Consider the following 70,965-nt stretch of genomic DNA (forward strand, 5'->3'; position numbering starts at 1 on the left):
TGTGAAAAATGCTTTGTGTGATTTAGGAGCTGGTGTTAGTGTTATGCCTTTCTCTTTATATAAAAGACTTGACTTGAATAAACTCACACCTACTAAAATATCTTTGCAAATGGCCGATAAATCAACTGTCGTACCTATCGGTATCTGTGAGGATGTGCCCATTGTTGTTGCTAATGTTACTATCTTGACTGACTTTGTTATACTTGAGATGCCTGAAGACGACAACATGTCGATTATCCTTGGTAGACCCTTCTTGAATACTGCAGGGGTTGTTATTGATTGCAATAAAAGCAAGATCACTTTTCATATAAATGGTAATGAGCATACGGTGCACTTTCCGAAGAAACAATTCCAAGTGAATGGTATTAATGTTATTGAAAAATCTCCGACAATCACTATTGGAAGTTTTCAAATACCTCTACCTACTATTAAAAAGAAATATTAAATGCTTATTGTTGGGGAAATGCATATCCCCATTGAGGTAACTTAGTGATTTACGAAAGTTCTTCGGTTTCATGCTAATCGAAAGTGGTTGTTAATAAGACTTGATCAACCTTATTAATGGATCATTTTTGAACGGTATGAAGTTGATGAATTTAGTAAGCACTGCCTTCTGTCCCTACTTTTAGTTTTCTGTTTTATTAGTTAAATAAAATAAAATGCCATGCTTTGTCTGTTTCCTGAATTTCCCCTACAATAAAAAATGACCCAAAAATAAAAGTTTTCAGAATGCCCTGAAAATTTAGTATGATTTTTTTCTGAATATTTCTGAATTTCTGGTGCAAATAATATCAGAGGGAGGTGCACCAGGTGGGCACAACCCACCTGGGCGCACCAGGACCCCCAGGCGCGCCCTGGTGGGTTGTGGTCCCCACGTGGGCCCCCTCACTTATCCCTTCAGCCCACTTAATCACTCACCTCCAGAAAAAAATCTCCCTTGCTCTCTCTCTCCTGTGTTCTTGCTCTCAAACCCGCGGATTTCGATCTCTTTGCTCGAAGCTCCGTTTCCGAAACTGTTTCCGGGATTGTTGCTTGGTATGTGACTCCACTGTTTGTCCAATTAGTTTTTTTAGTGGTTTATATTTTGAATAATTAGCTACTCTTGGTGCTGCTGTAGATGTGCTTGCATGATAAATTTTTAGAGTTCTAAGTAGTTTGAATGCTTGCTATGGCCTCTATGCATCCCCATGAGTAGTTGGTATCAATTTTGTGAAGTTTCGTTGAGAAAATTTTGTGGGCTAATAAATTTCAGAATTTTGTTCATAGGAAAACCATGAATATCTTTAGGAAGTTTGGCTCTAAGAAGAACTCCAAGGGTGTTATTGGGGAGTCCTTTGACAGTGATCTCCATCCTCGGAGGTTGGCGGAAGTACGGCCGTGTGAATGGCCGCACACCCCGTTCCTGGAAGAGGCTGGAATCCTTCAGTAGTTCACACAATATGCTGCTAATGCCGGCCTCACCAACTTCATCGCAGATGAGTGTGAACAGCACCAAATCCTTGCAAACATCGTTGTTCAAAGCTTTACTTTCCTTCCTAGGAATAATCCTCCTGAAGTGAGCTTTGATTTATATGTTGAAAACCATCAAATACCACTTACTGTATTTTGTGACATATGCATGATCCCTTCTGATGGGAGCTTAGCCGAGCCTAGGCCGGCTGGGTTTGAGGCCTTTTATCGCACTTTGACAGTGGGAGATGAGAGAGGGGTGTCAGCTACCACTGTCGCTGGCTTGCATTTCTGTTGTTCATTACTTTGCACTTTTCATTGCAAAATGCTTGCTTGCTGGAGAGAAGGTGGGTGCACTTAGTTCACCAGACCTTGATGTTTTACGTCGTGCATTAGAGGGTGACAACACTTATAGCTGGGAGCTATCATGGCTCGTCGCCTCCATCTTAATAAATATCAGGGTAAAATACATGGTGGGATTTATGCTACTCGTTTGGTGGCTCACTTTAATTTGAGATACGCCCTCATGATTACCCTCTGACCAAGGTTTACCTAGACCATGCAGCCATGGAACACCATCATTTTCTTGCACGAGATTATCCTAACATTCCTATTCCTTATAACCTGGTCTTTAGCGTTGAAACTCGTGATATTATTCCATTGCCTGCTCCTGCTTTGCTTGATTCTGTTGCCAGGGCCGGATATAAGATCATGCCTGCACACATCATCACCTATCGGAACGCTCAGGCTGCTGCAGAGGCAGCACAGGAGGAGCCTCAACAGTGGGATGAGTGGATGCCCGGTCCTCAACACCCCTACTACCCTCCAGGCTATTGATCGACTACCAAGTTAGGTCAAAAGCCTAAGCTTGGGGGAGTACGTGTTCTCGCCGATATTACATTCATGTCCACTTATTTTCAGTTGTCGGTGTTCACACTTTTTCATTATATCATCCATGCTTAGATTCATTTTTCTTGCTTTCTTCTTGTGTGTTTGAAAAACTTTAGAAAAAACAAAAAAATTAGTTGTAGTAGTTTACCTTCTATGCATGCTTAGTAGTAATATTAAAAAGAAAACCCAAAAAGATTCCCTTGTTCTTCTTTTGCTTGTTGGGAGCTTTCCCGTGTAAATAGTTTTTCTCGTTTTTGCTTTTCCCTTTTATTTGCTTGTTCAAGAAAACCAAAAACTCCAAAAATATTTCAGTGTGTTCCTCTGAATTTCTTTTCTTCTTTTTTCGAGTTATACAAAGGAGAAGACCATGATGAAAATGTTGAGTGGCTCTCATATGAATAATTGTCGAACTAATAAAGAGCACATTTTACCTTGCCTTCTCCTGTTGAATAAAATGTTTGCAGATTCCAGCTTAGTCCACGGAACTCTTGCACTATTATTATTTTCACAACGTTCGGTCGTGCAAGTGAAAGACAATAATGACGGTATTCGATGAACTGGTCGTGGCAGAGAGAAACTGGTATGAACTCGACTTGTTCTGTTTGTGTAAATATGTTTAACCTAGTACCCATGATTCAGCCCATTATGATTAAACATGTTTGCAATGACAATTAGAGATTATAGTTTCTCATGCCATGCATAAGTAGCTAGGAGTGGATAATGATTTATCTTGGATATCAACATTGCGTTAAAATGATTGTGATGTAGTATGATGATATGGTATCCTCCTCTGAATGTTCGAGTGGCTTGACTTGGCACATGTTCTGTAGTTGAATCAAAACCAACATAGCCTCTATGATATTTATGTTCATGGTGTTCATGTCCTACTCATGCTAGTGTCCAATGTTACTTATGCATAATGCATGGTTATGACCGTTGTTGCTCTCTAGCTGGCCGCTTCTCAATCTAATTGCCAGCCTTCGCCTGTACTAAGTGGGAATTCTGCTTGTACATCAAAAACCTTGAACCCAAAGTTATTCCAGATGAGTCCACTATACCTACCTATATGCGGTATTACCCTGCCGTCCTAAGTAAATTTGCATGTGCCACCTCTAAAAACTTCTAAATAAATATCCTTTTTGTGTGCCTGGATTGTTCATGGAACGACAGGAGGTGGTCAGTATCTTCCATGCTAAGCGGGTTATTCTCAGGTCGAGTGTTTATTCACTCGCCATCGCACGAGAAAAGGGCGGTAATAGGGATGCCCAGTCCCAAACTGCAAACTGAAAAAGAGTTAATCTCTTAAATAATCAAACAAAAACTCCCAATGGAGTCAAAACCTTTACTTTTATCGCTTGGGAACTGCCACTAGCGTGCTTAGCATGGAAGATATTGATAACTGATGGTCGTGAAGTAAATGAGAAGGGTGCATGTCTCAAAATATCATTTACCTCTGTTTTAAAAACTGAGCTCTCACACCTCTGCAAATCACTGCTTCCCTCTGCGAAGGGACTATCTATTTACTTTTATGTTGTGTCATCACCTTCTAAAACAAGCACTAGAACCTGAGAGCACAGCTGTCATGACTTATGCATTGTGTGTAGCTAATGTTCGGTGCATCATGACTGGATCTTTTCTACCATGAATTACAATGTTTAGTCGCTGCTTGAACTTTGGAGGTGGTCTGCATTTATGTTTTGCGGTCTCAGAAAGGGCTAGCGAGATACCACTATTTTCATATTATATCATGGTTGTTTTGACAATGTGTTGCCTTTTGAGATATCTTATTATTGCTCGCTAGTTGATTATGTCATTGATATGAGTCATTATAATCTTTAAGAGTTATTGTCAGCATGGTTAGTTATAATGTGGTTGAAAACCTAGGTGTTGTTTAAGCTTATTTATGCAAACAAGAGCAAAAGAGTTTGTAAAAGTTTTTCTTTTTCACTTTCAGTTTATCAACTTAATTGCTTGAGGACAAGCAAAGGTTTAAGCTTGGGGGAGTTGATACGTCTCCAACGTATCTACTTTTCCTAACGCTTTTCCTCTTGTTTTGGACTCTAATTTGCATGATTTGAATGAAACTAGCTCCGGACTGACGCTGTTTTCAGCAGAACTACCATGGTGTTTTTTTGTGCAGAAATAAAAGTTCTCGGAATGGAATGAAACTTTGCGAGGAATTTTTATATAATATATAAGAATTTCTGGACCCAAGACCTACCGGAGAGGGGCCCCTCGGTGGGCACAACCCACCAGGGCGCGCCCCCTCTCCTGGCGCGCCCAGGTGGGTTGTCCCCACCTGGTGGCCCCGCAGACCCTGATTCCGACGCTATAAAATCACATTATTTCAGAAAAAATCAGGGAGAAAGAATTATCGTGATCCACGAGACGGAGCCGCCGTCACCTCCTGTTCTTCATCGGGAGGCCAGATCTGGAGTCCGATTGGGGCTCCGGAGAGGGGGATCTTCGTTCTTTGTCATCACCAACCCTTCTCCATCGCTAATTCCATGATGCTCCCCACCGGGAGTGAGTAATTCCTTCGTAGGCTCGCTGGTCGGTGAGGAGTTGGATGAGATTCATCATGTAATCAAGTTAGTTTTGTTAGGGCTTGATCCCTAGTGTCCACTATGTTCAAAGATTGATGTTGCTATGACTTTGCCATGCTTAATGCTTGTCACTTTGGGCCCGGGTGCCATGAACTCAGATCTGAATTGTTTATGTTATCATCATTATATCCATGTTCTAGATCCGATCTTGCAAGTTATAGTCACCTAGTACGTGTTATGATCCGGTAACCCCGGAGTGACAATAACCGGGACTTCTTCCGGTGATTACCGTAGTTTGAGGAGTTCATGTATTCACTATATGTTAATGCTTTGTTCCGGTTCTCTATTAAAAGGAGGCCTTAATATCCCTTAGTTTCCAATATGGACCCCATTGCCATGGGAGGGTAGAACAAAAGATGTCATGCAAGTTATTTCCATAAGCACGTATGACTATTATGGAATACATGCCTACATTATATCGATGAACTGGAGCTGGTGTCGTATCGCCCATGGTTATAACTGTCTCATGATGAATATCATCCAACAAGTCACCGATCCAATGCCTATGAATTTATCCTATATTGTTCTTGCTAAGTTACTACTGCTATCATCACTGTTACACTTGCTACAAAATTACTGCTATCACTGTTACTGTTACCGTTACTGCCGTCACTGCTATCAAAACTATCATATTACTTTGCTACTAATTAATTGCTGCAGATAATTAATCTCCATGTGTGGTTGAATTGACAACTCAGTTGCTAATACCTTGAAATATTCTTTGGCTCCCCTTGTGTCGAATCTATAAATTTGGGTTGAATACTCTACCTCGAAAACTGTTGCGATCCCCTATACTTGTGGGTTCTCACACGTTAGTGTGGATACCGTTTCGATTTATTTTTTCAAATAACTCCTCATTAATTAATTTATAGTATCTCGTTTTAATGACTAATTATTTGTAAGGAAAACACGGGCATGGTAATACATACAGATTCGTTTGCAAATGAAAGAAGATTCCTTTGCATTCTCAAATGTAGGCGGACCAGGCAGACCAGGGTCGTGCCGTGGTGGTCGCGTGTGTTGTACGGACACTTAGCACCCAGCCACCCCCCTCCCCCCCCCCAAAAAAAAGAACGACAACAAAAGAAGTTCGCGCTTCCACGTTTCGGATTGAAATATCTGGCGGCCCCAATTCCAGCCCTGCAAAATATCCCTTCTCCACCGTCCCCTTCCGCGCCCAGATTGCTCAAATCCCTAATTCGCCGCCAACCCAAGCAAAGTTTGAATCGTCCCTCGTCTCGTCTCTTTCCCCACCTCTGTGCCGGACGACGACGACGACGACGAAGACGACGGTCGCGCTTCACCATCGCACCAGAGCTACCTCATCTACGCCCTCGTCCATCGCACCGGGTGGTCCACCGACGACGTCGGCCGCCGCAACCGACGTGCCTCACAGACACCGACTTCCACCGCATCAGGTACGCTTCACCGACGTCGTCTCCCACCTCACCGGAGCTACTTCACCGAGCACAGCGTCGCACCTCCGCCCCCCGAGGCCGTTGGGGCTTCACCAATGGTCTCGTCCACCGCATCGTAGCGCTCCGCTGCCACTCAAGATCTGCAACCGTACGTGGCCGGCCAATGCCAGCGCATCACCCTCAACGGCTCTGAAGTGACCCGCACTCTAGCTAGGCGAGCATGCCCAAACGCCGGCCCGAACTAGGTATCCACACATTGTTGGGGAACGTAGCATGCAATTTCAAAAAAATTCCTACGATCACGCAAGATCTATCTAGGAGATGCATAGCAACGAGAGGGAGAGAGTGTGTCCACGTACCCTCGTAGACCGAAAGCGGAAGCGTTTGACAACGCGGTTGATATAGTCGAACTTCTTCTCGTTCCGACCGATCAAGCACCGAACGTACGACACCTCCGAGTTCTACACACGTTCAGCTCGATGACGTCCCTCAAACTCTTGATCCAGCAAAGTGTCAAGGGAGAGTTCCGTCAGCACGACGACGTGGTGACGGTGATGGTGAAGTAATCCACGTAGGGCTTCGCCTAAGCACTACGTGAATATGACCAGAGGCGTAAACTGTGGAGGGGGCGCCGCACACGGCTAGGAATCAATGTTGTGTGTTCTAGCGGTGCCCCCCACATATATATAGGTAGGAGAGGGAGGGGAGCAGCAAGGGGCGCCCCAAGTAGGAGTAAATCCTACTTGGGCGCCTCCTCCAAGTCGGCCTCCCCCTTCCATAAGTATCGGAGGGGGAAGGAAAGAGAGGGGGAGAGAGGGAAAGGGGGAGGCCGAATCCTCCCCTATCCTTCTCCTCCTATTTCGGCCTACATGGGGCTCACCAGCCCCTTAGGGGCTGGTCTGTCCCCTACTTGGCCCATTAGGCCCATGTAGTTGCCGGGGGGGGGGGGTGCCCGGAACCCCTTCCGGTGACCCAATATGTACCCGGTACCCCCAGAACACTTCTGGTGTCCGAATATCATCGTCCTATATATGAATATTTACCTCTCGGCCATTTTGAGACTCTTCGTCATGTCCGTGATCTCATCCGGGACTCCGAACAACATTCGGTCACCAAATCACATAACATATATAATACAAAATCGTCATCAAACGTTAAACGTGCGGACCCTACAGGTTCGAGAACTATGTAGACATGACTAAGACACCTCTCCAGTCAATAATAACCAGCGGAACCTGGATGCTCATATTGGTTCCCACATATTCTATGAAGATCTTCATCGGTCGTACCGTAATGACATACGTTATTCCCTTTGTTATCGGTATGTTACTTGCCCGAGATTCGATCGTCAGTATCTTCATACATAGTTCAATCTCATTACCGGCAAGTCTCTTTACTCGTTTCGTAATACATCATCCCGCAACTAACTCATTAGTCACATTGCTTGCAAGGCTTATTATGATGTGTATTACCGAGAGGGCCCAGAGATACCTCTCCGATACTCGGAGTGACAAATCCTAATCTCGATCTATGCCAACCCAACAAACACCTTCGGAGATACCTGTAGAGCATCTTTATAATCACCATTTACGTTGTGACGTTTGATAGCACACAAGGTATTCCTCCGGTGTCCGGAAGTTGCATAATCTCATAGTCAAAGGAATATGTATATGACATGAAGAAAGCAATAGCAATAAAACTTAACGATCATTATGCTAAGCTAACGTATGGGTCTTGTCCATCACATCATTCTCCTAATGATGTGATCCCGTTCATCAAATGACAACACATGTCTATGGTTAGGAAACTTAACCATCTTTGATTAACGAGCTAGTCTAGTAGAGGCTTACTAGGGCCACGGTGTTTTGTCTATGTATCCACACATGTATCAAGTTTCCGGTTAATACGATTCTAGCATGAATATTAAACATTTATCATGATATAAGCAAATATAAATAACAACTTTATTATTGCCTCTAGGGCATATTTCCTTCGGAAGGAAGTTCAATACAAATTGAAATTGCAATACATGACTTGGTGTTTATTTCGCACTTGCAATTGAGTTTCCCTCTGAATCTCATATACTGAAGAACCAATGCAATTGTAGCATAGAAATATAAACATTAACTATGAACGTGGAAATAAATAAAAACTTTATTATTGCCTCTAGGGCATATTTTCAACAGTGCAGTGATCTGTGATTCACATGCTAATTTTGTTGCAACATGTACTTTCATTTCCCGATGCTTCTAATGCGTCGAGGGAGGGCCTTTCATTGGTAGCGTCGATGGGATATCATCATATTATTGTGGAGTATGATTCTACTGGAGTAGTAGAAGCGTGTATGGAATCGTCTACATGGTGGTATGAAGGTGCGACATTGTGTGGACTTGGTTTCGAGATAGGAGATGTCCAATTCATGCACCGTTGAGGTGGTAAAACATTGTTACGAGAATGATATTTCATGTAATTGGGTAGATAATTCTCTCTCTTTTATTTTTGAGCTTCTCGTGAACGATGTCATGCGTTAATCAATAAAAAAAGTGGCTATGTCTCAGTCGACTGAGACTTAACCAAGACTCAATCAAGTGACATGATATATAAGTAAGAAAAAAAACCAAAAAGATAAAAATTGCACGAATCTCCACCCAAGATCAAACGAATATAGCATCGACTGAGATATAACTAAGTCTGCGTCAACCGAGACTTAGCAAAAGATAAAAATAAGCAATGATGGCATTCCTTAAAAAAAAAGATAAGACGTGTGGTAAGCAACTCAAAGTTTGAAACTATTCAAAAAGAGATAAAACGTGTGGCTCGGAGAACAAACCGATCCATAAAAACAAGATTCTTTACACAACCTCTCTAACACGCTCCCTTTAGCTTGACCCGCAAAAAAAAAACTTTGACTTGGCTTACAGTAATGCACACGGCAGAGCCCTATCTCTATCCCTTTCGCAGGAGGGAAACCAAACCAAAAACCAGAAGCAACCTTGGCGCCAAACCAAGATAACCCCTCGCGTTTTGCGCGAGGAGAGAGCGGATTGATAACTACCAGCCTCTTCCTTCCCCCCGTGACTATGACAGCGGGCCCCAGGTGGTCCAACTGGCGGCCCATCTCGGCGGCGCAGCATATTCGCCACAAGCCAACTCGCATCGCGAGCCCGCCTCGATCCCGTTACGGAGTCCACCAGTGCGAGCCCGCCACGCGTCCCCTTACGGTTACCGGAGCCCCGCACACCACGCCCCTATTCTATAATAGGAGCCCCCTCGCCGCCCCGCCGCAGGGGATCGCCGTGCAATCGCCGCCGCTTCCAGCCGTCCCCCTCACCCTCCGCAAAGGTTCGTCGTCGCGCTCTCCCCAGCCCTCCTCTCCTCCGTTTCCTTCTGTTTTCTCCTCGCCGGGACGTTCGTCCGGCTCGAGCACGCCTCTTTTACGCGTCTTTTTTCGATTATTTCGGGTGCAGTTAAGGTTTTGCGATTGCTCGTCGGACCGGTGAGCGCTGCGGGTTTCGCAGCCCCCAATTCCGTTGCTGCCTGGGCGCGGATTCGTGGGTCTGTTAGATCTGCACAGGATTCCCTTCTTTGGATCTGTGGCGCTCATAGGGGGCAGGGGCTAGTGGTCGATTTGGGGATTTAGCTGATGCCTTGAACTCCCATGGTAATTGTCTCCTTCTGAGTGTAATTCGGTGTGTATATTATGTTAAAAAAGTATGGTTTTGTAGGGTTAATTTGGGTGTTAGCTGCGAGAGGTGTGGATACGCAGTAAATTCATGAGCTCTCCAATAAGTTTGCTTCCCGTTCTTGTTTGTCTGGGTTTATTTTGACATGCGTCCCCATTCTTGGCAGATAGGAATGCCAATTTTAGTTAGGCTTCGTGTTTGGATAGGCACTAGATCGGGCATAGGATGGACGTTTCATCAATCGGGGTTATTTCGAGGTAGAGACGTATCCTGGTTGGGTGGGTCTCATGACTTTTGGGGCTAAATTTGGAATGCTGTTGTTCCTCTGATTGGAAAACCCTTTTTTCTAACTTCAGTGGCAAATTACTTTTAGAAGACGCTTTACTGTCTTTAAGTTTAGTCTCTGCTAAAGATAACACGGTGCCCTACCGATTCAGTTTGCAGATCAGCACATGGTTTTATACTCTGATGAATAATCCCAATGTTCTTCTTAATAGGCATGCTAGTATGATGTTCTTCTTAGTACAAGCTTCCTTGTTTGTGAAATTGTTGAATTAACTATAATATCCTTCTGCGTGCAGCCCATAGACAAGTTGATCTCATGTATTCAGAAAGAACAGTGGCATCCAGAGTTTCCTGTTCATCGGGAAACAACGGAAGCTTCCCACCCTGCCTTTGCCCGGGATTCCTGGGATTTCCTGTTGTCTCCGTGAACTTCCACTTGTTCAAGGCCATTGTTCGCAGCCCTGCATCTTCTGTTGTCTTGGGTATTTGTGGAAGGAGCCTCCCTTAGACAGAGCTGCCCCATAAGGTGTTCATTCTATATTTCTGAGAATTGGTAGTGGGAAGCCGTGCAGCTACCGCTAGCTTTCATCAAGATTCTCAAACTGTTGAATCTTGGTTCCTGGAGATGGTTTCCTCTGAGATACCTTCAGTTACAACAACCCATACACAACGCCCCAAGCTCTTTACAGGGATGATACTTCTGCCAAAAGGGCCTCCAGATGTTGTCCTTCCTGAAAATGTTGAGTTTGATTTTAACGATGTTTTTGGTGCTACGGCGGTCCAGACCCCCACAGAAGTAAGCATTCTCACTCCAGGCAGCCCTGCACCTTTGGCTGAGTCCAATGAGGAGGTTTACAATGACCCTGTAGTCATTACCAAGCGATCTCATTCTCTTGTTGGCCCAACTTCACTTGTTAGCCAATCCTTGCCACTTAGTAAGCTTACTCTACATGAGTCTGAGAGCTCATTAGATCTGCTAGAGTGTCTTTCTAAAGAAAAGAAAAGTGGCCAGGGGAGTCTTAGTGATGAAGAGCTCAATGATACAACAAAGGAGAATGAGGCTGTTGGACTCGACGACTTTGAACTCTTGAAGCTTGTTGGCCAAGGGGCATTTGGCAAAGTCTATCAGGTGAGAAGGAAATGTACTTCAGATATATATGCAATGAAAGTCATGAGGAAAGACAAGATTTTGGAGAAGAACCATGCTGAGTACATGAAAGCAGAGAGAGATATACTGACAAAAGTTGATCATCCTTTTGTGGTGCAGCTGAGGTACTCCTTTCAGGTAGGCCGTTTACCATTTCTGTGTGTGCACTGTTTTTTTCAAGCATGGATATATTATCTGTAGTGTTTTGCATCTGCCAGTGCTAAAACCAAAACTTACTTGCAGACTAAGTACCGACTTTATCTGGTCTTGGACTTTGTAAATGGGGGGCATCTCTTCTTTCAGCTTTACCAACAAGGCTTGTTTAGGTAATTTAATTATGTAATCTTATCTTTACACCTATCCAGATGTGACAACCTTTTTATTAAGCTTCTACTTATGTGGTAGGGAGGAGCTTGCGCGCATCTATACTGCTGAAATTGTATCTGCTGTAGCCCACCTTCATGCCAATGGGATTATGCATAGAGATCTGAAGCCTGAGAACATCTTATTGGACGCTCATGGCCATGTAAGGATCCTTTATTGTGTCTTCTTATGTTACTTTTTCAGTCTTCGTGTTATGATCGCCAGAGGGGAAATTTCTTGACGTGCGTCTTCCATTGTAGGCCATGCTAACTGATTTTGGCCTGGCAAAGGAGTTTGATGAGAACACTAGATCAAATTCAATGTGCGGCACTGTGGAGTATATGGCCCCAGAAATTGTTCAGGGCAGAGGTCATGATAAGGCTGCAGACTGGTGGAGTGTGGGGATCCTTCTTTTTGAAATGCTTACGGGCAAGGTGAGTTGTTTGAGGGGAAATCTTCTGATTAGGAATATCTGCATTTCAGATGAATTATCCGCATGATATATTTTTCTTTGCACACTCTTTTTTTTCTATATGTTGCAGCCCCCATTTTTTGGTGGAAACAGGGACAAGATTCAGCAGAAGATAGTGAAGGAGAAGATGAAGCTTCCAACGTATTTGTCTAGTGAGGTTCACTCTCTGCTGAAAGGGGTAAGTTTGCTACGTTCACCTTGACCTTGCGCGCACGTGCATTGTGCAATCGACCCTTTGCTTGGCTTCAATGTCAGCCCAGTTTGAGTTTGTGATCAAACTAAAAATATGGTTAAGATAAGTTGCCTCGGTCCTAGATAAATAAAATCAGACACCTTAATGCTTGTAGTGAAGCCTGATCCATGGATGTCTCTTGTCGGAGACATGACTGATGCCTTGTTAGTTGGAAGTTAAATCTAGATGACTTGTTGCTAATTTGCCCTTTATCCGTTTTTTTTTTTTCAGTTACTGCACAAAGAAGCTGGCAGGCGGCTTGGAAGTGGGCCGGGCGGCAGTGACGAAATAAAGAACCACAAGTGGTTCAAGGCAGTGAACTGGAAGAAACTAGAGGCTCGACAGATCACGCCAAGCTTCTGCCCAAATGTTGCTGGGCAGACCTGCATTGCAAACTTTGACGAGTGCTGGACGAGTATGCCCGTGCTGGACTCCCCCGTGGCCAGCCCTGTCGCTGCAGATAGCAACTTCGTGGGGTTCAGTTACGTGCGGCCGGAGCCATTCCTTCAAAAGCCGAGTCCTCTAGGCTGAAGACTACTTTATAATTGTGGTATCTAAGAAATCCAGTATCTTATCTTTGCTCAAGACAGTAAGATGAACCTGCTGTTGTGCTTGTTTTAGACTTCATTTGTCTATCACCCAAGAGGGGGCTTGGCACTTGGCAGTAACTTTGTGGCAATCCGTCTTGTTTCTTGTTACTCTTTAGTTGCATCTTAATTACTTTCCATCAATCTCGCAGAGAATGTGCATGAACACTGTTTGTTGTTTAAGTTTTCTGCCTGGAAGAAGTTCATGGAAGAAGAGCCGTGGCTTTTTTTTTTATGCAAAGAAGAGCCGTGGCTGTTCTGCAACCATGGCGCGATGCTGGAGCCTTATGATGGGATGGCTAACCTGAGGCCTAAAATACGGAAAAGGCCGGAGCCTAGAGACGTGTTAGCCCGACTAGTTTGAGAGTTGGAAAACTCGAGAAGGTAATGGTGGATAGATTTGTATCCTTAGCATAGTGAAACAATGGCACTCCCGACATCACACGATCCAAAACGGTAGCTTCAATCAGTTCTTGCCAATAACCACAGCCGCTTGCCTGCAAAAAAAGAAAAACACCCGTTGAATAAAAAATATTAAACTGAAGGCACATAGCAATCTTCTATGGTGTACGTCATGTGAAAAGAAATGTGCATGAACACTAATCTTCTAAGGCCTTTGATAATTTTTAGACATCTGACATTTTTAAAAGGAGTGGACTTTGGGAAATTTTAAATTTGTAGATTATATATAGAGTGACTTGGATTTTTGGAGATGGGGGTAATTGGATGTTCTCCAAAGACATGGGAATGTGATTCTAATTTAAGGAAAGTCTAGCAGCTAGCACTAGACTTTTCTTAAATTAGATTGTCATTGTGAATCCAGTAGCACTGGAGCGAGCCGAAGGCGTGTTGCTGTCATCACCCCTCCATTACCGAAGCCAACAAACCTTATGGTAGTAGACAGTCGGGAAGTCGTCGTGCTACGGCCTTAAAGGACCAATGCACTAGAACAGTAACCGCCGTCGATGAAGAGAAGCGTAGATCGGAACGATCTAACCTATAGACACACGAACGTAGACGAATGAAGATCGGATCCAAGCAGATCCATAGTAGACAAAGGTCGACCGAATCCTGCGAGATTCACCGGAGACAAACCTCCACACGCCCTCCGACGACACTAGAAGCATCACCGGAACAAGGGCTAGGCAGGGAAAAGCTTATTCCATCTTCGGGGAGCCGTCGTCGTCTCGTCTTCTAAGCAGGACACAAACCCTACCTAAATTCAAAACAACATCAAAAACCATAAAACGGAGCCCTCCTACTGGTAAGGACCAAAATCCACCGCGCCTCCATGGCCCTAAGTCCACGGGAGACGAGGGAGCCCCGCGGGAGGCAATGAAACCCCTTGAAACCACTAGCACTAGCCATCCAGAAAGCAAAGTCGTTCTGTTTAGCACCTGGACTGTGCTGGGCACCGTTGAGGCAAGGAGGAACATACGAATCGACCAATCGGATTCCTCGGAGGCTCTTTCAATCCTTACATGTGACAACTTGTCTCGATCGGCCTATGGGCACTTGGTAGCTGAGATTAAGTCATTGATGGGTGATAAGGAGTTTATTCCACATAAAATTAAGAGATCTCATAATAGAGTCGTGTACTGCAGTGTGGATGAGTAAATGACCTCCATGTTGTGAGGACTTATGGTCACTCGATTGTAACCCTATGATTCATGAATAAAACTCCCTTTTGATGCGCCAAAAAAAAGGAACAAGGAAGACGGTGATACACAAAATCAAGGATGCCCCCAACAATATTCTCACCATGCCGATCATCAGCCGATTAGACAAGTCGCACAAACAATTGATAAACTCGAGGCTCAAAATCGGAGCGCTTATGACCCACGGGACAAGCAACGCGACGTTCTCACCCTATCCTGTTTGACGCACGCACGTACATTTTGCTAGTGTGGACGTGGATGGAAGCCTTCAGCGGCCGCGCTTGAGCGACTTCTCGACGGCGTCCATCTCCTCGAGGATGCGGATGCGGCGCTTGTTGGGGATGGGCGCGGTGGGGCCGAAGCTGATGTAGTGGCCGGACACGGCGTTGAGCGCCGAGTACATGTCCCGGAACGACTGCCGCCCCAGCAGCGCCTTCTCGCGCCGGTACTTGGCCACCCACGAGTTGGACATCTCCCGCAGCTCCGTCACCGCGTCCGCCACCTTGGGGTCCGTCTTGTCCATGCTGATCGTCGACCGCACCTTCCCGATCACCTCCGTCGTCTCCGTCAGGTACTCGTCATCCGACGCCGCACGCGCACGCTGCGGCCACAGGGCCAGCAGCAGCGCCGCTCCCACGCCCGTGCCCGTGATGACGTCGCGCCTGCTGCTGGCTGCCGTCGCGTGAAGCGCCGCCGTCGTGTTGGAGCGAGCCGCGGGGAGCGGCTTGGCGACGGCCGCCGCTGCTGATGGGGCGGTGAGCATGGCGGGGACGGGAGACCTCATCTCTTTCTTTCTGTTCAGTGCGCTTGCGCGGGGAGGGGAGGTTGTGGAAAGGGAGGCAGCGAGCTCAGCTCGAGTCGTTTGATAGCTTGGGTCAGTGAGAAAGGGAAGAGGCGACACGTCGGCTTATCCTCTTATCATGACTTGTTTTCTTGTAAGGCTGTGTTTCAGTTGCCAGGATTTTCCTTTTCTCGTCCGCCGACGGGGCTGCGTGGTTGGTTCTCGTCATTCCAACGCCCAAATGCCTACCGTACCATACTACCACATCTCTCTTCATACGATGTCGTTTGAGGGTCACAGGTAGAATCTTCTCATGAAGATAACTAATAAAACTAGTAAAAAAGGCAAAGGAGTTGGCAATACGCCGCAAACTTAGATCCTCTGAGATAAATAGAAATTCACACCATCAGCATTCATAGTACAGGAAGTAACAAAATCCACAAATCGGTCTAGGCACAGTGAAAACAGGACAATAAAGATTGTTGTAAATCGGCAAATTGTTGGATTACGTTGATAGAGCATCCCCGCACTACCCAACTTAAGTTCCAGCCTTCCGACGCCCAACTTGCGCCACGAATCCAGCCTTGATAGGAGCAACTGACCTTGACGAACCACACTGATCAAGGTAAATAAATCAATCGGTTAGTGTATGGTTAAAACTTGTGGCTACAAGAAAATCCTAAATTGCAGCATGTTCAAGTAAAGGGCGATTTTTTCATCCTCAGATGTTGCATCAGTTCTCACGAGGTTCAAACAATGTAGGCAATAAGGTTTTGCAACTCATCATTGGTGAGTTTTTAGCTAGAGGCAGCAGGCGAAAAATACAAGAGCCGAAAGAGCCTTGATAATAGTAAAATAATGCACAAGCCTCAGATGCTGCAATTAGTAGACTGCCTCCGTCCCAAAAAGCTTGCCTTATACTCCCTCCGTCCGAAAATACTTGTCATCAAAATGGATTAAAAGAGATGTATCTAGAATTAAAATACATCTAGATACATCCCCTTTTTTCCATTCTGATGACAAGTATTTCCGGACGGAGGGAGTATTTGTCAAAAATGTAGGCAATAACTTCACTCATCATCAGCACTACCCCAGAAATGCAAACTAACATCTGAACTCTAGACCAAACAATATATACACTGGGATCGTTCCATCCTCAGATGTTAAATAAATTCTCACAAGATTGGTCAAACAATGTAGGGAATAAGGTTTGCAACTCATCATAGGTAGAAAAGCCCAGAAGCCAAGTAACCGAATGTAAATAATAAAAATATATAGAAAAAGAATCAATGAATTTTTAGTGCATTTTTTCATCCTCAGACGTTGCAGAAGCTTCTCATAAGATTGATCAAACAATGTAGGCAATAAAGTTTGCAACTCATCATAGGTAGGCAGCCAAGGACGACTACTAAGCAATAAAAAACACAAATAACACCGTGTTTAGCTAAAAAGAATAAACACAATCGTACTGAAAAACCTCAGATGTTGCAATTATTATCACAAAATATTTGTCAAACAAATGACTCTGCAACTAATCATCAGCACAAATCAAGTGCAAAAACTGTAAAAAGATTTTCGATCATACAGCATAAAAAGACAGATTGAAGCTGGGTCAAATAAAAGGCAGTGTTCCATCCTCAGAGGTTGCAGAAGTTCTCATAAGATTGTTCAAACAATGTAGGCAATACTGTTTGCAACTCATCATAGGTAGAAACAAGAAATACAGGAACCACTAGTAACTAATGTAAACGCGAATAGAACCATATTAGTTCAAAACAATAAACAGGAACACAAAGGACCCATGATGCATCTTTTAAGCCTTAGATGCTTGTGAAATTATCAGAATCTATTGTCAACCGTATGAAATAACTCAGCATCTTATCATGAAAAGACCTCCATAAGTGGCAAAAAAACATAGTAACACACTCCGCACATCACTATGCTTAGCAACAGGTGACAATACAATACAGGAAGAAGCATGAGGCATTTATCACGCAAATGCTCGTCATATAATGCAATCTGGCAACTCAAAGGCAAAGTTGATAAAAAGTACGACATGACAACAGAGACAAATACTATATTGCTACTCTCGTGATGATTCATCCAACGGTACGAAGCTGAACTATGACAATGTGAAGGCATAGATCTAGCACTAAAGATGCTTTCAGACGAATTTCCGAACTGAAAGTCAGAATAATTGGAGAAACAATGAATGGTCTATATCTCCCACGATAAGTGGGTGTAACAGTCTTACTTGTTCACAGCGAAGGAAGAACAACCGATTCTCCTTGGAAAGGATGGTATCTGGGCTCTTGCATCCATTACATATGACATATTCATCTGAAACAAGTGAACATGCGGACAGCAAAAGTTAGTGCATTGAGCTTATAGGAAATCAAAAGCAGCTGAGAGATTAGACTATAGAAAATTGGTGTCGGCTCTCCCCATCATCTCATGGGAAAATAAGGAGCTACTCTTCCACGTCGAGAAGCTCTAGGTTACGATTGGACGATCATGCCACAAGAAAAATATAAAGCTAATTCACAGCAAGTGACCATCATACTTCATACGCCATAGTTATGTCTTTCTACTGGGGCCATGAAAGATTGGGAGTTAACTTGGAAGGAGATAAAACTAACTGCCAACCTATATATTCAGAGCAGAACATTGATTTTCACTACAGTTGTATGATTCTCTTGATTCCACAGGGTAAACTGGCCACGCACAACAATAACTAAACCTTACAAATCGAAAACAAAAACAACCTAATGATTTTTTTAGCAACACAACTGCAGGCTGAAATATTTAATTCAATATTATGCTTACACGTAAAAAGCCAGGACTCATAAACTTAAGCCAAAAAGGAGCAGAAACAAGGTCACGGAATAATAAGGAAACTTACTGATATATCTCCTGAGTATAGCTTCAAAGTTCTTCGGGGCAAATCTTCCTTTGATAACCAACCTTTGTTGCCCATCAAGGGATCCACTTGTTCCCATCTCAGCAAGTAAAAACATCATCACATGTTCAGGTTGCCTATGCATTCTGAAAAGTAGAAATATCACTTAAGTTAGCTCATGATATCCTTTAAATTTTCAAATAAAATGAAAAATATTCAAATAAAACAAAGTAACAGAAAATAAGATCAAGTTGGAGTGAAAACAAAGAAGAATTACGTTTTGCACAAGTCCATGAAGTTCACAAAAACTGTCTTCTTTGTGCCTTCCCTAAGAACTTGAGGAGGCCGCATAACTGTTCTTCGTCTATCACCAGCAAGATCTGGATTATTCTCACGCAGGATATTGAAGACTCTGCCAAGCAGCTGTAACCAAACAGCTTGATGATTAGGTTTCACCAAAAAGAATGAAATCAAGGAACAACTGAGCACTATCCAATTGCTAGCTATGTACCGGTAGCATCTAAAAAATAAACAACAAAGAACTAAATCAAGAAGCACACAGAAGAAACGCTTCTCAATATGCACTGTAAAGCAACTGAAATGAAAAATGAAATGATCAAATGAATGATCGTTAATATTAGTTTGTTCACGGAACTCATGGTCTGTCAGTTGTCAAAATTCAATAATAGGATAGGAAATGTTAATTAAACAGACATGGAAGTACAATTACCTCATCATATTTGTAATCTCTATCAGTTCCTTCCCATGGGTATTGGGTTGCTCCACCCAGCACAATCCCTTCTCCTTGTTCATCCTCTCCAACTTGATCATCTGGAGATTACATACATGCTCAGACACAGCAGCAAATGTAATGAAGATAAATAAAATACTAACAAGCAATATACTTACCAAGAGTGTCTTCACCATCTCCAGCCTCAACAAGTGATGGATCAAGTTCCACCTGAAATTTGAACATCGGTGAGTTAGAGCAAATAGCAAGACAGAACCGATAGTCTAAACAGTACTTTCAACCGAGTGATGAAAGCCTGAGGCTTGGGCATTGTAGTGGCTTATTCCATTGGCATCTTATTATGTTTGGCATGCACGAGGAGAAACATGACAAATTGACAACATAATTTAATGTCATATACAAAATAGAATAGTAGACATCCCACAACTTTCTCAAACAGCATTAAACATAAGCAAAACATAGCACTGAGCCACAAACTGAGCCTAATGAACTCACAAGTTTCTTCTTTTTCTTTTTCAATCCCACGAAGCTTGCCTCGCCAGACTCAGTGACTGAAAACAATGCAGAAAACTTTCAGCAACAACGGACAGCAGATAATGAGATCTTCTATTTTTTTGCATCAATACACGGACCTGACAAGCCCTCCGTCTTCTCTGCCAGCTTATCAACCTCATCAGCAGGATCTTGGATGACGACCTTCTTCTTCTTCTTTTTCTTGGTTGGATCAAAAGGTGCAATCTGCAAAACATCATAAACATTATCAATAAGCATGCACAAGACAAGGGAAATACAAGCATATATAAAACATTAACTGGGGAATACAACTATTTGGAACCAAACTAAACATAATAATAAACAGTGAAGTGCGTCTTCTTCCCACCTCTTCATTTAATGAAGGGGATTCCTCTACTGTTTGCCCGTCAAAAAAAATAGTGAAGTAGTCCAGTAATTTCAGTTCAAGGCAACATTATGGTGATGTATAATTAAAATGTTAGGATTACAGTTTTGTTGCCTATGATAATTGTTGGCAGGGATTGCATAACAGCACCACTATCTCCGACATGAATTGTTTAGCTGGTCTGATGCAAAAATCTACCTCATCTGATACAAAAATCTACTTACAGGCATACGCAGACATTAAGAGTTCAAATGTCCTAAAAAATCACGTACTGCTGCTCAACGCTACACGAGCTTCAAATCCTATGCTTAATTGGTAATTCTCGTAAGTTGAGCAAATTAGAATACACGGGAGTTAAATAATTTGGTTTTGAATTCCTGCCCGAAGAGCGAACCAGGGCAGTCCCGCATCTGACTACACATCACACAACAACCATTGGCTTAGCAGTTTAAATCGCTCTTGCAGATTAGACATCTTCAACCAAAGTATACAAATCAAACAGATCGCCCCCATCGTCTCGTATTCACAGACAAAACAAACAACAAGCACGAAATTATATCCGTCCCCTTGCTTTGGCAGCCTATTCACCGTCCAAACCAAAGACGAATCCGCCGAAGAAGACGTGCAGAGCGAAAAGGAGAAGAGAGCTTTTCACCTCGGTGGCCTCCTCCTTCCTCTCCATCATCTGCTCCTCGTCCGCCATGGTGACGCTGGCCTTCTTCACCCCCCTCTTCTGCTGGCGGCGCGACGGCTCTAAACCTAGAAAAGAGAACGCAGGAGCCGGATCAGATCGGGTTGGGTGGGGGCGAGACGGATTTTCGGGTGAAAAGGTTTCCAGCTCTTACAGCGAGAGGGAGAGGCGACGGCGGCGGGGCTCCGGGTAGGGTTTCAGTCGTCGAGAGCTCTTAACTTTCTTTCTCTCTCTCACTTGTTTGCCAGGCGTTTATCTCTCACAGACGGGAAACGATGGGCCGTATTTGTAGACTCTCGCCTTACTTGGGGGCAACGAAAAAACTAGATGCGGCCTTGGCCTTTTTTACAGGCCTTTTCTTTTTCAAGAGACAATATGCTTCAAAGAAAAAGGGTTAAATCAGATAAATACCGCTGTAATTTTAGTGATTCCCAAAAATACCACTACATTTTTTTTAACCTAAGTACTTTTTGGAAAGAAAATGGATTTTATTCATTAGAAATAACCATTACATCGTTTTGAGGATTGGTACCATATCACTATTTGGTTCCTTGAACCATTCGAAAATGAAAGAAAATCTAGCCAGTTTGCCAAGTTCATGACTGACTTTATTTGCTTCTCTATTACAGTGCTCAAATTTAGAAATGGAAAAATCACAAGCTAAATGAAAACAATCATCAAAGATTGTCGCTGCTGCACCCGACGATCATCCTCCTTCCTTCATGGTGCCGATCACCTTCGTATTATTCGAGTTAATAATAATGCGGTTGCATCATGTCCTTTGCGCTAGCGATAGGCCGAATTTTAGGGCCACGGCTTCAACCATCAGTACATCCACGCACCAGTCAAACTTAGCATTTTTTCCAACGATGAGCCTACCTTTATCGTCTCTTTGGACCGCCCCCATCGTACCCCTGAGTAAGTCATGGTCAAAAGAAGCATCAACGATAAGTTTCACAAACCCCGCCAGGCGACAAGACCATCCCCCTCTCTTCATGGAAATATTCGGCGAGTAGGCAGTAACAAAGTTGGTTGTAAGAACACGTATCCCCATGAAATTTTGTTGTGTGTTTTGAGTTGTCTTGTTATGAACCAATTTACGCCTTTCCCACCACAAATATCAGGCTGATATGGCAATTATTTCATGCACATTTTGATTGCCCATAATACATAACTCTTGATTTGGCATTGAAAGTAAATATTATTGGGAAACGTAGTAGAAAACAAAAAAAAACTCACCCTACGATCACCGAGGAACAATATGAAGATGCATAACGGGTTGTGATTAACAATCGTTACCGAGCATATAGCTAGCGTTCCTTCTGAGCCAGGATCAAACTTAGATTTTGACTATGATTAGGCGGGGACAGGATTCGAACCTGCAGTCTTCAGGTCAGAATTCTTTCCAATTCGAAAGTCCCAAATGATCCAAGGGAGCGGAAAGAGAGGGATTCGAACCCTCGGTACAAAAAAATTGTACAACGGACTCCGGGAGTGCAGCGGAAGTAGACGAGTCGGTGTAGATCGTACTTGGAGTCCCTTGAACGTCAATGACGATCACGCGAAAGGCTCTCAAACGATCCCTCGAACAGAAGACCGAAAGCACAACCTCTCTACTTGGTTGCAAGCGTACGGTCTTCACAATCTGGTGGCGCTTCGCCGTTCAGAGCTAATCGTCGCCGGAGAATTGGAGGGAGGAGATTAGAACCACACGGGACATCTAATTATAAGGATTAGAGGTGGCTAGGACAAGTTCTAATTAGTCAACTAAGACCAACTAGAACCAGAACTAGGGCCCAGTTCTTTTCACACAGGATTCTGCAGAATTAAGATTTTGGAAAATTCTCCCAGAATCTGTTGCCGAGTTCTTTTCTGGGATTGTAGGTTGAGATTCTGGAAAGAGTTGTGTGTTGAAATGTCTGTAGTACCCTTAGACAGAAAATGTTTGATGAATTTATTAACACCTTGTTGTTTCTAACAGTATCTAATCGAATATGAGCATGAAAGTGATTTACGAATGTCATAAAAAGTGCTAAATATTACATTTAGAATGGATTTAAAGATTTGTTCATTACAAAAGTGGATGAACTAAAAAATGGATAATCTCAAGGTACGAGACTAGCAGCAATCGCCTCGCGTACTGCGTTCATGGTACCATCATCTTCTGGTGGTAGAGCATTGGCACCTGTAAATGACAATGGAGGTTGCACATATGCATCATTGTCGAACTTGTCAAAATGCTCATCACGTAACTTGCTATCACGAATCCAATTGTGGAGACACATGCATGCAGTGACAATCATCTTTTGGGTCTCCGGTTTGTACCGAGGTATGCCTCCATCTCCAAGAATTCGCCATTTCATCTTGAGAACACCAAATGTTCTTTCGATGACATTTCGCAAAGAAGAATGTCGATGGTTGAATGTCTCATATCTCCCAACTGGTGGGTGTTGTTGGAAATCTGGTACATGGTATCGTTTCCCTTTGTATGGAGATAGATATCCAACTTTGTTTGGATATCCGGAGTCGACAAGATAATATTTATCTACAGTACGACATCAACAAAAGAAATTAGAAATGTACAACATACCATCATGTATATAACAATATGGATACATGCAAGATGTTACCTATGGGGGGTTGTGGAAAGTGATCATAACGAACTATGGCATCGCTCCATACACGTGTGTCATGAACAGATCCGGGCCATCCGGGAACAACAAACGTGAACCTCATATCAAAATCACACACTGCCATAACATTTTCACTTGTGTAACCTTTCCTATTCCTGTGTTGGGCTCCAACTCCTTAGGCACAATCACCTTAATGTGTGTTCCATCAATGGCTCCAATAGCATGTTGAAAATGAGGCCAAAACTTTGTTTTTCTAAGTACTGGGTGTGGTTCAGAGAAAGTTGGATCAATTGGTCTTATGTAATCATCGGCCATGCGGTCTACACACTCCAAAACCTCGTGGAATTTTTTATTAATGACAGAACAACTATGTGCAAACCGATCTGCGACATTATCGGTTGTTTGACATGTACCCACAGTCCATAAAAATTGTGCCAATGCTTCTTTGGATGAAATGTTGGAAGTTGACTCAAGACCATACTTCTGAACTAACAGATCATGCAATATGCGAAACACTGACCTCCTCATTCTGAACATAGCATAGAAAGATTTTGCATCTTTCTCTTTCTCTTCTACCCATTGGAGGCCTGTAACAAGATGTAACTTTCTTGGTGCGTACGGCAGTGTCACACTTGACGACGCCACATCCAGAGCAAATGCAAGCATGGCCGCCTCAAATTCCTTTTCTTCTTGTTTCTTTTTGGATTTATCCATCTGCCACAACAACATGCACATAGTGTAATATTAGATACAACACAGTTCAGATAACAGTACATCTCCAATGCAAATAGCTTAGTTCACAAAAGTACACCTCCAAAGCAAGTAGCTTAGCTCACAACATTACAAGTAAATAGTCTGGTAGAAAGCAATTAAAATATAGATGTTCTACTTATTATTGAGCTCCCACATCCTCTTTATCCATCCAAGCCTTGCAACAGATTCATGAGCCGTGAAAGTGGAGAAAACATCACGATATTTCTTTTCCATGAAAAGAAATGTAGCATAGAAATGCTCATCACTTCCTGGTTTTGCACCATCCGCTTCCACCATGGCCATCATTTGTTTAATCTCTTCTCTTGTTGGATCCACACTCTCCTCTACATCTCTCTTCTCTGCATCCCTCCTCTCCCTTGCCCTTTCCTCTTCATCCCTCTTATCCCTTGCCCTCTCCTATGCATCCCTTTTCTCCCTTGCAATCTCCACTGCATCCCTCTTGTCTCTTGCACCAATCCATCCATCTATCTAACAAATCCATCCATCCATCTAACAGCATCAGCAATCTGGGTGCAAAAAATTAGCACCATCCATCCATCTAACAGCATCAGCAATCAATCCATCCATCTATCTAACAAATCCAAGCATCAATCCATCTACCTATGCAACATAAATCAATCTAGCACTCCATAGCATAAGAAAAAAGAAGAACAGAGAGACGGGGAAAGAGGATGCCTCACCGTGGGTGTGGTCTGCACCTCGCGTGGGCTGCTTGTGGACGTCGAGGTGCAGCGCCGGTGGACGTCGGTGGCTGTCGAGGTGCAGCGCCGGTGGCCGTCGATGTTGGCGGAGACACGGCGGAGGGGAGGATGAGCAGCGAAGGAAGAGGGGCGACGAGGGAGATAAGGCGGGCGGGCGGCGGCGGCAAGGGCCAGGCGGGCGGCGCCGGCAAGGGCCTGGCCGGCGAGGTTGGTCCGGCGGCGGCGCAACAACCCTAGCCGTCGCTGCGTCTGGGGACTCCTTTTTCCCCCGATGCAAACAGGGGTCGAGCGGCCGCTCGCTCGTTTCCTCTGGTCCAGCGCGTGGATGGGCAGTGGCATTCCTGGTGTAATTTCGTGATGGGATAGGGGTACTCTTCTATTTTGAAACGTTTTCACTGGTGGGACTTGCCAGAATCTAAGGATTCTGGGAAAATCAAGCTTTTTGGGTGCTTTTGGATCACTAGGATTCTAGAGAATCCTCTCCAGATTTTGGAAGTCAAAACGAGTTCTTTTGGCTCCAGATTTTCCAGACCAAAATTCTCCACAATCTGCTCAAAAGAACTGGGCCCAACTAGAGGAGGCTCCAAAACTTGTGTCTACATAGGGTGGAAATCCTCTAGTATATATAAATTAGAGAGGAGGGAGAGGGCAGCCACCAGGGGGAAGCCCCCCTTGGGACGCCGGCCTAGGGAGAGGGAGTAGGACTCCCACCCCTAGTCCAATTCTCCCCCCCACACACACACATAAGGAAAAGGGGGGCGCCTTCCTACTTGGTGTGACGCCCTCGATTCAATCGTACACTAATCATACACGCAAATGTGTACGATCAAGATCAAGGACTCACGGGAAGATATCACAACACAACTCTAGACACAAATAAAATAATATAAGCTTTATATTACAAGCCATGGGCCTTGAGGGCTCGAATACATAAGCTCGAATACACAAGAGTCAGCGGAAGCAACAATATCTAAGTACAGACATAAGTTGAACAAGTTTGCCTTAAGAAGGCCAGTACAAAAGCATCTACGATCGAAAAGGCAAGGCCTCCTGCCTGGGAGCCTCCTAACTACTCCTGGTCGTCGACGGTCTCCACGTAGTAGTAGGCACCCTCGGGGTAGTAATAGTCGTCGGTGGTGTCATCTGGCTCCTGGGCTCCACCATCTGGTTGCGACATCCGGAAAGAATGGAAAAGGGGGAAAAGAGGGAGCAAAGCAACCGTGAGTACTCATCCAAAATACTCGCAAGCAAGGATCTACACTACATATGCATCGGTGTCAATGAAATGGTTAGTATCTGTGGACTGAACTGCAGAATGCCAGAAGAGAAGGGGAAAGCCTAGCCTATGGAAGACTAGCAGCTTCAAGCATCTTGCAGCATCATAAGAGATAAGAGTAGCATAAAGTAAAGTAGTAGTAGTGTTATCAACCTCGGCCAGAGATCCTTTCTCGACTCCCTGCGAGAAAGCAATCCCAGAGCCATACTATCTAGTTACCACCTTAAGTATCCAGTTCTAGTTGTATTGATCGGGATACAACTCCAAGTGTCCGTTACCGTAGGACAGGCTATCGATAGATGTTTTCTTCCCTGCAGGGGTGCACCAACTTACCCACCACGCTCGATTAACTCCGGCCGGACACACTTTCCTGGGTCATGCCCGGCCTCAGCCAAACAATACGCCGCAACCCGACCTAGGCTTAATAGAGAGGTCAGCACACCGGACTAAACCTGTGCCCCCAGGGGTCTTGGGCCATTGCCCCGGGAACTCCTACACGTTGCGTGGGCGGCCGGTGAGCAGACCTAGCTACCTCCTTAAAAAGGCAGGCGCTTACCAGTCCAACCCGGCGCGCGCCGCTCAGTCGCATGACGTCTGTTAAGCTTCGGCTGATGCATACGACGCAGAACACCCATACTATGACCACGTGATGGTTAGTGCTATCAGGCCAGAGGCCCCTCGGATCAAATATCCAAATCATAGTGGATTAGGAGCACGCGGTAACAAGCAGAGACTCACGATCGATGTGCACTACAAAAAAAAGACACATCCGTGACATTTTGGGCCGAACGAAAAAAATTTCTGTCATACATATGACACTTCTATGACGATAATTGTGACAAAACCCGGTATCATCATAGATGTGGTGGCCTCCTACTTCTATGACAAAAAATCATGACAGAAAATGGGCTTTTCGTCCTGGGCGGGCCGGAGACGCAGCTGCATGACATTCTTTGGGCCGTCCATGACAGAAAAAACCGTGGTAGAAGCGAGGGCGAGGAAAATTTCGGGGAGTTCCCGGTTACGGTGGGAGGTCGGGGGCCGAGCGATGCGCGTTTCTCTCGTACACGTACGCGCGTGTGTGCGAGGCGTTGGCTCTAACTGAACCCGAGCGAGGCGTTGGGCTCTAACTGAACCCGAGCGATTGCACTGCAGGCTACGCGTTACTGAAACCGAGCGATCGATCGATGGCTGTTAACTGAACCCGATCGAGCGTTTCCTTCGCTACTGCTGCTAACTGAAGCCGATCGATGCTGCCTCTGGGATGAACAGTGAGCGTTGCGGGGGGGGTTGGATGAACAGTGAGCGGTGGCGTTGCCTCTGGATGAACAGGACCCCGTGGTGTGGTGGAGGGCTGGATGAACAGTAGACGGTGGAGGGGTGCCCGTGGAGGGGTGGTTGAACATGACCCCGTGGTGTGGAGGGCTGGATGAACAGTAGACGGTGGAGGGGTGCCCGTGGAGGGGTGGTTGAACAGGACCCCGTGGTGTGGAGGGCTGGATGAACAGTAGACGGTGGAGGGGTGGTTGAATAGTAGCCGGTGGAGTAGCACGCGGTGGAGGCTGGATGAACAGGAGCCCGTGGAGGCTGGAGGAGGTCGACGGTAGCCCGTGGAGGCTGGAGGAGGTCGACGGTGGAGATGAACAGTATCCCGTGGAGTCCCGTTTTGCGGTACGCCACACCCCTCGCGATGAACAGGACCCCCGTTTCGACCGTAGGAGGTCCGTTTTGCGGTACGCCACACCCCTCCCGATCAACAGGACCCCTGTTTCGACCGTAGGAGGTCCGTTTCCTCCGTTTTGTGGTACGCCACACCCCTCCCGATCAACAGGACCCCCGTTTCGACCGTAGGTGGTCCGTTTCCTACGTTCTGCGGTACGCCAGGCCTCATTTCCATCGCCTGTTCCGTCCAAGCCCTCCCGATGAACACGACCACGCATTCCGTTCCGACCCAGCCGGTTGGCTCCCACGCGTTCCGTTGCCTCCCGATGAACACGACGCATTCTGTTGCCTCCCCATGAACACGACGCATTCCGTTGCCTCCCCATGAACACGACGCATTCCGTTGCCTCCCCATGAACACGACGACGACGCTGTTTCTCCGTTCCGACCCAGCCATGTACACGAGCCATGGCCGTACGTATGCGCGAGTAGGCGTTCGAGACCCCGCCCGTATGTACACATACGTGGCAATATTTTCTTTCTTGCACCCTGGCCGCTGTACGTACGTGTACATGCTACGTGCGCGCCTCTACTATGACACGTACGCGCCTCTACTACGACACGTGCGCGCCTCTACATCCACCAGTATATATGTACGTACACGTTCGCGACCAGAATGACAACGCTACGTACGCTTTGACTAGGTGGGTCCCGACTGTCAGGCACTTCCTTGCGTGCGAAGATGTAGCTGGTGGGTCCCAGCAGTCGGGGGGCGAATCGTTTTTTTTTGCCCGGACGCACTTCCTTGCGTGCGAAGGTGTAGCTGGTGGGTCCCAGCAGTCAGGGGGGAACGTTTTTTCGCGAAATACGGTGGCCCGTCCGGTGGGTCCCCGCTGTCAGGTGGAGGAATAATTATTTTGCACGTAATAAGGAGGCACTTCCTTGCTGCGGCCGTGGACCCAACTGTCAGCCTCTCCACGTACAGTCCACGTCCGATGGAAGCCGTTCCTTGACCACGTTGACCACGCCGCGCCGAGAGCACCAGGGCGGTGGACGACGGCGAGGCCTAGGAAGGGGACGACGCGGAGCCGGGGAAGACGCGACAGTGGATGCCCACGCATAGAGGAGTACGAGGGTTCACTGGTTCGCTGCGGTGTGAGGCTGCCGTCGCTGCAGAATAACAGGGGGTGTGGGTGAGTAGAGGGATGGCCTGGCCAGCGGTGGGAGTAGTAGGGGGCGGTGAGGCCTCCGCCGCATCACAGCCGGCCACGGGAGGCAGGAGCACGAGGCACGACCGGCGCTGGTTTGGGCGGCTGGAGCAAGAAGACCAGAGGTTGAAGAAGCACTACGGCCGTTGGATGGACATTGTACGGTCACTGGAGCTAGAATCGTGCATATTGACTAAGTTGACAAAGCCCTCCGTCCCCGTCAACTTAGTAGGCCCACAAGTCAGCCTGCCACTATACTGGGTCCCAGCTAACAGGGGGAGTATTCATTTTTTGTGCGTAATAAGGAGGCACTTCCTTGCGTGCGAAGATATAGCTGGTGGGTCCGAGCTGTCAGCGGCGGTAACGTTTTTTTCGCGAAATACAGAGGCCCTTTCGATGGGTCCCTGATGTCAGGTGGAGGACTCATTATTTTGCGCGTAATAAGGAGGCATTTCCTTGCGTGCGGCCGTGGACCCAGCTGTCGGCCTCTCCACGTACAGTCCACTTCAGATGCATGTCGGTCGTTGACCACGTTGACCGGGCCGCGCCGAGAGCACCAGGGCGGTGGACGACGGCGAGGCCTAGGAAGGGAATGACACGGAGGCAGGGAAGACTCGGCAGTTGTTTCCCACGCGGAGGGGAGTACGACTGTACGAGGGTTTACTGGTTCGTCTGCCGTCGTCGGAGAATAACAGCAGGTGTGGGTGAGTAGAGGGATGGCTAGGCCAGCGATGGGAGTACGATGGGGCGGTGAGGCCTGCGCGGCAGCAGAGCCGGCCGCGGGGAGGAGGGAGCAAGCAGTCCCGCCGGCGCTTACTGCCTGGATCATACGATAACTATCTCTTACTGATGTCCACCAGAAACCTTTCAGGATGCCGTTCACACTAGGACACAATGTACAACCCCATAATCTATTTGTGGAAGAAGTGCGCCATCCATGTTACCAGATGGTAGCAGTTCAGAGGCAACACCGCCGGAGAGCAGTCTGAGCACAGATATTATAGTGCTTGAGGCTCTACTAGAGGCAGAAAGAGATGGTGTGGCTGCCATGCATGAGGTAATCTTTATCTTGAGGCTGGAAATTACGGAATTAGCGGCACGCATTATGCAAGCAACCCAAGAATTGGAGGAAGTAAGAATGTTGCATTTGAAGACGGAGGAGGTCCTGCTGTTTCTGCTATGTGAAGCCCAAGGTAATCCCGGTTCTTCTTTAGATACCAGTTGAAATTGTCATTAGATTATTGTACTTGCATGTTGTGTCATGTCTCTAAATGAATTATGTTGCAAGACCCCCTATGTTGTCCATGTGTTGTAATGATCCGAATTTTCTAGGCGAGGTAATCCTCAGTACTTGTATGATTGACATAAGGTGAACTGTTTTTCGTGTGAGCATATTGTATTGGATGAAATAACTGTTTGACTCAGAGTGTATCCAACCTACTGAATTCGAAGATCACGACATTTCTAAATCATAATCATATATAAAGGTGGAATAAATCTTTGTTGTGGTTTTGAAGAAATAAATAACAAAATGTATAATTATCTGTGGATATTCGTAATCGAATACAAATTGGATCTGAATTTAGTTTGCCAGGTCCCAGGGCAAACGTGAATGCTAATTCTCCCAAGTTTTGAGCAAAGCGGCTAAACACCCACTATAATTTGTGGGCTACCCGAAGCAAGTGTTTGCGAGATGGAAATTACTGTCTACCCCTGACACTTGACATCCTTATCGACCGGATTTACACTGCTGTCGATAGGGGTAGACTAGTAACTTCAATCAGACGTGACACGACGGCCTCTGAGCCCATTCAGACACAGTGGGCGCCAAACGTGGGCGGCAAAACACACTTCATTCAAGCTCGTCTGAAAGACATGTGTCTCTTCCTCCATTTCCCCATTCATACACGGTGGGCGGCAAAACAAACTCTCCTTGTCTGAAATCGATGTAGGCTAATATTTTAAATAGGGGCAGATGTGTAACTTCCATCGGACGTGACACAACCGCCCTACCTGTCAGGCCCGTTCATACACCGTGGGCGGCAAAACACCCTCTCCTCGCCCGAAATAGTTGCCGGCAAATATTTGGGAGATGCGAGATTACCGTCCTATCCCCAACTGACGTGATGTCCGAAATTTTAAACGGGGGATAAGTTCGTAACTTTCCCCCATTTCAGAGAAGCGCGTCCCAAAGTTTGAGATCCCCCCTCCCCTCCATTTCCCCATTCATACACCGTCGGCGGCACGACAACCTCCGCACTGCGGCCAGCCTCCTCCGCCCACCACCCCATCCTCCACCTTGCCGGAGCCGCTACCCCTACCCCGTCGTCCACTGCAAGAGATGGACGTCTCTCATCCACGACGCTGGACCAGGATCCTTTCATCGCCTCCTCTCACTTCATTGGCGCCGTCGTCCACCTTGCCGTTGCCGCTCCTATGACCGCCTCGTCCACGGCAACAGGATATATCCCCCGACCCGGCCGTCTGCCGTCTAAAGTCTTCTTGCCCGCCGCGGACAGCCATCGCACCCGCAGCACCCTCAACGTATCAGCATAGGCCTACACGGCGTCGCAAGAGAGGTGGTACTCTTCCATATGTGCTTAAGTTATTGATCTCACCCAGAAAATAGATCGTAATTTGTTTACTGTACTTTTCTTGTCTATACCAAATCGTAGTGGCTAGTTGAAAGCAAACATTGGTTGCGAAGTAGCTTTGTCCGGTTTGCACCTTCAGATCCGCCATGGCACGGGCACTATACTCGTAAAGCTTATGGTTTCCCCCCTTTATATTTACTACCATCATCGTAGGTGCTTCGTGTCGTGCTAGCACTGCTCCTCAAGACCTCAACCCAAAGCTTACGTGTTGAAATACGAATCTGATATGATGCTCATATCACTAAAACAGAGAACGTTTAATTGGTCACCTAATGTTCCTATATTCGTTTCGAAAAGCATGTGCGCCACCCACTGGTCCAGCTAGTTCCACTTTCCTGATTTTCTCTTGATGCTTAGGGTTTTCCCCTTTTATCTACTCTACTATGATCTGTGTAGGTGCTTTCTGTCGTACTAGCATTACTCCACCCTTCAAGCTAAACAACACAACACTCAGAATTCGAAAGCTTAGTTGTTCAAATATGATTGTGATATGATACTGATATTAGTTAACCGACACATTTAATTGGTTAGCTAAAGGTCCCACTTGAGTTTCCAAATGCATGTCACGACATATAGAGAGACAGCATAATTGCATTTCTTTGTCACTTGTTGACCGTACTTTCTTGTCCATACCAAATCTTAGTTGTTATTTCAAAGCAAACATCGGTTGCTAACTACCCTTTGCGCGGTTTGCAGCTTCAGATCTGCCATCCCACTGCCACGGTCAACACTGTACTCATCATGCTTGTGTTTTCCCCCATTTTATGATGACCACAATCAGCCTACGTGGTTCGTGTCGTAATAGCACTGCTCCACCCATCGAGCTAAACAAGCTTAGTTGTACAAATTCATATCTGATATTATTGCTGATATTAGTAAAACCCGAGAGATGTTTAATTGGTTATCTAAATGTTCCTACTTTAGTTTCGAAATGCATGTGAGCCACATATGGAGAGACCGGAAAGAATAGTATTTCTCTGTGCGCTCTGGTTCATCATGGGTGGCCAACCGACATTGTATTGAAAGACTTGTAATATCTTCAATCTGCTTGCTCTTCTGCTCTTCTTTAAGATGATACTCTTCTCTTGCGGTCGACTGGTCAGGTCGAGTTGTTCTCCCTTAGTATATTTTGAATCTGTCAGGTCAGGTCGACTTGTTCTTCTTTACTATATGTTGAAGCTATCATCTACGAAGTGTCATCACTTCTGGAGCTCTCATATTTTGAGTAGTAGGCCACATTATATTAATGCACACATCAAATTACAGCATGCATGGCATCTTTTAAAAGAATTGCAGAGATAGCACAAAGGGGTTTACAGGGAGGCAGTATTGGATTAGAATCACTTCTGCATTACAAAGAAAATCTCACTTGTTTTTATGTTTTCATGCATGTCAGATATTGAACATTATCAAAATGAATATGAGAATGGGTGCATGAGAGGAATATTGCGGAACGATCCACTGGCTAACAAACTTGGCATGGTGGAGGATGGCCTATCTTATTCACCCATCAAGGTGCTTGCTCTAACTTTGCAAAGTTGTATTGGTTGCACATATTTTGCATCTGACCTCTTGCATTACTTCTACTTTGTTACACCATCTGCTTAGTTTAAGCATCATATATGAGTATATGCCATACCTATCCATTTTCTGTACCTATTCCATGTGTCGTCACACTATGTTTTTCCAGTCAAATGTTGTTCTTTCGTAATAGATGTCCAAAAGGAAGAGGGTGAGTGCAGATCCTCAAGGAGTACAAACTAGGTATTTGGAAAAGGTAGTGATACCTGTTAAATCAGATAGATCAGCAGCCACAGAAAACACAGGCCCAACTGTACCACACTTTACCCCTACTCCAGTGGCTAAACCCCTATTAGAACTGCTGGGAGCCCAGCGTCAGGTACTATCTATGATATCAATTCAAAATTTGAACTCCTAAATTTCTGCTTGTGGCTTACCTTCTCTCTTGTATGAAAACTAATTTCAGATGAATCTCCTTGCTCAAAGGATCATACGATCTCAAAACAATAATGGGCTCTGCATTGCTCTTGTCAGTACCTCTCTCCCTTTTGCCTTGTAACGCTGTACTTAATTAATTGCTATTTGATTATGTATCATCAGTCTGCACCTGAGCTTCGGTATCCTCTGTTTCTTCCAATATTATTTGATCTATATTTACTCTTTGCAAAATGTAGAATAATGGCAACGCTTATAAAGAATTTTCTTTGGGGAATTTATTGAATTATCCTTCCATCAACATGGAGAAGGGCTTTGTCCAGCCCGTGTTAACATGTAATGTAAGTTCATCCTTCTCAAGCCTTCAAACTTTGTTCTAGTATAGATTTGGATAGGCATCATTTCCTCCACTGCTGTTTGCTTTGCTGTTTACATATGATTGGATGTTTGCAACAACTACCAGTTTCAAATTGTAGTTGTAAAAACATGTTCCATATGCAGAACAGATCCATTTATTTGCTTATATAATTGTGAAACATGTTACGTGTCTCCTTGTTTCTCTTTCAGACTCGTATCTCTTACGCCAGGCAGAACTTTAGGGAAGATAGTGAGCCAAACCATCTTGAGGACAGCGAGATGACCCCAAGGTCCTGTCTTGATGAAGACAGTGAGTTGAAGCTACTCACCAGCAGGTGTGAGACAACCACTGTGCAGTCGCTGCCTCAATCAGTTCGACTTCTTCAGTCTCAACTTAAAGCGGAAAGGCTTGCTTCAGCTCAGCTCCGACTTGAAGTCAAAGATGCAATGAAGATGTCAGAGGACTGCCGTGCGCACCATCATGCCTTAAATCTAGTGTTGATGCATCTATCGTTGACACAACTGAGGTCTACTCAGCTTCTTCAGCTGTTTGGGGGGCCCGACGTGGCCAGGCCTAGTGCCTTCTGAAGTGCTCTCAGTTTTGTATATTCTTTTGTCGGCGCGTTTATTTGCACTGGTGGCGAACTTTGATGCCCAGTGGATGTAATATGTGTGATAGCCGTGATAGCCTAGCGTAAGTTGCTTGCTTATTTATTTCCTTGTTGTCTTGTTTATTTGTTTGCTTGTAGTCATTGCAGTTCTTTTTCCGCGGTTTGCTAGTGGTTGCAATAACCTATTTTTTAAAACTAGGCCACAATAACCATGGGCTAATATTTACTGTAGTGACACTGGGCCTCCTACGGGCCGTAGAAACAGTGGGCCTTCTACGGGCCGTAGAAACACTGGGCCTTCTACGGGCCGTAGAAACAATGGGCCTTCTACGGGCCGTAGAAACAATGGGCCTTCTACGGGCTGTATCATCAATGGGCCTTATATGGGCAGTATGATCGATTGGCCAAACATGGGCCAATAACAGGCCGCATTATGGCCGTAAACGGGCTAGAGTTGGAATCGTCCGTTCATGGGCCGACCATAACGGGCCATCGTTAATAGGCCGTATTTGATGACGCTATGAAAATGGACCAACGTATTAACGGACCACAAACGGGCCGACTGTAACCACGGGCTGAATTTGGCCCACAAGCAGAAAATGACAGTAACGGGCCGTAAGTAAACGAATGCTGAAAATGAGCCCAAGAATAAATGGGCTCCGAGAAGGCCGAAAGATAACATGGGCTGGAAACGGCCCAACGGAATAACGGGCCATTAATGGGTATAAAGTGATACACTGTTCATTACGGGCCAGTTTCACCACGGGTCGTTAATGGGTGTAAAGTGATACACTGTTCATTACAGGCCAGTTTCACCACGGGCCGTTAATAGGCCAAGAGTTACATAGGGCCTCATATGGGCCGAAAGACGTCATGGGCCATACATGGGCCAGAAGTGAAAACGGGCTGGAATCATATTGGGTGGCCCAGATGATGCTACTGGGCCTAATTCGGATAGGGCGTAACGGGCCTTGGGTTAGCGGGCTGTAAATGGGCTATATGCGAACAGGCCGTTAACAGGCTTTACATGGGCCGGCCCGCCACCTTTTGACCAAGTCAAACGGGCCGGCCTTTTCACAGGAATGGGCCTCTGTTGGGCCATGCCACGTGTCGACGTATCATAGGCGCCTTCTGTCCAATGAGTGGATGACATCTGTCCCAACGATGAGCCGACACGTGTTTCCTCCAGCCAATGATGATTTTACACGTGGAAAATCCCCATTGGTCAGGGCTGTTAACGGGTTATCGGATCCAAAACCCGACCCGATAGCTTAACGGCGTTTCGTTACGGTGGATGCCACGTGTCGGTCACCCTTGACAAAAGCACTTCTGTGACGCGAGATTTATCGTCATGGAAGTGGACACTTCCGTGATGATAATTTTGGTAATGTCATGGAACACTTCTACGACAGCACAGGTATGACTATCTTGATTCTGTCATAAAATCGTCATGGATGTACATGCATGACAGAAAATGCGACCTACTGTGACAAACACGTATCATCACGGAAGTGTATTTTTTTGTAGTGGTGACCCCGTCGCCCCGTCTCGAGGACTTGCGGCAAGGGCTAAGAATGCCCGGCCATGCCTCGTAAGTATCTCGCGGGCACCTTCCAGGTCAACCCGACTCCACATCACTCGCAATTAAGCTCGCGCGGGTACCCCTTAGGGCCGACCCGTCTTTAGTAACATGGTTCAGTGTAAATTCATAGTAACCATAGTAACTGTGTGTCTAACACCAAGGGGAACCCTAAGGAACCACCCTCGGTGGATTCCACTCGATGTAATCATCAAGGTGAACGTAAGAGGAACCACCTTCAAGGTTCACACTTGAGGGGTGCACGACAGAGTCGTATCGGAAGTGGTTAAGGAGGAAATCACCCTCGATGACCACGACTGAATAGCTACACTACAGAGATCTCATCAGGAGTGATGTATGAGGTTCCATCCTCGGCACTCGATGGTAACTCTGTAGAGTCGAGCAACAAAAGGGGCATGATGTGATGTGAGGTGTCGGGCTCTAGTTATCGATCACGTTGATCGAGTCGTCAATGATGAAGCAGGGGCAACAAGGATCAGGTGGGGGTCACTGATGGATCACTAACCAACCTATACTAAGCAGTTTAGGATAAGCAGGTAGGTAACAAAAAGCAGGTTACAAAAGCAGGCTATGCATCAGAATAGGAGCAATCAATTACAGTAGCAAAATTTAATGCAAGCATGAGAGAATGGAATGGGCGATATCGGGATGATCAAAGGGAGGCTTGCCTGGAAGCTCTGCTGTAAAGGAAGAAGGGTCGTCGGAGACGTAGTCAATCGCAGGGGCAGCATCGGTCTCGGGGTCTACCGGAGAGAAGAGGGGGAAGAAACAATAAATATACAGCAAACAAAGCATCATAAAGCATAACATGGCAATATGCTGTGTCGAGTGTGACCTAACGTATGGCTACACGATAAAGGTGAAGGGGGAAATCAACCGGGAATGTTTTCCCGGTTCCGGACCTGTGTCAGACAGATGACTGGAGGGGGAATGTTCCATGTTCAACATGCTAGGGGCATGTGACAGATGAACGGACCGTGTATCCGGATTCGTTGGATTTTTCTGAGCAACTTTCATATAGAAAACACTTTTATCCGGGTTACGGATTATTTTCTAAGAATTTTCGAAGTTTTAACAATATTATGGAATTTATGGATTTAATATTAATTTTAAAATAAATGGATAAAATGTTATGGGTACACATAGAGGCCAAACCAGCTAAAACGGCCGAAGTCGGGCCAGTGATAGAATTCATATCCGGTGTTGTGGACCGTTATGGTGTTCCACACAGCATCATCACTGATAACGGCTCCAATTTCACAGCCGATGAGGTGAAAAACTGGCGTGCTAATCTGGGCATTAAGCTCGATACGCCTCTGTCTATCACCCGCAAACAAACGGTCAAGTCGAACGGGCCAATGGTCTTATTATGAGCGACATCAAACCCAGACTAGTGCGGTCTTTGAAAGAATCAGACAAGCACTAGGTTGAGGAGCTCGACTCCGTACTCTGGGGGCTGCGGACCACACCCAACCGCACTACTGGACATACACCTTTCTTCATGGTGTACGGCGCGGAGGCTGTGTTACCTTGCGACATTATTCATGACTCACCTCGAGTGCGCATGTACGAAGAGAGAGAGGCCGAGCTTGATCGGCAGGACAACCTAGATGCCCTGGAGGAGAACCGCGATGTCATAAAAGCCCGTTTCGCATTTTATCAACAACAGGCCCGCGGATATCAAAGCAGAGAAGTACGGGCCAAGACTTATAATGTTGGCGAACTCGTTCTACGCTTGCCGGTGAAAAAAAGGACAAACTCGAGCCCAAGTGGGAGGGTCCCTTCATCATTGACGAAGTTCTCACTGGAGGAGCGTACCGCCCACGTGATGCATCAGACAATCGCCTAGAGCCGAACCCCTGGAACGCGGCCAGACTCCAAAGATTCTATGCCTAGCGCCGAACTCTTTGTTCGTTTCCTTCTCCCTATTGTTTCCATTACTTTTTCCTCTCTTTTCGCTTTTTCCTTTTTAGCCTTAAAGCTTTTCGTGTAGCTAAACCTTGCACCTGTGACATACACATCCTCAAATATGTACGTCCATTATACCTGGGGGCTTCTTGGACAGAAGCTTATTATTGTTATTTTCTGAGCATCAAGCTCATCACATATGTGTGTTTTCCCCATATGTACCTTTTCTTCGCCATTATATGCATCGATATGACTTACGTTTTGGCCAAGCTGGGTTGCCTGGCTCCTGTGCTTATGCCCTACGTTCCCGTTAGTTCGACTAGGGCATAAAGGGAGCACCTCTGCGATTGTTACTGCTGAGTCATCCAGATGTGCACCTCAGACTGGGTGAAGCCGAAAGCTAGCGTTCTTAAGGGAACATTCGGTCGATGGACTAAAGATGTTCTTTCATTCACCCAAATGTGAACCCCCAGATGCTACGTATACTGCGATTTTTTTCAATTACAGTTCGGACATGCACATTAACGCATGTACACCTAGGGAAAGGAACCCTTAACGGAACTATTCTCTCTGGAAGATGTTTCTTACAATCATAATGTAATATAACATAGCTAGCCGGATACAACTTGTCTGTTCAAGCAACTATGACCCCTATGCCTAGTTTCCACGCATACCCCGGCCTATTTTTGCCGCTCAGGTATTCGGAAACACTCCGCACCTTCGGGTCCAGAGGTTGAAGCGAAAAGGTCTGCCACGACAATCTTTTACAATCCGGCTAGGGACAAATATGTCAAGGAAAGTACATAGTCACCTGGACTAAAAAAATTCCTCCTCTATACCGTCTAACAGGCTGTCTAACTTACAATCCTGTTGGGAATATTTTGCGGCTACTTCGACCTGGTCATATACCAAATTAACAGGAATTTCTTTTCCATCTGACCTTAGAGGTCCGACCTGGGCCATATGATTCGGATCAAGCTTGGTATACCGTGTTTTCACCATGGCCCAAGCTTCTCGTGCACCTTCCCGGGAGGCCGATATCTTCCATAATCGGAAACGCCGCCGCGCTCCCATGAATAGCTGTGTAAGCTCCTCCATCCTTCCTGGAGGGGAGGCGGATGGTCATAAAGCCTTGGCAACACTTCGCATCGCCTGCCAAGCTTGCTTGTGCATTTGCGACAGCTCTTGTAGCAGATCGCCCGAGAATCCGGACATCTCCTCTTCGGGACGGCCAGTCAGCATACCTAAAGACATAACTCTGTCAGTCCCTTTCATCTCCGAATTACACGGAGGTAAGTTTGACCACATACTAAATATGTCGCCTCGCAGCCTCTTATTTTCCTCCATAGAGTCAGCCAGCTGGGCCCGCACATCTTTCAGTTCTTCGCCCAGCTGGGTGTTGGAATCCTGGAGCTTGTTTTTCTCCTCCCTGACTCGTGTCAGCACACGTTTGCCCGCGGCCAGTAGTCTTTTGGCTTCTTGTTCTCCCGCTTGAGCGGCTTTTAGTTGCTCCTTCAGTTGATCTGACAATCCTGCCATCAGATGAGCAATAGTGTTAGCATTGCTGGTATATAATTATGTTTTCTTGATGGAGGGGAACATTACCAGGCGATGCCTTCTTAGATTTCTCCAGTTCGGCGGTAGCAGCAGTTAGCTGGGTCCGACACTTTTCTAGTTCCTGAGTCAACAGGTTGTTCTTCTCCGTAAGCACCTGGTTATACAATGATCCTTAAATCATTTGTATCAACTGCTTCAAGTCTCGGGGGCTACTGGTATATAATCATCAGATTTGTATAATATAAACTTACCCGCATATCTTTCAAATGCTGGTCTGCGGCTCTGGTAAGCCCGTCTCGAGCAGCTTGGATGTATGTATCTGCCGAGCTAAAGGCATTGCTGCCTCTTGAGCACTGCGTTGGTTTTCCCTTGAAGAGGAAGGGTGATGCAGCAAAGTAGCGTAAGTACTTCCCTCAGTTTTTGAGAACCAAGGTATCAATCCAGTAGGAGGCCACGCACGAGTCCCTCGCACCTACACAAACAAATAAATCCTCGCAACCAACGCGATAAGGGGTTGTCAATCCCTACACGGTCACTTACGAGAGTGAGATCTGATAGATATGATAAGATAATATTTTTGGTATTTTTATGATAAAAATGCAAAGTAAAGAAAGTAAAATAAAAACAGCGCCAGAAATAGCTTGTTGACGGAAGATTAATATGATGGAAAATAGACCCGGGGGCCATAGGTTTCACTAGTGGCTTCTCTCAAGAGCATAAGTACTTACGGTGGGTGCACAAATTACTGTTGAGCAATTGACAGAATTGAGCATAGTTATGAGAATATCTAGGTAAGATCATGTATATAGGCATCATGTCCGAGACAAGTAGATCGACTCCTGCCTGCATCTACTACTATTACTCCACACATCGACCGCTATCCAGCATGCATCTAGAGTATTAAGTTCATAAGAATAGAGTAACGCTTTAAGCAAGATGACATGATGTAGAGGGATAAACTCATGCAATATGATATAAACCCCATCTTGTTATCCTCGATGGCAACAATACAATACGTGCCTTGCTGCCCCTACTGTCACTGGGAAAGGACACCGCAAGATTGAACCCAAAGCTAAGCACTTCTCCTATTGCAAGAAAGATCAATCTAGTAGGCCAAACCAAACTGATAATTCGAAGAGACTTGCAAAGATAACCAATCATACATAAAAGAATTCAGAGAAGATTCAAATATTGTTCATAGATAAACTTGATCATAAACCCACAATTCATCGGTCTCAACAAACACACCACAAAAGAAGATTACATCGAATAGATCTCCACAAGAGAGGGGGAGAACATTGTATTGAGATCCAAAAAGAGAGAAGAAGCCATCTAGCTAATAACTATGGACCCGAAGGTCTGAGGTAAACTACTCACACATAATCGGAGAGGCCATGGTGTTGATGTAGAAGCCCTCCGTGATCGATGCCCCCTCCGGCGGAGCTCCAGAAAAGGCCCCAAGATGGGATCTCACGGGTACAGAAGGTTGCGGCGGTGGAATTAGGTTTTTGGCTCCGTATCTGGTAGTTTGGGGGTACGTAGGTATATATAGGAGGAAGGAGTACGTCGGTGGAGCAACGTGGGGCCCACGAGGGTGGAGGGCGCGCCCCCCTACCTCGTGGCTTCCTGGTAGCTTTCTTGACGTAGGGTCCAAGTCCTCTGGATCATGTTCGTTCCGAAAATCATGTTCCCGAAGGTTTCATTCCGTTTGGACTCCGTTTGATATTCTTTTTTGCGAAACTCTGAAATAGGCAAAAAATAGCAATTCTAGGCTGGGCCTCCGGTTAATAGATTAGTCCCAAAAATAATATAAAAGTGTATAATAAAGCCCAATAATGTCCAAAACAGAAGATAATATAGCATGGAGCAATCAAAAATTATAGATACGTTGGAGACGTATCAAGCATCCCCAAGCTTAATTCCTGCTCGTCCTCGAGTAGGTAAATGATAAAAACAGAATTCAATGTAATTCTTCTTAATCGTGGTATGAATATTCAGATCCGAAAGATTCAAGATAAAAGTTCAATATTGACATAGAAATAATAATACTTCAGGCATACTAACTAAGCAATTATGTCTTCTCAAAATAACATGGCCAAAGAAAGTTCATCCCTACAAAATCATATAGTTTAGTCATGCTCCATTTTCGTCACACAAGAATGCTCTCATCATGCACAACCCCGATGACAAGCCAAGCAATTGTTTCATACTCTAGTAATCTCAAACTTTTTCAACCTTCACGCAATACATGAGCGTGAGCCAATGATATAGCACTATGGGTGGAATAGAATATGATGATGGGGGTTATGTGGAGAAGACAAAAAAGGAGAAAGTCTCACATCAACGAGGCTAATCAATGTGCTATGGAGATGCCCATCGATTGATGTTAATGCAAGGAGTAGGGACTGCCATGCAACGGATGCACTAGAGCTATAAATAGATGAAAGCTCAACAAAAGAAACTAAGTGGGTGTGCATCCAACTTGCTTGCTCACGAAGACCTAGGGCACTTGAGGAGGCCCATTGTTGGAATATACAAGCCAAGTTCTATAATGAAAACTTCCCACTGGTATATGAAAGTGACAAAACAAGAGACTCTCTATCATGAAGATGATGGTGCTACTTTGAAGCACAAGTGTGGTAAAAGGATAGTAACATTGTCCCTTCTCTCTTTTTCTCTCATTTTTTTGGGCCTTCTCTTTTTTTATGGCCTTTCTCTCTCTTTTTTTATTCCTCACTTGGGACAATGCTCTAGAAAATGATGATCATCACACTTCTATTTATTTACAACTCAATGATTACAACTCGATACTAGAACAGAGTATGACTCTATATGAATGCCTCTGGCGGTGTACCGGGATATGCAATGAACCAAGAGTGACATGTATGAAAGAATTATGAACGGTGGCTTTGCCACAAATACTATGTCAACTACATGATCATGCAAAGCAATATGACAATAATGAGCGTGTCATGATAAACGGAACGGTGGAAAGTTGCATGGCAATATATCTCGGAATGGCTATGGAAATGCCATAATAGGTAGGTATGGTGGCTGTTTTGAGGAAGATATAAGGAGGTTTATGTGTGAAAGAGCGTATCATATCACGGGGTTTGGATGCACCGGCGAAGTTTGCACCAACTCTCAATGTGAGAAAGGGCAATGCACGGTACCGAAGAGGCTAGCAATGATGGAAAGGTGAGAGTGCGTATAATCCATGGACTCAACATTAGTCATAAAGAACTCACATACTTATTGCAAAAATCTACAAGTCATCAAAAACCAAGCACTACGCGCATGCTCCTAGGGGGATAGATTGGTAGGAAAAGACCATCGCTCGTCCCCGACCGCCACTCATAAGGAGGACAATCAAAGAACACCTCATGTTTCAAATTTGTTACATAACGTTTACCATACGTGCATGCTACGAGACTTGCAAACTTCAACACAAGTATTTCTCAAATTCACAACTACTCAACTAGCACAACTTTAATATCACTACCTCCATGTCTCAAAACAATCATCAAGCATCAAACTTCTCTTAGTATTCAAAACACTCATAAGAAAGTTTTTACTAATCTTGAATACCTAGCATATTAGGATTATTTAAGCAAATTACCATGCTATTTGAGACTCTCAAAATAATCTAAGTGAAGCATGAGAGATAAATATTTCTATAAAACAAATCCACCACCGTGCTCTAAAAGATATAAGTGAAGTACTAGAGCAAAAACTATATAACTCAAAAGATATAAATGAAGCACATAGAGTATTCTAATAATTTCCGAATCATGTGTGTCTCTCTCAAAAGGTGTGTACAGCAAGGATGATTGTTGTAAACTAAAAAGCAAAGACTCAAATCATACAATACGCTCCAAGCAAAACACATATAATGTGGTGAATAAAAATATAGCTCCAAGTAAAGTTACCGATGGAAGTAGACAAAAGAGGGGATGCCTTCCGGGGCATCCCCAAGCTTTGGATTTTTGGTGTCCTTAGATTATCTTGGGGGTGCCATGGGCATCCCCAAGCTTAGGCTCTTGCCACTCCTTGTTCCATAATCCATCAAATCTTTCACCCAAAACTTGAAAACTTCACAACACAAAACTCAGCAGAAAATCTCGTGAGCTCCGTTAGCGAAAGAAAACAAAAGACCACTTCAAGGTACTGTAATGAACTCATTCTTTATTTATATTGGTGTTAAACCTACTGTATTCCAACTTATCTATGGTTTATAAACTATTTTACTAGCCATAGATTCATCAAAATAAGCAAACAACACACGAAAAACAGAATCTGTCAAAAACAGAACAGTCTGTAGTAATCTGTAACTAACGCAAACTTCTGGAACTCCAAAAAATCAGAAAAAATAGGAAGACCTAGAATATTTTTTTATTTATCAGCAGCAATTGGAATCAATGCTTTATCACGTTCTGGTGATTTTTAACAATTATTTTCGTGAACAGAAAGTTTCTGGAATTTTCTGCAAGATCAAATAACTATCATCCAAGAAGATCCTATAGGTTTAACTTGGCACAAACACTAATTAAAACATAAAAACACATCTAACCAGAGTCTATAACAAATATTTATTCCTAAACATAAGCAAAAAGCAAAAAATAAAAATAAAATTGGGTTGCCTCCCAACAAGCGCTATTGTTTAACGCCCCTAGCTAGGCATAAAAGCAAGGATAGATCTAGGTATTGCCATCTTTGGTAGGCAATCCATAAGTGGCTCTCATAATAGATTCATATGGTAATTTTATTTTCTTCCTAGGGAAGTGTTCCATGCCTTTCTTTAATGGAAATTGGAATCTAATATTCCCTTCCTTCATATCAATAGTTGCACCAATCGTTCTAAGGAAAGGTCTACCAAGAATAATAGGACATGAAGGATTGCAATCTATGTCAAGAACGATAAAATCTACGGGCACATAGTTCCTATTTGCAACAATAAGAACATCATTAATTCTTCCCATAGGTTTCTTAATAGTGGAATCCGCAAAGTGCAAGTTTAAAGAGCAATCATCAAAATCACGGAAACCTAGCAAATCACACAAAGTTTTTGGAATCGTGGAAACACTAGCACCCTAATCACACAAAGCATAGCATTCATGATCTTTAATCTTAATTTTAATAGTAGGTTCCCACTCATCATAAAGTTTTCTAGGGATAGAAACTTCCAACTCAAGTTTTTCTTCATAAGATTGCATCAAAGCATCAACGATATGTTTGGTAAAGGCTTTATTTTGACTATAAGCACGAGGAGAATTTAGCACGGATTGCAAGAAGGAAATACAATCTATCAAAAAGCAATTATCATAATTAAATTCCTTGAAATCCAAAATAGTGGGTTCATTAATATCTAATGTTTTGATCTCTTCAATCCCACTTTTATCAATTTTTGCATCAAGATCTCAAAACTCCGAATTTTTGGAACGCCTTCCAGGTAAAGGGGGATCATATTCAGTCCCATCATTATCAAGATTCATATTGCAAAACAAAGATTTAATAGGGGAAACATCAATAACTTTTAGATCTTCATCTTTATTTTCATAGGAACTAGAGGAACACACTCTTATAAAGCAATCTTTCTTAGCACGCATCCTAGCGGTTCTTTCTTTGCACTCATCAATGGAAATTCTCATGGCTTTGAGAGACTCATTGATATCATGCTTAGGAGGAATAGATCTAAGTTTTAAAGAATCAACATCAAGAGAAATTCTATCAACGTTCCTAGCCAATTCATCAACTTTAAGCAATTTCTCTTCAAGCAAAGCATTGAAATTCTTTTGCGAATTCATAAATTCCTTAACACTAGTCTCAAATTCAGAGGGCATTTTATTAAAGTTTTCATAAGAATTGTTGTAGGAATTACCATAATTATTAAAGGAATTACTAGGATAAGGCCTAGGATTAAAGTTTCCTCTATACGCGTTGTTACCAAAATTATTCCTACCAACAAAATTCACATCCATAGATTCATTATTATTCTCAATCAAAGTAGACAAAGGCATATCACTAGGATCAGAAGAAACACTCTTAGTAGCAAATAATTTCATAAGTTCATCCATCTTTCCACTCAAAACATTAATTTCTTCTATCGCATGCACTTTTTTATTAGTAGATCTTTCAGTGTGCCATTGAGAATAATTAACCATAATATTATCTAGGAGTTTAGTAGCTTCTCCTAAAGTGATTTCCATAAAAGTGCCTCCCGCGGCCGAATCTAAAAGATTTCTAGAAGCAAAATTCAATCCGGCATAAAAAATTTGTATAATCATCCACAAATTCAAACCATGCGTGGGGCAATTACGTATCATTAATTTTATCCTCTCCCAAGCTTGTGCAACATGTTCATGATCAAGTTGCTTAAAATTCATAATATCGTTTCTAAGAGAGATAATCTTAGCGGGAGGAAAATACTTAGAGATAAAAGCATCTTTGCACTTATTCCAAGAATCAATACTATTTTTAGGCAAAGACGAAAACCAAGCTTTAGCACGATCTCTAAGCGAAAAAGGAAATAGCTTCAATTCAACAATATCATTGTCAACATCTTTCTTCTTTTGCATATCACACAAATCAACGAAGCTATTTAGATGAGTAGCGGCATCTTCACTAGGAAGGTCGGCGAATTGATCTTTCATAACAAGATTCAACAAAGCAGCATTGATTTCACAAGATTCAGTATCGGTAAGAGGAGCAATCGGAGTGCTAAGGAAATCATTATTGTTGGTATTGGTAAAGTCACATAATTTGGTATTATCTTGAGCCATCGTGACAAACAAGCAATCCAACACATGAGCAAACAAGAAGCAAGCGAAAAAGAGAGGGCGAATAAAACGGCAAGGGTGAAGTGGGGGAGAGGAAAATGAGAGGCAAATGGCAAATAATGTAATGCGGGAGATAAGGGTTTGTGATGGGTACTTGGTATGTTGACTTTTGCGTAGACCTCCCCGGCAAAGGCGCCAGAAATCCTTCTTGCTACCTCTTGAGCACTGCATTGGTTTTCCCTTGAAGAGGAAAGGGTGATGCAGCAAAGTAGCATAAGTATTTCCCTCAGTTTTTGAGAACCAAGGTATCAATCCAGTAGGAGGCCACGCACGAGTCCCTCGCACCTACACAAACAAATAAATCCTCGCAACCAACGCGATAAGGGGTTGTCAATCCCTACACGATCACTTACGAGAGTGAGATCTGATAGATATGATAAGATAATATTTTTGGTATTTTTATGATAAAAATGCAAAGTAAAGAAAGTAAAATAAAAACGGTGCCAGAAATAGCTTGTTGACGGAAGATTAATATGATGGAAAATAGACCCGGGGGCCATAGGTTTCACTAGTGGCTTCTCTCAAGAGCATAAGTATTTACGGTGGGTGAACAAATTACTGTTGAGCAATTGACAGAATTGAGCATAGTTATGAGAATATCTAGGTATGATCATGTATATAGGCATCACGTCCGAGACAAGTAGACCGACTCCTGCCTGCATCTACTACTATTACTCCACACATCGACCGCTATCCAGCATGCATCTAGAGTATTAAGTTCATAAGAACAGAGTAACGCTTTAAGCAAGATGACATGATGTAGAGGGATAAACTCATGCAATATGATATAAACCCCATCTTGTTATCCTCGATGGCAACAATACAATACGTGCCTTGCTGCCCCTACTGTCACTGGGAAAGGACACCGCAAGATTGAACCCAAAGCTAAGCACTTCTCCTATTGCAAGAAAGATCAATCTAGTAGGCCAAACCAAACTGATAATTCGAAGAGACTTGCAAAGATAACCAATCATACATAAAAGAATTCAGAGAAGATTCAAATATTGTTCATAGATAAACTTGATCATAAACCCACAATTCATCGGTCTCAACAAACACACCGCAAAAGAAGATTACATCGAATAGACCTCCACAAGAGAGGGGGAGAACATTGTATTGAGATCCAAAAAGAGAGAAGAAGCCATCTAGCTAATAACTATGGACCCGAAGGTCTGAGGTAAACTACTCACACATAATCGGAGAGGCTATGGTGTTGATGTAGAAGCCCTCCGTGATCGATGCCCCCTCCGGCGGAGCTCCGGAAAAGGCCCCAAGATGGGATCTCACGGGTACAGAAGGTTGCGGCGGTGGAATTAGGTTTTTGGCTCCGTATCTGGTAGTTTGGGGGTACGTAGGTATATATAGGAGGAAGGAGTACGTCGGTGGAGCAACATGGGGCCCACGAGGGTGGAGGGCGCACCCAGGGGGGTAGGCGCGCCCCCTACCTCGTGGCTTCCTAGTAGCTTTCTTGACGTAGGGTCCAAGTCCTCTGGATCATGTTCGTTCCGAAAATCACGTTCCCGAAGGTTTCATTCTGTTTGGACTCCATATGGTATTCTTTTTCTGTGAAACTCTGAAATAGGCAAAAAAACAGCAATTCTGGGCTGGGCCTCCGGTTCATAGGTTAGTCCCAAAAATAATATAAAAGTGTATAATAAAGCCCAATAATGTCCAAAACAGAAGATAATATAGCATGGAGCAATCAAAAATTATAGATACGTTGGAGACGTATCAGGCATCGAATGCCTCTTTTGTAAAACCGGGGTCGCGAAGAACGGCCCTCTGGCGCCGATGACCCATGGCGCTCTCCACTTCCGAGTTTATGATGGATACATCATCCGAATCCTCAGCCAAAGGACAATCCGGCATCACTCCCGTATCTGCCCTTGTCTTCACGGCAGGGTCTGGAACCTGGCTGTTGGGAGTATGACCGGTAGCACCCCCGGACATAGTCCGGCGAACACTTTTCCTGGTAAGGCACAAACGGAAGATGTCACGGTTGGATGTGACTGCCAAGGGGCGTATTTACGAAGCCATACCTCTTCGATGAAGGCTCGGCTGGGCCTTCGTTTGCCTTCCTCTTCGAAGGCTTGCCCGGCGTGGGTGTCGCTCTCTCTGGAGTGGCCTCTGGTGTAATATGGCGCGCCGAACGCCTCCCCTTTGGAGCACGAGACAGTGCGGTGGGTGAGGCAGAACGAGGAGGCTCTTTTGGAGAAGATGTCTCCTGATTACTTACGTGTGAGGCAGGGAGAAGACCGGGATAGTCGGCAGTGATGGCCACTTCCGTGCCGTCCTAGCTCGCCTCGTAGAACACCCCATCCTCGAGCACCACGAATATGTCCGGCTCCTCTTCGAATCCGGGATCAAGGTCCCGGTTGTGATCCTTTGGCTGTGGGGCAGGGCTGTGTAGCCCCTCGGTGTTCTTTCGCCATTTCTGTTACAAATGGACGGATTAATGTTCATTAAAATTGACTCGGGGAGTAGAATGAGTGGAGCAGCGGGGTTGGAACTCACCCAGCTAGGAGGATTGGACATAGAGAATCCATCTCTACACTTGATACGAGCAAATTCCTCTTCCTCCCCTTTGAACAGCTCGACCAATATTTTTGCCAAAGCGTCGGGGGTGTCCGGACCCTTCTGACCGCAGCGGGAGGCGTCATCTTCTCCATTATAGTGCCACATGGGAAGCCCGCTGTATTGGAGTGGTTGCACCCCTCGCACTATGAAGTCGCCATTACCTCGACTATCGATAATCTGGACTGGGCAAGCGTCTTTATCTTGCTCATCAGTTGACGGACTTCCGCACTATCTTCCTCCTCGAAGCTCCGAGGGCGCCAGCTGTGGCGTTTCTTCAATGGAACACTTGTAAATTCGGGAAGACCCATTCGAACTGGGTCAGGAAGGGCGACATCCTCGATATAGAACCATTCGGAAGGCCACACTTTGGATGCCTTCTTCGGTGTGCTGGACAGGTGTCCGGTCTCGGCGATACGCCATACCTCGGCTCCGCCCACTTCAAATATTGATCCATCTTGGTTGCGAGGGACGAGGCAGAATAGCTTCCTCCACAATTCAAAATGGGCCTCGCAACCTAGGAATAGCTCGCAAAGAGCGACATAACCCGCGATGTGCAGGATGGAGGCAGGAGTGAAGTTGTGCAGTTGAAGGCCATAATACTCCAGAAGCCCTCGGAGGAAAGGATGGATTGGAAATCCGACGCCTCTTAGCAAGTAGGGGGCGAAGCACACTCGCTCCCCTGGATGGATTGGGGAAATTCTCAGCCTGAGCCCCGCCATTGAAGGAAGTCAATCCTGCTCGAACGGGGACTAGATCTGCCGGGGGGGGGGGGAGAAATCCCTGTGTTTGCAGCTTCACCAGCTGACCGTGAGATATGGAACATCTCTCCCAATCGCCTTTTTCTGGGCCGTGGGGATGGGAGGAAGAGCTGGGAGCACTGGCCATGTTGGAGTGGTTTTTCCTAGCGAGCTCTGAGGATTTTCCGCGTGGTGTGGAACGGATCTGAAATCCAATCCCTTTAAATAGACGTTTTTCTTACATGGCCGGGGGGTAATATGCAAAAATGCCCCGACCTCTCGTATTCACTCGACACGTGGAAGCTGAAGCCATGGATGCACACAAGCCGATGGGAACGACATTAAATGGAAGGCTGAATACAACTCTTTGAAGTCATCGGAGGAGGAACCTGCCTTGCAATGCCGAATATAATCTGTGCGCCGGGCACATCGTCATTGAAAGCCTGGTTCAGGGGCTACTGAGGGAGTCCTGGATTAAGGGGTCCTCGGACGTCCGGCCTGTTAACGTGTGTCGGACTGATGGGCTGTGAAGATACAAGACCGAAGACTCTCACCCGTGTCCGGATGGGACTCTCCTTGGCGTGGAAGGCAAGCTTGGCGCCCGGATATGAAGATTCCTTTCTCTGTAACTGACTTTGTGTAACCCTAGTCCCCTCCGGTGTCTATATAAACCGGAGGGCTTAGTCCATAGAGGCAAGAATAATCATAGTCATACAGGCTAGACTTTTAGGGTTTTAGCCATTACGATCTCGTGGTAGATCTACTCTTGTAACACTCATATTCATCAAGATCAATCAAGCAGGAAGTAGGGTATTACATCCATAGAGAGGGCCTGAACCTGGGTAAACATCGTGTCCCCTGTCTCCTGTTACCATCGACCTTAGACGCACAGTTCGGGACCCCCTACCCGAGATCCGCCGGTTTTGACACGGACAGACACTCTTCCAAACCCACTTTCAATAATATTGCAAACACTATTATCGATCTCATATTTATCATGGGGCTTAAATAAATTTTCAAGATCATAAGAAGAATCACCCCAATCATGATCATTGCAACAAATAGTAGTCATAGCAAAACTAGCATCCCCAAGCTTGAGGTTTTGCATATCATTATCAAAATTGACTTCAAGAGAACTTATAGTAAAATCATTGCAATCATGCTTTTTATCGAAGGAACTCTCAAGTATGGGTGCAATAACAACGATCTCATGTTTAACATAAGGAACTATAGCAAATTCATCTTCATAAATATTGGCATCATGACCACAAGAATAGCAAGCATCATGTTCATCAAGGGATATTTCAATCAAATCATTGGAATCATAATTATCTATAGATTCATGCATATCATTATTTTCTTCATAAGCAACGGTCATTCTTTCAATAAATTCTTTGACATAGACATTATGAGCATAGTTTTCATAGCAATATTTAAGTATGTCAAAATTTTCAGATTCGTAGAGAGTAATATCATACTTTTCAATCAAAGAAGCAACTTCATAAGAACCCTTAAAAGCAACAAATTCTTCAATTTGTTCGATATCGTAGTAACTATAAACACCCTTTGCATAAGAAGATAAGATTTCATTATCATTAAACTCACATAGGTAGGGGAGGTGTTTTTAGGGTTCTTAGAGCCACAAGTAAAATCATAAATTTCACAAAGATTCCAAGCATAACACAGCAATCTGTTTATTTGATGCCATAAGAGTTTCCCTTTTTTAGACAAACCGTGATGCACAAAATGAGCATGCTCATCTAAAGATTTCCCATCAACTAGGCTAGTTGGGGTTTCAGCACGAGCGCATAAGGATCAAAGATGATCCAAGTAGAACACTTTAAGTGGATCCATATCAATAGATTTTTAGCAAGCAAAGATGCAAGCAAATAGAAGGCACATGGAAACACAAACAAAGATACATACGGGAAGAAGGCGACGAAAAGGCAAATGTGAAGTGGGGGAGAGGAAAACGAGAGGCAAATGGCAAATAATGTAATGCGAAGGATAAGAGTTTGTGATGTGTACTTGGTATGTCTTGACTTGACTTGACTTGGCGTAAGCCTCCCCGGCAACGGCGCCAGAAATCCTTCTTGCTACCTCTCGAGCATGCGTTGGTTTTCCCTTAAAGAGGAAAGGGTGATGCAGCAAAGTAGCGTAAGTATTTCCCTCAGTTTTTGAGAACCAAGGTATCAATCCAGTAGGAGGTTACACGCAAGTCGCCTTGTACCTACACAAACAAATAAGAACCTTGCAACCAACACAATAAAGGGGTTGTCGATCCCTTCACGACCACTTGCAAAAGTGAGATCTGATAGAGATAATAAGATAAATATTTTTGGTATTTTTATGATATAGATTGTAAAGTAAAGATTGCAAAATAAATAATGGAAGAAATAGTAAATTGATAGGGAAAATAATATGATGGAAGATAGACCCGGGGGCCATAGGTTTCACTAGTGGCTTCTCTCAAGATAGCATAATTTACGGTGGGTGAACAAATTACTGTTGAGCAATTGATAGAAAAGCGCATAGTTATGAGAATATCTAGGCATCATCATGTATGTAGGCATCACGTCCGCGACAAGTAGACCGGAACGATTCTGCATCTACTACTATTACTCCACACATCGACCACTATCCAGCATGCATCTAGAGTATTAAGTTCATAAGAACAGAGTAACGCATTAGGCAAGATGACATGATGTAGAGGAATAAACTCAAACAATATTATATAAACCCCATCTTTTTGTCCTCGATGGCAACAATACAATACGTGCCTTGCTGCCCCTGCTGTCATTGGGAAAGGACACCGCAAGTTTGAACCCAAAACTAAGCACTTCTCCCATGGCAAGAAAGATCAATCTAGTAGGCCAAACCAAACTGATAATTCGAAGAGACTTGCAAAGATAACAAATCATACATATAAGAATTCAGAGAAGAACCAAATATTGTTCATAGATAATCTTGATCATAAACCCACAATTCATCGGATCTCGACAAACACACCACAAAAAGAATTACATCGAATAGATATCCAAGAGAATCGAGGATAACTTTGTATTGAGATCCAAAGAGAGAGAAAATCCATCTAGTTAATAACTATGGTCCCGAAGGTCTGTGGTAAACTACTCACACATCATCAGAGAGGCTATGGTGTTGATGTAGAAGCCCTCCGTGATCGATTCCCCCTCCGGCGGAGCGCCGGAAAAGGCCCCAAGATGGTATCTCACGGGTACAGAAGGTTGCGGCGGTGGAAATAGGGTTTTGTGGTGCTCTCGGATGTTTTCAGGGTACATGAGTATAGATAGGCGAAAGAAGTAGGTCGGTTGAGCCACGAGGGGCCCACGAGGGTGGGGGGCGCGCCTACCCCCTGGGCGCGCCTCCCTGCCTCATGGCCGCCTCATTGCTTGCTTGACGTCCACTCCAAGTCTCCTGGATTGCGTTTGTTCCAAAAATAACTCCCGAAGGTTTCATTCCGTTTGGATTCCGTTTGATATTCCTTTTCTGCGAAACACTGAAATAGGCAAAAAAACAGCAATTTGCACTTGGCCTTTGGTTAGTAGAATAGTCCCAAAAATAATATATAAGTGTATAATAAAGCCCATTAAACATCCAAAACAGATAATATAATAGCATGGAACAATAAAAAATTATAGATACGTTGGAGACGTATCACACACAAAGCCAAGAGTATATGATACTTCGGAATCAAGGATATACAGGAGAGTCAGGTTCCGATCCTATGGAACTGTGATGAGTGCCGATCAAGAGTATGGAGAACTGTGTCATTTTACCGGTCATGACAACAAGGTATGTCAGAGGTTAGCCTGTCAGTTATGTCGGTGGCAACATCGATACCAAGGGCGAGGGACGAAGAGAACCATATTCCTGCTCGTTGAATGAGCGGACCAATCGGCAAGGTTCCCGTCCACCGGTGGTTACCGGAATGTCATCAACAATAGTAATAGGGTCTCACTGGCAAGGTTGGACATCGGGGTGTTTTATAAGCAGGGAATTATTTCTGATTATATCATATAGATCACAAGAAGGTTAAACAACCCCAATGGAAAGGAAAATGAAATTATCGGATTAATCAGACCAATGGAAAGGAAAATGTGTTTAAACACAAATATCAGGAGTACATTATTCCCAAGGACAAGCAGAGGATGACATCCATGACAAGGTAGTAGATTACCTTTTAGGTAAAGGGGAGAGGAAATTCATGACGTTACCCATACAATAGTGTTTGGATAAGTGATCAAGAAACATTTAGCATTGCGCCTCCAATGGTTTTAAAGAGGTTCGGAGTACCACAATCATGCTTTGGGATAGCATTGACATGGTCATCAGGTAAAGGTTGGACCTTGGGAACTCAAAGGATCCATCGGAATTTTTAGAACATATCATGCTATTTTATCAGGGAAAAGATGAGGAGGTGGCCGATGGGTTCAGTAGCAATCCATCGACATGTCAAAAAGGATGTATTCCCAAAATTAATATGAACAAGTTTGTGTTGGGGGAAGACAAGAATGTTGTCGATGCTGACACAAATCATCGAGAGGCAAGGATGGTATTTCTAGCCATGAATTCAATTGACATCTCTAAAGAAGCCAAAGTGTTGACGGTGATCGTGAAAATTTTGTTGAGAGACTCTATGAAGATGCCATCGAGCAGAAAAGGAAGGATGAAGTGAAAGGCTATGAGAACCATGGATTCGACACAAGCTCGAAGTCAAGCTTGTTGTTCAAGGTGAAATGGTAAGATGAGGAAGATCGACGTAAGCTTAGCTCATCGTCGGAAGTTGCTCTGGGCATAAGGACGAAGTAGCACAGTTTAAAGTTGACACGATAAAAATATAGCCGATCAGGCTAGGAATGATGTGATGGGGTATTAAACTCCCCAGTATCAAGTACTAGGTGTAATGCCGGAAGGTAAATCGAGTAGAGGTTGGACGGGGGAAATGATTTGCAGAGGATAAGTATTTTAACTTATCCAGTAAATGGAATCAAGGAGGAAATATGGTCGGAACCATGATTGTAAAGGATCAATTCATAGATACAAGATGAGCTTGTACAAAAGAAATAATTATTTTTACGAGCAGCTTCCATGATAAGTTCTACATCGGGTCCATGGGCATGAACACAAAGGTTCAAGGTCGACTCCCACTTCTTCAATGCATAACCTTTCATTCACTCCACGTTTTCGAAGAAATTGTAGTGCAAAAGATTTATCCAGCGAAGTACCAGAAGAGTAAGACTCGTGAGAACTCTCGAGTTCACACGGATTATGGAAGGCATAAGTTCAACCCATCGGGGCATTTTTACGAATCTATACAACCTTCAACCAAGCAAAATATACGAGTTCGAAAGCATAGTATCGAAGTCAAAGTAGATGATACAATTTACCGAAGGTATTGTGTATCAGGGAAAAACTCACAAGATTTTGGATGTGAAGGACACTGTCAGATAACAACCCAGCAATGGATCTGGCGATTCACGACAGAGTTGATGTGAGTATCGGTAATCAATCAGATGAAGAAGGGGATGCAAAGGCATCGGCTTATATAAATGTCTGAATGATTCGATGCTTGGGTAAAAAGGAATTATGATTTCAAGACGAAGGATCAGAAGCAGAGGCTCTGATCAAAAGATGAGTAAGTTGAATAGACTTAGAGGTGCACCTAATAAAATCTGGATTGGGCAAGAACCAGCTCATATCTGGAAGGATGTGTGAGCCGGAAACAAAATTTCCAAGGATTAATTGATGATTGTGAGTATTCGCACACACGCTGAATCCATAGGAACTGAATAACAATCACAAATTTTTTTAAAGAAAATTGCTAGACATATGGAATTAATCCTAATGCAAGCAGTCAAGGAGAATCAAGAGCAATAGGCTGCAGAGTATTTTGAAAGATCAGATATTTTGTAAAGCATATGAACAACTGGGGACGAACTAACCCCGGTTAAGTGAATTATCCACAGTGCGAAAAGAAGCTGCAAAGCAAAAGGCACAAAGGATTCTCGGAACAATGGAGAGTACTAGGGGTATCTTGTAATAACAGGAGCAACTGGGGATGAAGGTACAAGCGGCAAGGATGTTATTCACGGGGATTATCGGTGGTCAGGAACTGCAAGGCAGTTGGCACAGTGTCTCGAGAAACATCGAGGAGTATCTGCAGAATCTTCTGGCGAAGCAAGTGATCATTGATAATGTCGGGGCTCTCCGGCAGGAAGTGGGTACGAGAGCCTAATGTCAGAGTTAGTAAAATGTTTAACCCGATAGATGAGAGATTAGAGTCCCAGAGTATAGACGAGGAATAAAAGATCCTAATACCACCCAATGGCAACGTGGGCCCGTAAGCCACATAGCCAAGTTAGTAAAAAAGTTTTGGACGACTAGACTCAACTTCGGCCAAGGAGTTGGAAAGGGGGATCTTACAGGCAGTCGGCTCTGATACCAACTTGTGACGCCCTCGATTCAATCGTACACTAATCATACACGCAAATGTGTATGATCAAGATCAAGGACTCACGAGGAGATATCACAACACAACTCTAGACACAAATAAAATAATATAAGCTTTATATTACAAGCCATGGGCCTCGAGGGCTTGAATACATAAGCTCGAATACACAAGAGTCAGCGGAAGCAACAATATCTGAGTACAGACATAAGTTGAACAAGTTTGCCTTAAGAAGGCCAGCACAAAAGCATCTACGATCGAAAAGGCAAGGCCTCCTGCCTGGGAGCCTCCTAACTACTCCTAGTCGTCAACGGTCTCCACGTAGTAGTAGGCACCCTCGAGGTAGTAGTAGTCGTCGGTGGTGTCGTCTGGCTCCTGGGCTCCACCATCTGGTTGCGACATCCGGAAAGAATGGAAAAGGGGGAAAAGAGGGAGCAAAGCAACCGTGAGTACTCATCCAAAATACTCGCAAGCAAGGATCTACACTACATATGCATCAGTGTCAATGATATGGGTAGTATCTGTGGACTGAACTGCAGAATGCCAGAAGAGAAGGGGAAAGCCTAGCCTATCGAAGACTAGCAGCTTCAAGCATCTTGCAGCATCAGAAGAGATAAGAGTAGCATAAAGTAAAGTAGTAGTAGTGTTATCAACCTCGGCCAGAGATCCTTTCTCGACTCCCTGCGAGAAAGCAATCCTAGAGCCATACTATCCAGTTATCACCTCAAGTATCCAGTTCTAGTTGTATTGATCGGGATACAACTCCAAGTGTCCGTTATCGTAGGACAGGCTATCCATAGATGTTTTCTTCCCTGCAGGGGTGCACCAACTTACCCACCACGCTCGATTAACTCTGGCCGGACACACTTTCCTGGGTCATGCCCGGCCTCGGCCAAACAATATGCCGCAACCCGACCTAGGCTTAATAGAGAGGTCAGCACGCCAGACTAAACCTATGCCCCCAGGGGTCTTGGGCCATCACCCCGGGAACTCCTGCACGTTGCGTGGGCGGCTGGTGAGCAGACCTAGCTACCTCCTTAAAAAGGCAGGCGCTTACCAGTCCAACCCGGCGCGCACCGCTCAGTCGCATGATGTCTATTAAGCTTCGGCTGATGCATACGATACAGAACACCCATACTATGCCCACGCGATGGTTAGTGCTATCAGGCCAGAGGCCCCTCGGATCAAATATCCAAATCATAGTGGATTAGGAGCACGCGGTAACAAGCAGAGACTCACGATCGATGTGACCCCGTCGCCCCGTCTCGAGGACTTGCGGCAAGGGCTAAGAATGCCCGGCCACGCCTCGTAAGTATCTCGCGGGCACCTTCCAGGTCAACCCGACTCCACATCACTCGCAATTAAGCTCGCGCGGGTACCCCTTAGGGCCGACCCGTCTTTAGTAACATGGTTCAGTGTAAATTCATAGTAACCATAGTAACTGTGTGTCTAACACCAAGGGGAACCCTAAGGAACCACCCTCGGTGGATTCCACTCGATGTAATCATCAAGGTGAACGTAAGAGGAACCACCTTCGAGGTTCACACTTGAGGGGTTGCACGACAGAGTCGTATCGGAAGTGGTTAAGGAGGAAATCACCCTCGATGACCACGACCGAATAGCTACACTACAGAGATCTCATTAGGAGTGATGTATGAGGTTCCACCCTCGGGACTCGATGGTAACTCTGTAGAGTCGAGCAACAAAAGGGGCGTGATGTGATGTGAGGTGTCGGGCTCTAGTCGCCGATCACGTTGATCGAGCCGTCGATGATGAAGCAGGGGCAACAAGGACCAGGTGGGGGTCACTGATGGATCACTAGCCAACCTATACTAAGCAGTATAGGATAAGCATGTAGGTAACAATAAGCAGGTTACAAAAGCAGGCTATGCATCAGAATAGGAGCAATCAATTACAGTAGCAAAATCTAATGCAAGCATGAGAGAATGGAATGGGCGATATCGGGATGATCAAAGGGGGGGCTTGCCTGGAAGCTCTGCTGTAAAGGAAGAAGGGTCGTTGGAGACGTAGTCGATCACAGGGGCAACATCGGTCTCAGGGTCTACCGGAGAGAAGAGGGGGAAGAAACAATAAATATACAGCAAACAAAGCATCATAAAGCATAACATGGCAATATGCTGTGCCAGGTGTGACCAAACGTATGGCTACACGATAAAGGTGAAGGGGTAAATCAACCGGGAATGTTTTCTCGGTTTCCGACCTGTGTGAGACAGATGACCGGAGGGGGAATGTTCCATGTTCAGCATGTCAGGGGCATGTGACAGATGAACGGACCGCGTATCCGGATTCGTTGGATTTTTCTGAGCAACTTTCATATAGAAAACATTTTCATCCGAGTTACGGATTATTTTCTAAGAATTTTGGAAGTTTTAACAATATTCTGGAATTTCTGGATTTAATATTAATTTGAAAATAAATGGATAAAATGTTATGGGTACACACAGAGGGTACCCAGCTATTTGCATGTGAGGCCGATAGTGGGCCCAGTCAACTGCCTAGTCAGCAGTTGACTGCTCAACGTTGACTGGTCAAAGGTTGACTTGGGGATGACCTGTTAGTGACTAGACTGAGTTTAGACTTTAGATAAGTTAGAAAATAGCAGTGGGGTCCACTAGTCATAGGGCCATCTGGCTAATGTAACAAAACAAAACAAATAAACAAAAAAAGAAAACTAACAGGGGCTAATCCCCAAAGAACAGGGTCGGCCCCTTCGTGCTGTGGCACAAGGCCGTGGCTGGGACACGCACGCGCGGCCGCTCACAGAGAGCGCCGGCGGCCAGTGCCCATCTCACGTGGTAGGGAAGCAGGGCCGGCCAAAGTAGCGAGCAGGCACGGGAGTAGGGCTCCGGCAGGCGCGCGGGCGGCGGGGGGGGGGGGGGGGGGGGAGGAGGGGGAGCGCCGGCGGCCGCGGCGGTGGCGGCAACAGAGCAAGCAGAAAACTGCCGGCGGCAAGCAGTAGCATTAGAGAGCAGCAGTAGCAACATGTAGTAGCAGCGGCTGCAGTGGGAGGCTTCAGCAGAGCAGTAGCAAGTAGGCAGTAGCATCACACAGCAGCAGCAATACAGAGCAGCGGAGGCACATAGCAGCGTAGCTAGCAGATGAGCAGCACATGTGCGCGGGGCACGCGACGGTTACGGGCGCGCCGCGGCATGCGGAGGCAAGGCCACGGTCGCAGTAGGTCGCGGGCGGCCGCAACAGCTGCGGGAGCAGCGCGCAAGGCTAGGCAAGCGAGGGCGTGCAGGTCTGCGCGAGCGCACGCGCAGAGAGCAAGTAACAGTCTGGGGAAAGGCATGGTGCAGCGACCACGAACTCCTCGGGAGCTCGGGCACGACGGCGGGAGCGACCTACGGCATGCAGATGAGCTAAAGGGGAGGAGAAGGAGGGGCAGTGGCTCACTGCCGTTGCAGGGAAGGCCCGGGGAAGACGCGCGGTGGCCGGAGACGATGGAGACGGCGGCGACCCGAGGCGGACGGAGGTCGAAGACGGGGAGGTAGCGGGCGCTCCGGCTCCTCCCAGCTTGAGGTCGTGGACGGGGAAGATGTAGCAGACGCCGAAGAAGCGGAAAGGCACGTCGGGGGCTCCTGGGGACGGCGGGGGCTGCGGTGGTGGTCCGGTGACGGCGACGACAGTGCGTCGGCGAGGTGGAGGGAAGGAGATCTGGTGGGAAGAGGGAGAGGCGGAGAGGGCGAGGGAAGTGAGCGGGGGTGAGGACCGAGGAGGTAGGGGGAGGCTCGTCCTTATCCCAGCGCTGCTGCGGCATGGGGCGGCGAGCCGGTCGGGCGGCAACCACGCCCGCGGGCGCACAAACAGGGAAGGCGACCGGGGGAAAACGAGCTGGCCTGGCTGGGCCGCTCGGGTGGGCTAAGGTCCCGTGGGGGCAGGGGGCCTCTTTTTCTTTCCCTTCTTTATATTCTTTTGCTCTTTTCTTTTTCCAGAAATTGCTTTGCAATATTTGAGCTGCCGAAAAGGATTCTGAAAAATGTGAGACTTGGCCACATAATTCCATTGCAATAGTTGGCACTGCCACAAAAAGATTGTGAGGCTTTTGAAATAGTTTGCAATTTTTATAAATTAAAAAGGCATTTAATCTATTATTTTAGCCACTGTTTTAAAAAGTTTAGCGCACTTAAACACTTTGCCAAAAAGTTGGTTCACTACCAATATTGGTTATGGATTATCTGGCACACGAAGAACCTTTTAGTTTCTCTGTTTGGAGAAATAAATGTTTGACTTACAATTTAAATTTGATTTTGAACTTGATGTTTTGGACAAGTGGCAATTAGCAAGGTAATCATGATGACATGGCATGATTAGTGGGAGATTGCTCTGGCATGGTTCTCGGATTGTTACACTTGGGCCCTTTGTGGCCCAAGTTGTCTTCCACCTCCTCGCCTTTTAAGGCCCGTTGATATTTAAATTAAATACAAAATGTTATAAATATTTTCAGAGCATTATATATATAATTTAACATCCCTGAAAATGTTTTCCACCTATATATAATTAATCGGTATTACCCGATATTCACCGAAACCCTTCCGATTACCCCGAAGCGCTTCCGGAACCTATTGGAACTATTCCGGATATTAATGAAGCAATTCCACAAATATATTCTTCATCACTCCCGTCCCACTAACACTCGGCAGATTGTGATTACCTTAAGCTTGTGACCCCGTAGGTTCGGTAAACCATAGACATAAACAAAAACCCTTCGTTCAATGACCGATAGCGGAACCGTGGACATCCATATCAGTCCCTGTGATTACAAGAATGATATTCGAGTGAACCTTTGGTTATCATGTGATGTTCTCTTTGCTTCGCGATACTTTACAAAACCCGGTGTGCATCGGTATCCTCCTGAGTCATCACCATGCTCACTATACCATTGCTCCCATTACCAATTTTGTTCTTCTTTCTCGTTGACGTGTTCCGACATCCCCATGACGTAGTCACCTGTGCCTGTCCAGACGATGATGGATGCCATCACACTGAGAGGGTGCTAAGAATATCTGTCCATCGTTCGAGGAGAAAATCCCACTCTCGAGCTGTCTGGTCACTTGTGAAACTTTCCGGTGTGCCTGAAAGTTGTCGTTATGATCACCTTGTTACAGATGACGTTTGAGCAACCCCAAAGCCCACCGTCCGGTAGGAAGTACCCTGAGATACTCTCATGGTATGGGGAACTAAAATACATACTAACACTCCATGTTGTAACAGATGATTTCGGACGATTTAATCACATAGTATAACAGACAAGTATTGGGTCGATTCAATATGATCGTTCTTCTAACGTCACACCCTCAATGTTGTTTTATGACTATCTTTACACTTAACGATATCCTAAGATCCGGAAAAAGTGATCACCAACAACACTTGAGCCGGTCTTAGAGGCGAGACCGGGAACCTATTGTTTAACGTTTATCATTTCACACATGCATATGAGTTTTTCACTGAATCGCATATTCCAGGATCATAGCAGTTATAGAATGAAATATAAACTCTTAATTATGAATAATGGAAATATAATAATACAATATTATTTCCTCTAGGGCATATTTCCAACAGTCTCCCACTTGCACTAGAGTCAATAATCTAGTTAGCACTTTTAACATCAATGGCAATCCGGTGTCAGTCCATGCTTTGCTTGTGGTATAGACTTCGTCCTATCGAATCTGACAAGTTCAGATCCGCATGTATCATTTGCATATCTATGCATCTATCATGCTTTCACAAGAATTCATAATTTGTGTGAAACCGGCTTTGTATATATATTGAATCACTGGTAGAACCTTTTGATTCCTTAGACTGAGTTATGAAACCACTATTAAGAATAGTATTCCAATGATACAATCATCTAGGAACCATACCAAGTTCGCAAATGAACTTTCGATTCATCACCGTCCTTCATTTTTGCTTCTAAAGCAATAATATACTTAGCCTTCTATTATAGAATTCACCACGGTAACTTTCTTGTAGGGTGTGCTTGTGGTGTGATATAGCCTTCACGAAAGCAATATGTTTGTATGAGATGCAAATTGGTTGTAGTATTTTTGTCATGCCCCACATGTCGTGAGTATGGCATGATGGCTATAACCATATGATTGGCATTTAATTTAATTGACCTAGGTGTCAAAATCGTGTAATGTGCTTATTTTACTAGCTATAGAGATATCAATAGGTATAGTTGTGAGGTACATGGTGGTGACAATCTATGTGGCGATAGACTTTGATGCAAAGCCTTACATGAAGGTGCTCACTGGCGAAGGAAGTTGAAGAAATAGGCTACCGGCGTAAAAAGTTCTACCACGATAGCAAAAAGGTGCTTCCATGGCAGCGTTTTCTGTTGAAAACACGGTTGATATGGCAGAGATTTCGAAACTGCTACCCGATAGCATTTTCTGCTCGAAAAAGCTGCCATATAACGATTGTCGTGACATGATTTTTGCAAAAACCGCATGATGACAATGCAAACTTCTCCAACGAAAGGGGCTACACAATATCACCATGTTATGAAAATGAATGTGATGTTAATCCTTTTTTTTTGCACCTTGTTTGGTGCGAGGTAAACATGTTTTATAGGGTGATCCCTCGTAGAAAATATCAAGTAGGTAGCACTCATCCAAGTGTAGCACCGACTAGAAAACATGTCACGTTGAGGTGCACCATGTCACATGGGTACAATAGGCTTGGAGTGTATGAGGAGGGCACAAACTGTTCGTGCAGCAACAACACTTGGTTCTCTTGACAAACTTAGCAAAATGTCTTGAGTTTGGAACACGTCCATCAAAATATGAACAATAATCATATGGATATATGATACGTCTCCAACGTATCTATAATTTTTGATTGTTCCATGCTATTATATTATCTGTTTTGGATGTTTAATGGGCTTTAATATACCTTTTTATATTTTTTTGGGACTAACCTATTAACCGAAGGCCCTGTGCAAATTGCTGTTTTTTTGCCTATTTCAGTGTTTCGCAGAAAAGGAATATCAAACGGAATCCAAACGGAATGAAACCTTCGCGAGGATCTTTTTTGGAACAAACGCAATCCAGGAGACTTGGAGTGGACGTCAAGGAAGCAACGAGGCGGCCACGAGGCAGGAGGGCGCGCCCAGGGGGGTAGGCGTGCCTCCCACCCTCGTGGGCCCCTCGTAGCTCCACCGACCTACTTCTTTCGCCTATATATACTCTTATACCCTGAAAACATCCAGGAGAGCCACGAAACACCTTTTCCACCGCCGCAACCTTCTGTACCCGTGAGGTCCCATCTTGGGGCCTTTTTCGGCGATCTGCCGGAGGGGGATTCGTTCACGGAGGGCTTCTACATCAACACCATAGCCTCTCCGATGATGTGTGAGTAGTTTACCACAAACCTTCGGGTCCATATTTATTAGCTAGATGACTTCTTCTCTCTCTTTGGATCTCTATACAAAGTTCTCCTCGATCTTCTTAGAGATCTATTCGATGTAATTCTTTTTGCGGTGTGTTTGTCGAGATCCGATGAATTGTGGGTTTATGATCAAGATTATCTATGAACAATATTTGGTTCTTCTCTGAATTATTATATGCATGATTTAATATCTTTGCAAGTCTCTTCGAATTATTGGTTTAGTTTGGCCTACTGGATTGATCTTTCTTGCAATGGGAGAAGTGCTTAGCTTTGGGTTCAATCTTGCGGTGCTCGATCCCAATGACAGAAGGGGAACCGACACAAATTGTATTGTTGCCATCGAGGATAAAAAGATGGGGTTTATATCATATTGCTTGAGTTTATCCCTCTACATCATGTCATCTTGCCTAATGTGTTACTCTGTTCTTTTGAACTTAATACTCTAGATGCATGCTGGATAGCGGTCGATGTGTGGAGTAATAGTAGTAGATGCAGAATCGTTTCGGTCTACTTGACATGGACGTGATTCCTATATTCATGATCATGCCTAGATATTCTCAAAACTACGCGCTTTTCTATCAATTGCTCGGCAGTAATTTGTTCACCCACCGTAATATATGCTATCTTGAGAGAAGCCACTACTGAAACCTATGGCCCCCGGGTCTACTTTACATCATATAAGTTTCCAATCTATAATTCTAGTTTATTATTTTGCAATCTTTATTTTCCAACCTATACAACCAAAATACCAAAACTATTTATCTTATTATCTTTATCAGATCTCACTTTTGCAAGTGGCCGTGAAGGGATTGACAACCCCTTTATCACGTTTGTTGCAAGGTTCTTGATTGTTTGTGCATGTACTAGGCGATTTGTGTGTAGTTCCCTACCGGATTGATACCTTGGTTCTCAAAAACTGAGGGAAATACTTACACTACTTTGCTGCATCACCCTTTCCTCTTCAAGGGAAAACCAACACATGCTCAAGAGGTAGCAAGAAGGAGTTTTGGCGCCGTTGCCGGGGAGATCTACGCACAAGTCAAGACATACCAAGTACCCATCACAGACTCTTCTCCCTCGCATTACATTATTTGCCATTTGCCTCTCGTTTTCCTCTCCCCCACTTCACCTTTGCCTTTTCTTCGCCCCTTTCCCGTTTGCTTTTCTTTTTGCCATGGCCGAATCGAAAAGGGCTAAGGGTTCTCTCCCAAGTTTTAGTACTTTGTATAGTCCTTCTGTCCTCTCTAAGCTCATAGATAATGATGCTATGGAGAGACCTACCGGGGTTATCAATGAGAGTTTGAATAATTTCGATGAAGATGATCCCGGAATTTTTTGCTATTTACTTGATGAGTATCTGAAAGATGCTTGGGATAGGCTATTAAGGATCCGAGCTAGCTATGTGCCCGAATATCAAATTGAGATATACCTAAAAAGCTTTTATGTTGGCTTACCCTCTTCGTTCAAGCAAGTTTTAGATTCTATTTTTGAAGAAAGTTTTCTTGAGGGGGATGCCATAGATACTTATGAAAAGATGAAAACTATATTTGGGCACCCCATGAGTGAGAAGGTTGAATCCACCTCTCTTTTGTGCTTTTATCAAAATGAAATTATCAAAGAGATGAAGGCTAGCTTAGATGCAAATTTCCATAGCGTGCTTAATCTTTCTTCCACCATTAATGGCCACGTGCTTTCTCAAAATAGAAAGATAAATGCTATAGATAAGAAATTTTCCCTTTTCTTTCCCAATACCAAAGATGGCAATACCTAGATCTATTCTTATTTTTATGCCTAGCTAGGGGCGTTAAACGATAGCGCTTGTTGGGAGGCAACCCAATTTTATTTTTGTTCCTTGCTTTTTGTTTCTGTTTAGTAATAAATAATTCATCTAGCTTCTGTTTAGATGTGGTTTTATATTTTAATTAGTGTTTGTGCCAAGTAGAACCACTAGGATCTTCTTGGGTGATAGTTGTTTGATCTTGCTGAAAAAGACAGAAACTTTACGCTCACTAAAATAATTGTTAAAATTCATCAGAACGTGATAAAATACCAATTCTTTTTGAAGTAGATCAATATAAAAATTATCCAGGTTGTCCTAGTTTTTCAGAATTTTTGGAGTTCCAGAAGTATTCTAACAAATCATATTGCTACAAACTGTTCTGTTTTTGACAGATTCTGTTTTTCGTGTGTTGTTTGCTTATTTTAATGAATCTATGGCTAGTATCGGGGGGTACGAACCATAGAGAAGTTGGAATACAGTAGTTTAAAACCAATATAAATAAATAATGATTTAATTACAGTACCTTAAAGTTGTGGTTTGTTTTCTTACACTAACGGAGCTCATGAGATTTTCTGTTGAGTTTTGTGTTGTGAAGTTTTCAAGTTTTTGGGTAAAGATTTGATGGATTTTGGAACAAGGAGTGGCAAGAGCCTAAGATTTGGGATACCCAAGGCACCCCAAGGTAAAATTCAAGGATAACCAAAATCCTAAGCTTGGGGATGCCCCGGAAGGCATCCCCTCTTTCGTCTTCGTTCATCGGTAACTTTACTTGAGGCTATATTTTTATTCACCACATGATATGTGTTTTGCTTGGAGCGTCTTGTATGATTTGAGTCTTTGCTTTTTAGTTTGCCACAATCATCCTTTCTGTACACACCTTTTGGAGAGAGACACATGTATCAAAAGTTATTAGAATACTCTATGTGCTTCACTTATATCTTTTGAGCTAGATAATTTTTGCTCTAGTGCTTCACTTATATCTTTTTAGAGCACGGTGGTGGTTTTATTTTATAGAAATAATTGATCTCTCATGCTTCACTTATATTATTTTGAGAGTCTTTTAGAACAGCATGGTAATTTGCTTTGGTTATAAATTAGTCCTAATATGATAGGCATGCAAGATGGGTATAATAAAAACTTTCGTATAGAGTGCATTGAATACTATGAGAAGTTTGATACTTGACGATTGTTTTGAGATATGAAGATGGTAATATTAGAGTCGTGCTAGTTGAGTAATTATGGAATTGAGAAATACTTATGTTGAGGTTTGCAAGTCTCGTATCATGCACGTATGGTAAACGTTGTGTGACAAATTTGAAGCATGAGGTGTTCTTTGATTGCTTTCCTTATGAGTGGCGGTCGGGGACGAGCGATGGTCTTTTCCTACCAATCTATCCCCCTAGGAGCATGCGCGTAATGTTTGATTTTGATGACTTGTAGATTTTTGCAATAAGTATGTGATTTCTTTATGACTAATGTTGAGTCCATGGATTATACGCACTCTCACCCTTCCATCATTGCTAACCTCTTCGGTACCGTGCATTGCTCTTTCTCACCTTGAGAGTTGGTGCAAACTTCGCCGGTGCATCAAACCCCCGTGATATGATACGCTCTATCACACATAAACCTCCTTATATCTTCCTCAAAACAGCCACCATACCTACCTATTATGGCATTTCTATAGCCATTCCGAGATATATTGCCATGCAACTTTCCACCGTTCCGTTTATCATGACACGCTTCATCATTGTCATATTGCCTTGCATGATCATGTAGTTGACATCGTATTTGTGGCAAATCCACCATGCATAAATTTTCATACATGTAAATCTTGATTCATTGTCCATCCAGGTACACCGCCGGAGGCATTCATATAGAGTCATACTTTGTTCTAGTATCGAGTTGTAATCTTTGAGTTGTAAATAAATAGAAGTGTGATGATCATCATTATTAGAGCATTGTCCCATCAATAAAAAAAATAAAGAAAAATATAAAAGGGACAATGCTACTATCCTTTTTCCACACTTGTAGCACCATGATCTTCATGATAGAGAGTCTCTTATATTGTCACTTTCATATACTAGTGGGAATTTTTCATTATAGAACTTGGCTTGTATATTCCAACAATGGGCTTCCTCAAATGCCCTAGGTCTTTGTGAGCAAGCAAGTTGGATGCACACCCACTTAGTTTCTTTTGTTGAGCTTTCATACATTTATAGCTCTAGTGCATCCGTTGCATGGCAATCTTTACTCCTCGCATTGACATCAATTGATGGGCATCTCCATAGCCCGTTGATTAGCCGCGTCAATGTGAGACTTTCACCTTTTTTTGTCTTCTCCACACAACCCCAATCATTATATTTTATTCCACCCATAGTGCTATGTCCATGGCTCACGCTCATGTATTGCGTGAAAATTGAAAAAGTTTGAGAATACTCAAGTATGAAACAATTGCTTGGCTTGTCATTGGGGTTGTGCATGATGAGAGCATTTTGTGTGACGAAAATGAAGCATAGCCAAACTATATGATTTTGTAGGGATGAGCTTTATTTGGCTATGTTATTTCTATAAGACATAATTGCTTGGTTAGTATGCTTGAAGTATTATTATTTTTATGTCAATATTAAACTTTTGTCTTGAATCTTTTGGATCTGAACATTCATGCCACAATAAAGAAAATTACATTGATAATTATGTTAGGTAGCATTCCACATCAAAAATTCTGTTTTTATCATTTACCTACTGGAGGACGAGCAGGAATTAAGCTTGGGGATGCTTGATACGTCTCCAACATATCTATAATTTTTGATTGTTCTATGCTATTATATTATCTGTTTTGGATGTTTAATGGGCTTTAATATACCTTTTTATATTATTTTTGGGACTAACCTATTAACCGAAGGCCAAGTGCAAATTGCTGTTTTTTTGCCTATTTCAGTGTTTCGCAGAAAAGGAATATCAAACGGAATCCAAACGGAATGAAGCCTTCGCGAGGATCTTTTTTGGAACAAACGCAATCCAGGAGACTTGGAGTGGACGTCAAGGAAGCAACGAGGCGGCCACAATGCAGGAGGGCGCGCCCAGAGGGGGTAGGTGTGCCCCCCACCCTCGTGGGCCCCTCGTAGCTCCACCGACCTACTTCTTTCGCCTATATATACTCTTATACCCTAGAAACATCCAGGAGAGCCACGAAACACCTTTTCCACCGCCGCAACCTTCTGTACCCATGAGATCCCATCTTGGGGCCTTTTCTGGTGTTCTGCCGGAGGGGGATTCGATCACGGAGGGTTTCTACATCAACACCATAGCCTCTCCGATGATGGTGAGTAGTTTACCACAGACCTTCGGGTCCATAGTTATTAGCTAGATGGCTTCTTCTCTCTCTTTGGATCTCAATACAAAGTTCTCCTCGATCTTCTTAGAGATCTATTCGATGTAATTCTTTTTGTGGTGTGTCTGTCGAGATCCGATGAATTGTGGGTTTATGATCAAGATTATCTATGAACAATATTTGGTTCTTCTCTGAATTCTTAGATGCATGATTTAATATCTTTGCAAGTCTCTTTGAATTACCGGTTTAGTTTGGCCTACTAGATTGATCTTTCTTGCAATGGGAGAAGTGCTTAGCTTTGGGTTCAATCTTGCGGTGCTTGATCCCAGTGACAGAAAGGGAACCGACACATATTGTATTGTTGCCATCGAGGATAAAAAGATGGGGTTTATATCATATTGCTTGAGTTTATCCCTCTACATCATGTCATCTTGCCTAATGCGTTACTCTGTTCTTATGAACTTAATACTCTAGATGCATGCTGGATAGCGGTCGATGTGTGGAGTAATAGTAGTAGATGCAGAATCGTTTCGGTCTACTTGACACGGACGTGATGCCTATATTCATGATCATGCCTAGATATTCTCATAACTATGTGCTTTTCTATCAATTGCTCGGCAGTAATTTGTTCACCCACCGTAATATATGCTATCTTGAGAGAAGCCACTAGTGAAACCTATGGCCCCCGGGTCTACTTTACATCATATAAGTTTTCAATCTATAATTCTAGTTTATTATTTTGCAATCTTTATTTTACAACCTATACAACAAAAATACCAAAAATATTTATCTTATTATCTTTATCAGGTCTCACTTTTGCAAGTGGCCATGAAGGGATTGACAACCCCTTTATCGCGTTGGTTGCAAGGTTATTGATTGTTGTGCAGGTACTAGGCGATTTGCGTGTAGTCTCCTACTGTATTGATACCTTGGTTCTCAAAAACTGAGGGAAATACTTACGCTACTTTGCTGCATCACCCTTTCCTCTTCAAGGGAAAACCAACGCTTGCTCAAGAGGTAGCAATATATGATTGACAAGTTGGCCTACCGGTCTCATTATTTCATCATCGGTGATTGCTCCTAGAAATGATCCTGGAGTAGCCACTGAGGGAGTCCTAGATAAAGGGGTCCTCGGACATCCGGCCTGTGTGACGTGGGCCGGACTGATGGGCCATGAAGATACAAGATAGAAGACTTCCTCCCGTGTCCGGATGGGACTCTCCTTTGCATGGAAGGCAAGCTTGGCGTTCGGATATGAAGATTCCTTCCTCTGTAAACCGACTCTGTACAACCCTAGGCCCCTCTGGTGTCTATATAAAACGAAGGGTTTAGTCTGTAGAGGCAATCACAATCATACAGGCTAGACATCTAGGGTTTAGCCATTACAATCTCGTGGTAGATCAACTCTTGTAATTCTCATATTCATCAAGATCAATCAAGCAGGAAGTAGGGTATTACCTCCATCAAGAGGGCCCGAACCTGGGTAAACATCGTGTCCCCCGTCTCCTGTTACCATTGACCTTAGACGCACAGTTCGGGACCCCCTACCCGAGATCCGCCGGTTTTGACACCGACATTGGTGCTTTCATTGAGAGTTCCACTGTGTCGTCATCAGAAGGTTCGATGGCTCCATCAATCATCTACAACAATGCTGCCCTGAGGGAGGTTTTTCTCCTTGGCTAGATCTTCGTATTCAGCGGCTTCGCACTGCGGGCCAACTCGCTTGGCCATCTAGAGGAGATCGATAGCTACGCCCCAGGTCACCAGATTAGTTTTGGAAAAATCTGGACTATATCGCTGATATCCGAGGAGACTTGATCTTCCAAGGGTTCACGATCCCAACCTCCGCTCTGGCCTTAGATCCTGAGCGCATCGCCGGGTCCGAGAACGGGATTCCCGAGCCCGCCGGACTATCTGCGGCCACTAAGACCAGTACGGGAGAGTCGGAGGAAGTAGTGTCGCTGGCAACCATCGTGAAGCCGGACTCTTCTCCGAACACTGGCTCCGAACCCTCGGAGTCAACATCGTGTGAGCTCGGCCAAGGAGTCTCCTTCCCACCGCACTCCACGGGCTCTCTTCTCCCTGGCCAAACCTCGCCTTTAAGCGAGGCTCTG

The 70,965-nt window shown here is 44.5% G+C and overlaps 4 protein-coding genes and 4 non-coding genes across 9 annotated transcripts; 1 reads left to right on the top strand and 7 right to left on the bottom strand.

Moving 5' to 3' along the window:
- Positions 1-9,493: 9,493 nt before the first annotated feature.
- Positions 9,494-13,277, top strand: LOC109732797 (serine/threonine-protein kinase AtPK2/AtPK19). Of its 2 annotated transcripts, XM_020291999.4 has the most exons (8): positions 9,495-9,706; positions 9,832-10,025; positions 10,629-11,617; positions 11,723-11,805; positions 11,885-12,005; positions 12,103-12,276; positions 12,385-12,492; positions 12,778-13,277. In XM_020291999.4, exons 3-8 carry the CDS (start codon positions 10,958-10,960, stop codon positions 13,075-13,077), a joined length of 1,446 nt encoding a protein of 481 aa, XP_020147588.1. In that variant the 5' UTR covers positions 9,495-9,706; positions 9,832-10,025; positions 10,629-10,957; the 3' UTR covers positions 13,078-13,277. The 2 variants fall into 2 exon arrangements, with proteins under 2 accessions (XP_020147580.1, XP_020147588.1); XM_020291991.4 differs by lacking the exon at positions 9,832-10,025 and having other exon boundaries at positions 9,494-9,706.
- Positions 13,278-14,857: 1,580 nt separating this feature from the next.
- On the bottom strand, positions 14,858-15,666 carry LOC109732790 (photosystem II repair protein PSB27-H1, chloroplastic). Its single transcript, XM_020291984.4, has one exon. It carries the CDS (start codon positions 15,573-15,575, stop codon positions 15,060-15,062), a length of 516 nt encoding a protein of 171 aa, XP_020147573.1. The 5' UTR covers positions 15,576-15,666; the 3' UTR covers positions 14,858-15,059.
- Positions 15,667-15,932: 266 nt separating this feature from the next.
- Positions 15,933-21,110, bottom strand: LOC109732781 (eukaryotic translation initiation factor 2 subunit beta). The gene is made up of 10 exons (XM_020291974.4): positions 20,966-21,110; positions 20,776-20,879; positions 19,855-19,960; positions 19,718-19,773; positions 19,381-19,432; positions 19,202-19,302; positions 18,749-18,894; positions 18,475-18,617; positions 17,827-17,912; positions 15,933-16,188 (listed from the first exon to the last, which is right to left on the bottom strand). Exons 2-10 carry the CDS (start codon positions 20,821-20,823, stop codon positions 16,111-16,113), a joined length of 816 nt encoding a protein of 271 aa, XP_020147563.1. The 5' UTR covers positions 20,824-20,879; positions 20,966-21,110; the 3' UTR covers positions 15,933-16,110.
- Positions 16,287-16,366, bottom strand: LOC120963630 (small nucleolar RNA SNORD34). Its single transcript, XR_005755386.1, has one exon. It is a non-coding gene; the product is annotated as a small nucleolar RNA SNORD34 (small nucleolar RNA).
- Positions 16,722-16,803, bottom strand: LOC120963629 (small nucleolar RNA SNORD34). The gene has a single exon (XR_005755385.1). It is a non-coding gene; the product is annotated as a small nucleolar RNA SNORD34 (small nucleolar RNA).
- LOC120963631 (small nucleolar RNA SNORD34) lies at positions 16,883-16,964 on the bottom strand. The gene has a single exon (XR_005755387.1). It is a non-coding gene; the product is annotated as a small nucleolar RNA SNORD34 (small nucleolar RNA).
- On the bottom strand, positions 17,203-17,284 carry LOC120963628 (small nucleolar RNA SNORD34). The gene has a single exon (XR_005755384.1). It is a non-coding gene; the product is annotated as a small nucleolar RNA SNORD34 (small nucleolar RNA).
- Positions 21,111-56,434: 35,324 nt separating the features above from the next.
- On the bottom strand, positions 56,435-60,200 carry LOC109732871 (uncharacterized). The gene is made up of 3 exons (XM_073496643.1): positions 59,745-60,200; positions 58,315-58,389; positions 56,435-56,716 (listed from the first exon to the last, which is right to left on the bottom strand). The coding sequence occupies exons 1-3, from the start codon at positions 60,106-60,108 to the stop codon at positions 56,628-56,630; spliced, it is 528 nt and encodes a 175-aa protein (XP_073352744.1). The 5' UTR covers positions 60,109-60,200; the 3' UTR covers positions 56,435-56,627.
- Between the last annotated feature and the right edge of the window lie 10,765 nt (positions 60,201-70,965).

Source organism: Aegilops tauschii, chromosome 4 (genome assembly GCF_002575655.3).
Source record: "Aegilops tauschii subsp. strangulata cultivar AL8/78 chromosome 4, Aet v6.0, whole genome shotgun sequence".
In the NCBI taxonomy this organism is placed as follows: Eukaryota; Viridiplantae; Streptophyta; class Magnoliopsida; order Poales; family Poaceae; genus Aegilops; species Aegilops tauschii.

What these genes read in the sequence shown, in the direction of transcription:
- LOC109732797 (XM_020291991.4), top strand. Translation starts at nt 10,958, where the DNA reads ATGGTTTCCTCTGAGATACCTTCAGTTACAACAACCCATACACAACGC. An exon ending in TACCAACAAGGCTTGTTTAG is followed by an intron (nt 11,806 to 11,884) that starts GTAATTTAATTA and finishes CTTATGTGGTAG; the next exon opens with GGAGGAGCTTGCGCGCATCT. An exon ending in TTGAAATGCTTACGGGCAAG is followed by an intron (nt 12,277 to 12,384) that starts GTGAGTTGTTTG and finishes TATATGTTGCAG; the next exon opens with CCCCCATTTTTTGGTGGAAA.
- LOC109732790 (XM_020291984.4), bottom strand. Translation starts at nt 15,575, where the DNA reads ATGAGGTCTCCCGTCCCCGCCATGCTCACCGCCCCATCAGCAGCGGCG.
- LOC109732781 (XM_020291974.4), bottom strand. Translation starts at nt 20,823, where the DNA reads ATGGCGGACGAGGAGCAGATGATGGAGAGGAAGGAGGAGGCCACCGAG. An exon ending in AGATGGTGAAGACACTCTTG is followed by an intron (nt 19,303 to 19,380) that starts GTAAGTATATTG and finishes TGTAATCTCCAG; the next exon opens with ATGATCAAGTTGGAGAGGAT. An exon ending in GAGATTACAAATATGATGAG is followed by an intron (nt 18,895 to 19,201) that starts GTAATTGTACTT and finishes GTTTGGTTACAG; the next exon opens with CTGCTTGGCAGAGTCTTCAA.
- LOC109732871 (XM_073496643.1), bottom strand. Translation starts at nt 60,108, where the DNA reads ATGCCGCAGCAGCGCTGGGATAAGGACGAGCCTCCCCCTACCTCCTCG. An exon ending in GGGCCTTCCCTGCAACGGCA is followed by an intron (nt 58,390 to 59,744) that starts GTGAGCCACTGC and finishes TCTCTCCGGTAG; the next exon opens with ACCCTGAGACCGATGTTGCC. An exon ending in CTTTACAGCAGAGCTTCCAG is followed by an intron (nt 56,717 to 58,314) that starts GCAAGCCCCCCC and finishes TGTCGCAACCAG; the next exon opens with ATGGTGGAGCCCAGGAGCCA.